The sequence below is a fragment of the Apium graveolens genome, chromosome 6 (genome assembly GCF_009905375.1).
Source record: "Apium graveolens cultivar Ventura chromosome 6, ASM990537v1, whole genome shotgun sequence".
In the NCBI taxonomy this organism is placed as follows: Eukaryota; Viridiplantae; Streptophyta; class Magnoliopsida; order Apiales; family Apiaceae; genus Apium; species Apium graveolens.
The window spans coordinates 76,066,547-76,138,635 of record NC_133652.1 but is presented as its reverse complement, the minus strand read 5'-3'; the positions used below and the strand labels follow the sequence as shown (position 1 = coordinate 76,138,635).

At 35.0% G+C, this 72,089-nt stretch overlaps 2 protein-coding genes, 1 non-coding gene and 1 pseudogene across 3 annotated transcripts; 2 read left to right on the top strand and 2 right to left on the bottom strand.

The window, feature by feature from the left end:
* Window positions 1–39,644: 39,644 nt before the first annotated feature.
* On the top strand, window positions 39,645–42,321 carry LOC141663864 (cyclin-B1-2-like). Its single transcript, XM_074469706.1, has 4 exons — window positions 39,645–39,850; window positions 39,937–40,037; window positions 41,829–41,926; window positions 42,075–42,321. The coding sequence occupies exons 1-4, from the start codon at window positions 39,722–39,724 to the stop codon at window positions 42,173–42,175; spliced, it is 429 nt and encodes a 142-aa protein (XP_074325807.1). The 5' UTR covers window positions 39,645–39,721; the 3' UTR covers window positions 42,176–42,321.
* A 150-nt stretch (window positions 42,322–42,471) lies between these two features.
* On the bottom strand, window positions 42,472–42,543 carry TRNAD-GUC (transfer RNA aspartic acid (anticodon GUC)). The gene has a single exon. It is a non-coding gene; the product is annotated as a tRNA-Asp (tRNA).
* An 8,066-nt stretch (window positions 42,544–50,609) lies between these two features.
* On the top strand, window positions 50,610–52,287 carry LOC141668871 (uncharacterized; annotated as a pseudogene).
* A 1,106-nt stretch (window positions 52,288–53,393) lies between these two features.
* On the bottom strand, window positions 53,394–60,343 carry LOC141664133 (histone acetyltransferase HAC12-like). Its single transcript, XM_074470029.1, has 13 exons — window positions 59,959–60,343; window positions 59,776–59,863; window positions 59,048–59,294; window positions 58,694–58,951; window positions 57,556–58,268; window positions 56,839–57,102; window positions 56,484–56,762; window positions 56,033–56,161; window positions 55,670–55,870; window positions 55,403–55,545; window positions 54,311–55,201; window positions 53,775–53,853; window positions 53,394–53,697 (listed from the first exon to the last, which is right to left on the bottom strand). The coding sequence occupies exons 1-11, from the start codon at window positions 60,063–60,065 to the stop codon at window positions 54,907–54,909; spliced, it is 2,724 nt and encodes a 907-aa protein (XP_074326130.1). The 5' UTR covers window positions 60,066–60,343; the 3' UTR covers window positions 53,394–53,697; window positions 53,775–53,853; window positions 54,311–54,906.
* Window positions 60,344–72,089: the final 11,746 nt, after the last annotated feature.

Sequence of the window (72,089 nt, the reverse complement as noted above, 5' to 3'; positions counted from 1 at the left end):
TGTGATTACCAAAGCTAAAACCTATCCAAAAGAGCCTGAAGATTTTACTCCTGCTGAGAAGGAAGAAGCCTCCTTGGATGCCAGCCTTCAATTAATATTAATTGATTCCCTTGATCCCTTGATGAACAGACATGTGATGAACTGTAAAAATTCCAAACACATGTGGGAAACTATTGAGGTGATTAATGAAGGTACATAGGAAGTTAGGGAGAACAAGTTGGAGATCCTAACCTCTGAGTATGAATATTTTAAATCAAATCCAGGAGAAGGAATTACTGAAGTGTTTGAGAGGTACAATGCGTTGATCAACAACCTGAACATAAATGGGAAATATTATTCAATCAGGGAGGTCAATAAAAAGTTCTTTTTAACACTGCCAACTCATCTTGAACATAGAATCACTGCCATTAGAGAAGCTAGATATCTGAGTGAGATTTCTTTGGACAGGCTCTATGGAGTGTTAAAAACCTATGAGTTGGAGCAGATTCAACAGAAGGAAGTCTACGGGAAGGATAGAATGGTCAGCACATCTACTGCACTTGTAGCTGAAGGTCAACAACAACAGCAATCTCAACAATTGGAGAGAATGGTTCAGTGTTCCAAGGCTGAGGAAAATATATTAGTAGCAGAATATGATCCTCCTACTACAAATCAATCAAATGATGATTTTTATTCCTTGGAAGAGCTGGAGCAATTGGAAGACGAGTCAATGGCCCAAATTTTCAAGAGATTCTCCCATGTCAGATTCAAGAGGAATCCCAAGCTTAAGTACAAGTCCAACTACAACAAATTCCAGAAAGGTGGATCTTCATCCTCTAACACCAGCAGTGGTGGATACAAAACAGGGATGGTTGATCGGAGCACCATCAGATGCTATAACTGCAATGAGTTGGGACACTTTGCCACAGAATGTAGGAAGCCAAAGCAAGTAAGAAAGAACTCTGAAAGGGCTTATCTGGCAAAGGGAAGAAGCTGGGATGATACTGACAGTGAAGATGAAGATGAAGGAAATCTTGCTCTTATGGCTATTGATGGAAAAGCTTCATCGTCAAGAATAGAGGTAAAACTTTCTGATGCTGAAATGGTTTATCATCTAAGAGGTAACTTAGATTGTGCACGTCATGATAATGAACTGTTAAGTTTACAGATCACAGACCTTGAGAAAGAGGTCAATGAATTAAGACTTGTGCACATTAATCAAGACAAATTAAAAGAACAAGTATCTTTTCTAGAGAATAGAGTTGACTGTTATAGAAAACTCGAAACTATTCTCAAAGACAAGATCACCTGTCTTGAGACTAAGGTTAGAGCCTACTTCAATTCTTGTTCGAAGGCTAAAGAGTTCTACAGTAAGCAATCTGTTAATCAAACATCTGGAATAGGTTATGAGTACAATGTTGCTATTGGAGAATTAGGCATAAACTCCCCTCCTCGTGTCTGTGCTAAAGGGAGGGAAGTACCACATGTGCTTAAGGGTGTTGATGAACCCCTCTATAAACCATCAATTGTTGAACCATTTGATGCGACCTCTTCTATTATTCAGGAAGACGTACGTGCTGAAGATCATGCTAATGAGAAGGTTGTTTCCAAGTCAAGTGTGTCGAAAGTTCCAGTCAAAGTTGTGAAAGCAACTGAGACTAACTCAGACACACATGAGTTGGATAACAAAAATGCCATGTCTGCCATGCATAAATTGCCTACTATTAATCACTCTCATAAAGCATGTGGTGTTTCTAATTGTATGTCTTGTGCTTTTAATATGATGTATGCTTATTTTAATGGTAAGCATATTTCTAATGATAAGACTACTCCTCGTCAGCATGTGAATAACAAGAAGCATGATAGGTCTAAGACTGCTAGTCCTTCTAAGGCTAGAAAGGAGACATTTGTGCCTAAGCTTAAACAGAAATTTGTTAAGGCTGTTTACAAGGTCAAATGTTCAGTCATTGAGAAAGTTGAGGCAATTAAAATTAAAAATGTTGTTTTGCCTGACAAAGGACAGTTTTACAAGTATGCCGGGCCCAACCAAGTTTGGGTTCCGAAGAAGGTCTAATCCATTTGTAGTGCAGGGCATTAAACAGGTGTAACCGGTAGTGTGGATTCTTGACAGTGGATCATCAAGACATATGACCGGAGATAGAGCCCTGCTATCAAATGTGGATTGAGAAAGTTGGCCCCCTGGTTACCTTTGGAGATAACAGCAAAGGTTTATCTGAGGGATATGGTTGTTCGTAAGCTGGGAATGTTATCATTGTAAATTTGTATATTGTGCTAGGTTATTATCAGGAAGCAGTATCTAACATATAGCACCAGTGACGAGACTTGAGAATATTACGACATATCAGGCACCTGCTGCACCTTACACTTGGAATTGGACTCTAGTAAGATGTGTACAAGTGTTCTCCTGGTTGGTGAGTCAAAAGAGGAAGTCAGTGCAGCACAGTTCATGGACTTTGCAGCTGCAGATCTATTGGACTATGCAATCTCTTCTTCATAATCTCACTTCAGGTTGGTATGAACTAGTGTACTGCTCAAGCAATCGTCATATTTATAACTCTCTAATCACTAGGCACAATCATATTGTTTAATATGTGCAGTGAGTTTTAAGAGTAAATCAAACTTCTTTCTACATTAGTGATTTCTTATTTCATGTAAAATCCTTTGAAATCACTATTGTACATCATCTCTCTCAAAAGATTAAATGTATAATTTTCATTCATTATAAATCTTAAATACATTTTATCTCTATAGTGCCATATATTATGTGTTACAGGTTCAGTCTCCAATGACTTTCTTTCATTGACAGTCATGAGGTTGAAAACCCACAACGTCTATCCCAGACTGTAAAGACAAACACAAAAACAGAACCAACCAACACTCTCTTACCACTAAATGCAGTATGAATGAGCGTGAGGGAGATAGTGCCTTAGTGCACCACATAAGGAAGGTTCTGAAGTCAACCCAGTAGCTCTGTCTCCTACATAGATGAGTAGTATTTAAACCGAGACAACTGCTAACCCCCATACATCTTCTCAAAAAGATGTAATGGCTGAAAAGGCACAAAAATAGTTACTAGATTCATTCTCTCAACAGGGTGCGTCTATTAAAATTTGCCTGTCGGCCAAGGCATCCGATGTAGTGTCACCCCTTCAAATATAAACAATTCTTGATGCACAAGGAAATGGTACACACACAAAGGATGAGTTGACGGAAACAAGAGTTTCGACCATTTTAAGGTCAGATTCGATTGTTCAAGGTTCGTTAATGGACCAATTGCCTTTACAGGTGTTAGGAGAGGATACTGATCCAAAAGCCATATGTCAGTGGTCAGTGTCTACCTCCCCAGGCTTAAATCCCCTGGATGCATCTGCGGATAGTGGATCTGACATAGGTGCAAATCGGCAACTTGTTGACAATGATTCAGATATTACCTGATGAGTCACAAGGAAATGTCTTCACAGACATTAAAAGGGAACTTTGATCTTTATGCTAAATTCGTTGGATCATTGTTTACCTTCCCAGAATTCAAATCTGGAACCTTAAAAGGGAAACTAGCAACTTGTAGATTATGACTCAGATTCATCTGACGAGTTTAACAAGGATGGGGATTTGTGAACTCCCATTGCACCACCTGTGACCTCCTTAAGGATGGCTAAGGTGATTTTCCTTGCAGGTATAGCTGGATTATGGAGCTATGAGAGAAGAGTGATACGCTTGTGAGAATGAGTGTAAACACGAGTGGAGAGAAGAGTGAAACACATGTGAGGTACACTAAACAAAATCACACACTCACAGTGAGGAAGAAAGAGAAACTTCTTGTTATTTCTTTTCCAACCAAGTGAAATATGAGAACTCCTTCAGACGACGGCATACATTCCTTCTTTAAGGGGGAGATAAAAGCTTAAGTAATAGTTTGGAGGATTCCTCAACTAAGGGGGAGAAATAGCAGGGAGGAAGAAAAAGATCATTTGTACACTACACCACACCATTGTTGTTTGTAACTACGGATCCTATTATACGGGAGAGGTGGTAAACACAAGGTGATTTTCTAGTAAGGGAAGAAGCTGTTTTCAAAAGGGGAGTACCATTGGTTTTTATCTGCGGATCCTATTGTACGGGAGAGGTGGTAAACGAAGGTGATCTTCTTTAATCAGTTGATTCTCATAGGGGGAGAAGCAAGAGAGATATGTGCTTCTCAACAGGAAATGTGGTTGTACAAATGAAGATGGAACTACCTGAAGATATGTTCAGTCTAGAGGAACATCTACTTGGAATCTGGAAAATGTTAAATCTAGTCCAGAACTATTCTACTATTTACTTTGCATTTCTTTTTATATCTTTTTCTTATTTGTTAGTTGAGTTATCCTCTAGGTATTTGTGTGTTATTTTCTAACAAACAAATAGGGGGAGATTGTAAGTCATATGTCATAGCCTATTTGTATATTCGAGGATTCAACTCAACTCAAATAAGAATGTAATAAGTAAATAGTGGATCTACCGTCAGAGAGATCTCGCAAAGTAACATCTGTCAGAGGATTCAGAAACAAGGTTCATCTACAGACTAGAGGAGTTAATTCACTGGAAGAAGTTCAAGAAATTGATCAAGCCTCAGTGATATAAATCAAGATCGTGGATTTAATCAAGTGACAGACATCTTATCAGAGTATCAATTAATTACAAGGATTTAATCTGAAGAAAATCAAAGTGTCAAAGTCAAGACATGAAGAAACGTCACGGAAGTTAGTCACTCATGAACCAAACAGTACATCGAGTGTCAACATTGAAGTGGTGGAATTGATTCATATATTTCAGTGATTTTCAGAAGATATACAGAAGAATAGATGCTGCTCAAGATTAGTATTAATTCTCTATTAATTAATTAAGTCATATAATTTAATTAAGAAAATAAATTATATCTGCAAAAGATTAATTTATTTGATTAATTAAATTAATTGATTAATTAATTCTAAATTAATATTAAGAATTTTCAGAATTTAAATTGGTTTAAAAATCTGTTTTAATTCAACAAGACAACTGATTGTATTAGTATGACAATCGGTATGACAATCAATAGTCATACCGAAAGTCATGCTAATTCAAAAGGATTGTCTTACCAGAATTTTTATAGGATTTAAATCTATTTATTTTCAGCAAAAATAATCTGTTTGAACTACTATGACAATCGGTATGACAATTGATTGTCATACCGAAAGTCTTGCTAGTTCATTCTGATTGTCTTGCTAGTTCTAAGGATAGTCCTACCGATTGTCTTGCTGAGCTCAGGATTGTCTTGCCAGTTCAATTCTATTCAGTTGATTGATTAAAAGAAGCAGAAGCAGTTCATTCAATTAATCATCCACAACACAGAACTCGAGAACAAAAGAAAAAGAAGCAGACACAATATTTCATCCTTCATCTGCAGAAATTCAAGATCAAAATTCTAGTTTGTAAAGTTAAATCCAAACCACTAGAATTATTTATCTTGTTCTTGTGTAACAATCTAGCGGATCAAAATCCCTAGAACTTAATCTCAAATCACGTTTAGCATTTGATTCTAATTATTGCAAAAATAGAAAAAGTTCATGTCGAATTTATTCTAAATTTGTGATAATTAATTTGAGGTTAATTCCTTGTAATCGATACAGTTGTTGTAACACCTTTCAAGTTTAATAATATTTTTATTTAACTTGAATTTTGTTTTACATTTTTTATTCCGCATTTAATTCGATTATTCGGTACTGTTTGTATTTAACCCCCCCTTCTGCAAACACATTGGGACCTAACATAAACAGATCTATAGGAATCAGGATCATCATTTACTAAGATCTGTTTTACAGACTGAGGAATCTGTAAAGGTCTAATCACTTGTTTCTTAGTGTCAGCATTTACCAGGTCATTAAAGTAACGTTTTACAACTTTGAAAGGTGGAGTTAAGGTACTGGTTAGTCGAGGTTCATCAGTACAAAAAGTATATATAAGTTCACAGAATCTAGCAAAGTAGACAACATTCCTATCCTCTGTTATCCTATCCCCAATAAAACCTATTATAGCAGTTGCAAAATCAAAATGAGTTTGGTTTATAATGGCATACCCGATTTCACTGTGTGCAAGAAGATCTTGCACAAAATGCAATTCAGACGGAGCTTCAGCATTATCAAGAATTGCAGCATAGTTGTTTGGAACAAATTTAGCTCCATCAATGATTAAATCCTTAGGTGCCATGAAATTAATTGAGATTTATAAGTGCCTGTTAGGTGTTTGATAGAATGTCTATATGAAAAACCAATGTTAGAAGAAGAAAGAGAGTAAAAGCAAATAGAGAGAAAAAGTATGAAAGGAAATAAAAGATTAAAAAATCCTCTCTATGTCTTACTTATACTTTTGAAAAAAAAATGTAACTGTTGGACACCTGTCAGATATGCAGTAAAAACGAATAGTTAATGGGCACGAGAAAACAGTAATCATTATTTACCCACTTGCAGTTTTTCAAGAAAAAACCGTTCCACTTACCCAGTTATTCCATTAATCAAGGTGAATCAGTTTTAATTCAAAATTGAAACTGTTCCCACTTATTTAATTATTTTTCACTGCAACATCAGTATTCTGAAAAAAAATTCGAGTGAAAATGACCATAATAAATCAGATGAGCAAGTACTGATAAAGTAAAATCAGAACTTAAGTTAAAACAGAATTTATATGGTCATCAAAATATGAATATGTACCAGGATTTATCAATGCATAACAAAATATCTCAGAGACAAGATCTTGAAACAAAAACAAATTTCATTAATATATCAAGAGAATACTTTTATGAAATTTAAATTACATCAGAACTTTTTACAAGATTGCCCTAAGCTGCTAAACCTAACGTCAACAGCCTTTGTCCTAGCTCAAGAAGCAGGGCAAGGCTGATGATGAAGAAAAACAGGAAGAAGAAAATAAATTATTTCTTCTTCCTACTCTCAACAAACAGAATAGCGAGTCGAATGATTCACTCTTGCTGGCGGAGAGCTTCCAGCCTTTCCTCCTCCAATCGCTCCAGATGGAGATGGTAGTCCATGTAGAAGAACAGGAGGTGGGTGAGTACCTCCTGGGGAACTGAGTCCCATATCTCATCAGGAATGGCAGTGACGTGCCATTCCTGCTGCCAATCGGCACAACTCAGCTCCATGTTGAATGTTTCGTAGTTCAAAAACATATTGTAATTGACCAAGGTGTTTTGATATAAAGATTATGAAGGTGAGTTTGTGATAAAAGATTTGATGGGAAGGCTGATGTGAAGTGGTTACTTATATAGGCAAGAGAATGCCAGGAGACGCAAAGAAATTTAATGCTGACAGGTAGAATTAATTCTACCTCGTCTACCCGGACTTGGAAAAAGAAAAACATTCATTGGAAAGGGAAAACATGGTTTAATGCGCACAAGAAACAAGTAAAAGTTGACTGTTCATGTACGAGTACCACTATCCCTAAATATAGTGACTGTTAATCTTCCACTTCAACATATTCTGGTTTAAACTGAGACTGTTTTCAAATTTTATCCACAAATAAGTCAAGTAAAGAATCAGACTTTAATATCAGAACTTAGACTTATATAAGAACTTAACGGTCATCAGAACATAATTTCTTAACTCGAAAAATGAATGCCTATCTTAGTAAGTCCTCACACAAATTCTGATTTATATTCTTCAGAACTTAATCATCAGAACATGCAATCACAACTTGTCCTCAGAATTTGTGCAATGTGACACAATGACTGTTCATCTAAAATAACATAGATCACCACAGTGATATTCATCATTCATATGGAGTGTTTAGTGTGTGCATTAAGCTAAATATCAGATAAGGAGTAAAGTCTAATTCACTTCAGTACATCTTAGAAATAAGGCATAACTAAAATTTTACTAAAAACCTGTCATTATTCTGAAACCTTCTATTGAATGAATTCATGCCTGAGTCCACCTCAACTATTTTGTGCTAATTTTATGCATCTTTTTAAATTCCAGTTTACAGTGGCTTCTCAGTGTAAGTGAGTCACGACTGCTTATCAGAATTTATGCTATTATCAGAGTATTTCTCCAGTAATCATAGAGTGTGAAAAGTCACCAAGAAAATATTTTGCTTTTCTGATGCATATTTACTTAATGCCAGCAATGCACTTGGGTCGTTCCTTCCACATTTGTACTCTAGATCTCAAAGGAGTACCTGAATTTTAATCCTTGATTCTTTTGCTTTTTCTTTTGATAAGTGAGGTTTATCAGCACTTAGTATATTCAACAGATTTACTAGCATCAGAACTTAACAGATGAGAAGCAATATTCTAGTTTGTGACTTAGGAATAAGATAGACAAAGTAAACTCAACTAAGCTCAATTATCAGAATTTGCTTGTGTCAATAGATTTCCACGGAAATAATAACTTCTTACATGGGATCCCTTGTTTATTGAAGACTACTAGGTCAGCATCTAGCACAATTATCCTCATAGGATTGAATAGTTACACAAACAGACATATCATTTTTAGAGTTTAGAAACATATATCAGACAACAGTCAGTACTTAAGCACATTTTTCAATTAAGCACAAAATACACAAGGAGAGTACTCTGTAAATACTGATCATAAAGTCTGATGCATCAGAACAAAACTAAGAAGATTTAGAGAAAGAACCTGAAACCATTCCAAGTTCATATACCAATCTTGTAAAAGTAGCTTCACACAATGGTTTTGTGAAGATATCTGCTAGTTGTTGATTTGTTGGAACAAAGTACAATTCCACTGTACCTTCATCCACATGTTCCCTGATGAAGTGGTACCTGATGCTGATGTGCTTTGTCATAGAGTGTTGAACTGGATTACCTGTCATAGCAATAGCACTTTGATTATCACAGTAAATAGGGATTTTGAAATATGTTAACCCATAGTCCAGTAACTGATTCTTCATCCAAAGAATCTGTGCACAACAGCTTCCTGCAGCAATATACTCTGCTTCTGCAGTTGATGTGGAAATTGACTTTTGTTTCTTGCTAAACCAAGAAACCAATATGCCTCCAAGAAATTGGCAGCTTCCACTTGTGCTTTTCCTATCAATTTTGCAACCTGCAAAATCTGCATCTGAGTAACCTATTAGTTTAAAATCTGATTCTCTGGGATACCACAATCCCAGATCAGCTGTTCCCTTAAGATACTTGAAAATTCTTTTCACAGCTGTTAAGTGAGGTTCTCTTGGATCTGCTTGAAATCTTGCACAAAGACAGGTAGCATACATGATATCAGGTCTACTAGCAGTTAGATAGAGTAGATAGCCAATCATACCTCTGTAATCAGTAATATCTACTGATTTACCAGTATCCTTATCCAGTTTTGTTGCAGTAGCCATGGGAGTGGATGCACTTGAACAATCTTGCATTCCAAATTTCTTCAGCAAGTTTCTGGTGTAGTTAGTTTGACAAATAAAAGTGCCTTCTTCATTCTGCTTGACTTGAAGGCCCAGAAAATAGCTAAGTTCCCCCATCATACTCATCTGATACCTTGACTGCATCAGTTTGGCAAACTTCTTGCAAAGTCTGTCATTTGTAGACCCAAAAATGATATCATCAACATAAATCTGGACCAGAAGTAAGTCTTTTCCATGGTTGAGGTAGAACAATGTTTTGTCTATAGTTCCTCTGTTAAATCCACTTTCCAGAAGAAACTGAGCTAAAGTCTCATACCATGCTCTAGGAGCTTGCTTAAGTCCATAAAGTGCTTTATCAAGCCTGTAGACATAATCTGGATGTTTGGAATCTACAAAGCCTGGAGGTTGTTCAACATATACTTCCTCTTCCAATTCTCCATTGAGAAAAGCACTTTTCACATCCATTTGAAAGACAGTAAACTTTTTGTGAGCAGCATAAGCCAAAAATATCCTTATGGCTTCTAACCTAGCAACTGGTGCAAATGTTTCATCATAATCAATTCCCTCATGTTGAGAATATCCTTTTGCAACCAGCCTTGCCTTATTCCTTGTAATTATGCCATCACTGTCAGTTTTTTTTCAGAATACCCACTTTGTACCAACAACAGATCTATTCTTTGGTCTTGGCACTAGGGTCCAGACTTTGTTTCTTTCAAATTCATTTAACTCTTCCTGCATTGCTTGCACCCAATCAGCATCTTGAAGAGCTTCTTCCACTTTCTTTGGCTCAGTCTGAGAAAGAAAAGAATTGTAAAGACATTCGTTTGAAGTACCTGTTCTAGTTCTGACACCTGCATCAGGATTTCCAATTACAAAATCAGGTGTATGTGATTTAGTCCACTTCCTTGCAGATGGAAGGTTTTCTCTAGAACTGGATGCTCCCCCATGATCCATGCTGTCTTCAACTTCATTTTCTGATGCTCCCCCTGAAACTATGCTCTCTGAGTTGGATTTTTCAGAATTTAGATTTTCAGAACTATCAGAACTTGGCTTATCAGAACTTGACGAATCAGAACTTGAAGAGCCAGATGTATGTTCTGATGCTTCTTGAGATGTGGTAAGATCTTGAATATGCTCCCCCTGCATAGGTGCATCTTTCTTTGACGTAGTCACCACAGTTTCAATAACATCAGAGTTTAATCCATCAGAGTTGGCATTATCAGGACTTAGATTGTCAGGATTTTTAGTATCAGAATTTGAGTCTTCATTTTTAAATCTCAGCTGATCATGATCAATAAAATCTTCAAGTCCAGTAATCTTCTTGTCATCAAAGGAGACATTGATAGATTCCATGACCAATCTTGTTCTCAAATTATAGACTCTGAAGGCTTTTGTGGAAATTGGATATCCAACAAAAATTCCTTCATCAGCTTTTAGATCAAATTTGGATAACTGTTCAGGATGAGTCTTAAGAATAAAACACTTGCATCCAAATACATGAAAGTACTTTAGATTTGGCTTCTTTTTATTCACCATCTCATATGGTGTTTTTCCTTGCTTGTTAATGAGTGTTGCATTTTGAGTAAAACAAGCAGTCTGCACAGCTTAAGCCCAGAAATAGGTTGGAAGCTTTGCTTCTTCAAGCATTGTACGTGCAGCTTCAATGAGAGTCTTATTCTTCCTTTCAACAACTCCATTTTGCTGTGGAGTTCTAGGAGCAGAAAATTCCTGCTTAATTCCATGGTTTTTGCAGAACTCTTCCATTATCAAATTCTTGAACTCAGTGCCATTATCACTCCTTATGGTTTTCACAGAATCTTTGACCAATTTATCCAGATGTTTGATATGATCAATCAAGATAGATGCGGTTTCACTTTTTGTGTGCAAGAAATACACCCATGTGTATCTGGTGAACTCATCCACTATGACCAACGCATATTTCTTCTTTGCAATAGACATGACATTCACTGGACCAAATAGATCAACATGTAGTAGATGATAAGGCTCAAGAATTGATGATTCAGTCTTTCTCTTGAATGAAGATTTTCTTTGTTTGGCCTTCTGACAAGAATCACAAAGGCCATCAGGAGCAAATACTGACTTTGGCAGTCCTCTCACAAGATCTTTCTTGACTAGTTCATTTATATTGTTGAAATTTAAATGAGAGAGTTTCTTGTGTCAATTCCAGCTTTCTTCAATTGATGCTCTACTCATCAGACAGATTGCAGAACCATCAGTACTTGTTGAAAGCTTACCTTCATAAATGTTACCACGCCTGTATCCTTTCAGAACAACTTTGCCTTTACATTTACTCACAACTTCACAGTGTTCTTCAAAGAAATCAACATGATAACCTTTGTTACAGATTTGACTTATACTCGGCAGATTGTGTTTAAGTCCTGAGACCAGAGCTACTTCATTAATGATGACATTCCCAAGATTGATATTGTCATATCCCAATGTTTTTCCAATGTTGCCATCTCCATAAGAAACACTTGGGCCAGCTTTCTCCACAAAGTCTGATAACAGGGCTTTATTTCCAGTCATATGTCCTGAACATCCACTGTCCAGGACTAGGATATTTTTCCTGTTGCCCTGCAATCACAAAAACCACTAATGATTAGTTTTAAGGACCCAGACTTGCTTGGATCCTTTGGCCTTATCAAGTTTGTTAACATTTGCAGTGGATTTAGCATCAGAGTTTATGTTAACATTTTTCTTATCAGAATTTACACTATCAGACTTTGAATCAGAATTTACACTAGAAGGAACAATGGAAACTTTCTTTAAAAATGTTTTATTTGATAATAATCATAGTACAAACTATGATATTCCTTACAAGTATAAATGGAATGCCATAAACTACCACAATGAAAACAAGGATATTGTGGCTTATATCTAACAGACTGACTCTTAACCCCTGACTTTGAAGGTAAGGAGTTTATGTTCTTATTCTTCCTGCAAAAAGAAGCCAGATGGTTAGAACTTCCACAGTTATGACACGTTTTCCTAGGAGCATCAGGAACAGGCTTATAATCATTGTTTTTATTCACACCTTCCTTTCCATTCCTATTTTTCCTAGGTGATTTTACCTTGTTTGCATTCTTAACATCTTTCAGCTTATGCTTAAGCTGCTTCTTTGTCATTAAGCCTATGTTTACTTCAGCTGTCTTTTCCTGTTTTAGTTTGTCAGAAGTTAATCCCTCTTTAACTTCTAATTGCTCATTATCAGACTTTACAGTTACAAACTTAACAGGTTTTAACTTTGGTTTTTGCTTAACAACAACAGGCTTAATTTCTACAGTTCCTTTATCATTCTTATCCTCTCCACAACCTAAGCCCTCTTTCCAATTTTCACTACTTAGGAAATTTTGAGTTGTTCTGCCAGAGTTAGTCCAAGTCCTGATAATCTCTCTTTCCTTTTCTAACTCAGTTTTTAGAGATTCATTCATTTTTAGCACTTCATCTCTAACATAAAAAGAATCATCTCTATCCTTTTGAGTTTGATGGAACATAACTAACTCTTTTTCTAAGAAATCATTTCTTTTCTTAAAAGCAAGATTTTCAGAAGTTAATCTTTCACATGTTAAAGTTTGATCTCTATAACTAACAAACATGGTTTTAAGATATCTTCTCAACTCATTAATGTCATCAGTATGAAAAGCATTAGTAGTCTGAGGTACCTTTGTTTCAGCAGCTTCAGAACTGCTCTCAGCACTTTCTTTATCATCATTTGCCATCAAAGCATAGTTCTCCTCACTTTCAGAGTCTGAGGTGTCTGTCCAGCTTTTCTTCTTTGTGATAAGAGCCTTGCCTTTGTCACCCTTCACTTTCTTACAATCAGGAGATATGTGGCCTTTCTCACCACAGTTATAGCATTTGACATTGGTATAATCTCCTCTATCAGACTTTCCTCCTCTGCCCTCAGATCTTCTGAAATTCTTCTTATCAGAACTTGTGCCTTTCCTGGAAAACTTCTTTCTCTTCCTGAACTTCCTGTATGCAATCTTTGTGATCCCTTTCACCATAAGAGCACACAGCTTCATCATCTCCTCATCAGCATCAGTCTCAGGCAAGCTTTCAGAATCTGAGTTATCATCACTTTCAGAACTTGATGACTCAGTATCAGACTTTGTGAAAAGAGCTTTACCCTTGTCTTTCCTTGAGGTAGCTGCCTTGGGGGATTCTTCTTCAACCTTAAGAGCAACTGTCCTTGACTTTCCTCCTTTCCTCTTGCTTCTTTGTTCCATCTCAAGTTCATGAGTCTTGAGCATTCCATAAATTTCATCAAGAGTTGTTTCATCAAGATTGTAGTTGTCTCTTATTGTTGTTGCCTTCAAATCCCAGCATTCAGGAAGAGCTAACAGGAATTTAAGGTTTGAATCTTCAAGATCATACTCCTTATCAACCAATAACAAATTATTCAAGAGTTTGACAAATCTATCATATAAATCAGTCAATGACTCATTTGCCTTTGAGTCAAAGTGTTCATACTCTTGAGTGAGTATTGTCTTCCTGTTCTTCTTAATTGTACCAGTTCCCTGACACCTTGTTTCTAGAGCATCCCATATCTCCTTAGCAGTCTTGCAGTTAATTACCATGTTTGACATTACATTATCAATGGCACTATGCAATAAGTGTCGTACCTTAGCATCCTTAGCAATTGATGCGATATCTTCAGCAGTATAATCACTCTTCTCCTTTGGTACGGTCATTGTTGCTTTACCTGCAACTGCAACTGCGAGCTTGGTTGGTTTGTGAGGCCCTTCCTTGACTCTATCAAGATATTCTGGATCTGTTGCTTCCAGGAACATGGTCATCCTCACCTTCCATATGGGATATTCAGATGGTCTCAGTATGGGAACTCTGATGGTCTCACACCGACTTTGAATTTGTGTCTTTGGTGGTTCTTCAGTTTTGGTAGGTGTTATGGATAAAAAACTAAGGTTATTATTTGCTGTATTTATTACTAAGATTCGGGAGCTCAAGGCCTTTAATGGCTGCTCTCATGTTTCGTGGCTCGATCTGCCTTTACGAGATGCCTACGTATCTCTGTGAATTAGAGAATCAAGCCAAAAAACGTAGTTCTGATTTGTGGGGTGAGGCCCCTTATATAGATGTTGGGAGTCCTTGAATTGGACTTGGTATAGGAGACTTGGTGGGCAAGTCTCATAATTAGAATGGACTTTGGAGTCCTAGATAGTAGGAAACTGATTCCTTATCCTTTTAGGTCCCCTTGAGGCTAATCTCTAAGGATTTATATCCTTATCGGGACTCTTCTCAACATCTGATTTTTCCCTTATTAATTAATTACAAAATTAATTAATAATCAGGGCTATTGGGCCTTTTTTATTCCATCAGGCCTGATCTGGTCCATCAGGCTTAACCTTTCTGGTCTAAGTATCATATATCTTTTTATTGGGCCTAGCAGTCCACAGCTTGTACAATTAATGCAGTATTTAATTATACAATCATAATTTATTTATCCCTATCATTTGCCCCCCAACTTTTGGGAAACATTGATTAGGTTTCGCAGAAGTTAAGTCTATTCGTTCCCTTACAGGGTTTCGTTTTTCCGTAAAGTGTGGAGCGACCTACACATTTACAATGAATTTTCCTTTTATTCAGGAATTATCTTAATTTCCAGGAATTTTTCCCTTATTTCCGGGATTTTTCCCTAATTTTCTGGATTTTTCCCTAATTTTCTGGGATTTTCCCTAATTTTCTAGGATTTTTCCCTAATTTTCTGGGATTTTTCCTAATTTTCTGGGATTTTCCCTAATTTTCTGGGATTTTTCCCTAATTTTCTGGGATTTTCCCTAATTTTCTGGGATTTTTCCCTAATTTTCTGGGATTTTCCCTAATTTTCTGGATTTTTCAGATTTCCAGCCCTTTTTCGACCAGGATCCTAGTCGAAATTTCGACCTGGATCCTAGTCGAAAATAGGGGTCAGCCTTGTCATCCTGGTCGAAGGATTTCGACTAGGATTCACGACCTGGATTTCGACCAGGATCCTAGTCGAAATTTCGATCTGGATCTAGGTCGTCAATTCCCCACTTTTAGCTTCTGATCTTGAGCCCATCGACTAGGATTTCGACCAGGATCCTAGTCGAAATTTCGACCTGAATCCTGGTCGAAAATTCTTTGGTTTTCTTGATTCCTGGTCGAAGGATTTCGACTAGGATCCACGACCTGGATTTCGACCAGGATCCTAGTCGAAATTCGACCTGGGTTTTTAATCTTTATTCCTGAAAGATGCTTTGCTAATTCGACCTCATTCCTGGTCGAAATTTCGACTTCAATTTAATCCTATTTTTTCCGTTGTTTTCGTGAGCCTAGTCGAAAAATTTCGGGCAGGGATCACGACCTGGATTTAGACCTGAATCCTGGTCTTTTTTGCCCGTTATTTTCGGGTGCCTGCTCGAAAGTTTTCGAGCAGGATTCACGACCTGGATTTCGACCTGAATTCTGGTCTTTTTCTAGCCTTCTCCATTGGTCCTTACATTTTTAGGGCTAAAATTGAATTTTCCAAATCCTAATTGGATTTGGGTCTGGCTTTTTCTATTGGGCTTTTCAAATATTACTGGGCCTCTTTATTGGGCTTTTCAAATTTTACTGGGCCTCTTTATTGGGCTTTTCAAATATTATTGGGCCTCTTTATCGGGCTTTACCAAATATTACTGGGCTTAATACACCCTGTTTTAGAATGCTCTAGAATTCCTAGGAATATTCTGGAATATTCCTTTTTCTGGGCCTTTTCTTATGGGCCTTTGTTCTCAATGGGCTTTTCGTCCCTTCAACTTCCTTTTCCTCTTATATAAAGGAATGAGGAAAGGTATTACTCCTCACTTTCTCATTTCTTAGTTTTCTTCTTTATCTTCCTGCTAAGATTCTCAGAGCAATAACAGCAAGTCGGAGCTCAAAGCCTTTTTCAGGAGCGCTTCTTCAGGTAAGATTCCTCTCTTTGCTTTTCGTGTCTATTTTTCCATTGTGTGCCATTTTAAGATAGCCTATTTACGTGCCCCTTACTTTTTTCAGATGGCTGACAAAAGAATGACTCGCTTGGCCAAGATGAACGTGGCTAGAAAGTCCAACGATTTTCCTATTCGATCGAGGTATACTTCCTTAATCGACATGATCAACACTCGAGGGGACGAGTACCCGTCTGATGCGCATCTGGACGCGCATGATCATATTAGTGCTTTACGGGATCCCAAGGAGCTGGAAAAGTTGAGCAGCTGCTTCAAAATCAAGGAGCCTTTTAAGCTGGTTCTTGCGGGTCCGGCCGACAGGGCCTGTCAGTGGAAGAAGGATGCGCTATGCGTCTATAGGGATACTCTAAGGGCAGGTATTAGACTCCCTTTTCATCCATTCATTCCTTTGCTACTGGCTGATATGGGCATCAGCCCTTGCCAACTTCCCCCTAATTCCTGGAGGTTGATTCTGTGCTATCTGTCGCAATGCGCCAAGCACAACGTCCCCACATCTGTTGCTGTCTTCAGGAAGATTTTTCAGTTCAAAAACAGCCCTGATAAAAGTCCGGGTTGGGTTTCTATCAACCAGCGCCCCACTATCCCCCATATCGTGAATGGGAAGTTCATCCCTGACAACAACTTGGGGTGGAAGAAAGATTTTTTGTTTGTTATTTGGGAAGGTGGAGATTGGGGCTCCCTGTTTCGATCATCCTTTGGGCTGGCCGTGGACGGGAGCCCAAATGACATAACTTTGTCTGAGGAGGAGGCTAGAGGTTTCAACCTCCTTACGCAAGACAACGGTACTTCCCATTCTTGGGACCTTATCCGGGAGACCGTCCTGGTAGAACGCGGCCTTTCGCCCGTTCATAAGAAAAGTAAGTTCCCTTTCTTACCTCCTTTATTTCCTGCACTTTTATTTCATTGGTTTTCAACTGACTTTGTTTGTTGCAGAGGCTGAGAAGATTGAGGAGGCTACCGAGCCGAAGGACCTGGAGACAACCAGGATGAAGAGGGCCGGGAAGATCTTTAAAGACCCTCGACTGGGTGACCGCTTCCCCGAGTTCCTTCTTCAGACAACGGAGCCAGATGAGGAAGGCCCCAGCCAAGTTCTGCGCACCAAGCAGAGGCCAGGGGCCTATTTTCAACCTGCTTGGGGGATCCGGGGCAAGGACTCAATTGTGGGCAGCACGACGCTGTCCAAGGAATGGTCTAAGCATTCCATCTCCCCGGTGGATTATCAAGATTTTTTCCTTCAACAGGACTTAGAGGGGAATGAGCTATTTGGAGCCCAGGCTCTGGCGACGGTACGTCCTTTACTTATGCCCTTCGTACTTATCTTTCCATGTTTCTTTTCTAAACTTTCGTTGTTTCTCTTGCAGGCTAACGCCCATTTCCAAGGGGCAATTCACCAAGCTAAGGCTTGGAAGGTTGGCCTGGAAGATGCCAACAAGAAGTTGGAGGAGGCCAACCAAAAAATAGAGGCCCTTGAAGCTCAACTGGCCTCTTCCACTTCTGACCTGGAGACGGCCCGGGCCGAAAATGTCATTCTGAAGGCGCAGAAGGACAAAGCCTTTGATGGATGGATGGACACCCAAGAATTCAAGGACTTGATGGTGGAGCATGATGCCCTTCTTCACCCAGTTAGCTATAAAGAGGGCTGGGATGCTGCTGTGGAGGCCATCCAGGATGAGTTTCCAGAGGTCCTTGAGCAGTCCCCCTTTCCTTGCCCTGTGCGGGTTCCAGAGCTTGGAGGTGTTACTGAGAAGCTTGCTGTTATGATCAAGGACGGAGAGGAGGAAGATTCTTCCGAAGAGGAGTTTGAGCCTGTCGCTAAGAAGGCCAGGGTGGAAGAGCCTCCAAAAGCAGCGCCTCAACAGCCAGCATCTCCTGCAGAGGGAACTTCTACAGGGACTTCGGAGGGGACAACCGAGACGTCCGAAGGAACGACTGAGACTTCCGAGGAGACTTCGGATAGTGGTTCTGAGGAATCTCAGCCTTCCAAGGCCTAACTTTTTGTATATCTTCTTTTTGAACTTTATTCATATCTAAACTTGTTACCCTTCGGGGTTATATTTCATATGTTGCTTTTCTTGCCTCTTTCTGTTTTAACTTTACAATCTTAATACGCATTTGAACTTTAAACATCCTTAGATAGAAATAATTTCAAACTCTTTAATATGAAGTCTAGTTTTCCAAAACCTTACACAGCATGGGTTCGACCCTAATCAACAATAACTAGACAATGTAAATTCTACTGGAATATAAAATCCTACGCAAGCAAAGCTTCAAGGTGCTTTTAAACCTACTTGTCACAATGACAAGTGAGAATCGTACTTCGCCTATCTTACACGTAGTAAACCTTCAGGTTTTGTGCGTGCCAGGTCCTCGGGACTTCAAAACCTTCCATAGTTTCCAGCTTGTAGGTTCCTCTACCCTGAACGCTCTTGACTCTGTACGGCCCTTCCCAATTCGGGGCAAGCTTTCCTTTCTGTCCGATACCAGAAGCCTCTATTTTTCTCAAGACTAGGTCACCTTGTTTGAAAAACCTCTCTTTAACCCTTAGGTTGTAGTAGAATGAAGCCTTTTTCTGATATTCTACTATCTTTGCATGTGCTTTATCTCGCACTTCATCGATTAAATCCAGGGCTAACCTCTGCCTTTCCTCATTTTCTTTTGCATTGAAAGCCTGAATCCTTGGAGAGGAATGTGATATCTCTACTGGAACTACTGCTTCTGCCCCATATGCCAACATGAAGGGAGTTGCTCCTGTCGTGACTCTACAGGTAGTCCTGTAGGCCCATAATATTGGAAGTATCTCATCCACCCAATTATTTCTTGACTTCTCGATCCTCTTCTTTAGTCCATCCAGGATTATCCGATTTGCTACCTCTGCTTGCCCATTGGCTTGCGGGTGAGCCACAGAGGTGAATCGTAACTCAATTTCATTTTCTTCACAATACTTCTTGAATTCCTCATTGTTGAATTGTGTTCCATTGTCAGTGATGAGGATACGGGGAATTCCATATCGGCACATAATGTTTTCCCACAGGAATTGTGCAACCTGCTTAGTTGTGATTTTGGCCAAGGGTTTGGCTTCAATCCACTTGGTGAAATAATCAATGGCTACAATCAGAAATTTCCTTTGTGTCGTGGCCATAGGAAAAGGCCCTAGAATATCCATCCCCCACATGGCAAAGGGAATAGGTGAGTTGATAGAGGTCAGCATCTTGGGGGGTTGTCTAACAACTGGTGCATGCTTCTGACAGCGATCACACTTCTTCACATATTCTTTGGCATCAGCCATCATTTCTGGCCAATAGAAGCCTAAACGGGGTATCTTATGAGCCAAGGCCCTGCCCCCCAAGTGTTGCCCCCAAATACCTTCATGCACTTCCTCAAGAGACAAGCGTGCCTCGTCGGGCCTGAGACACCTCAAGTAAGGAACCGCGAAAGATCTCTTATACAGAATTCCATCTATCAAGGAGTACCTTAGTGCTCGAATAGTTAACTTCCGTGCCTCAGTTGCGTCGCTTGGCAACCAACCGGTCTGAATGTGAGCCTTGATGGGATCAATACATGACATCCCCAAGCCTATGGGAGCCACAAGCTTAACATCTATGCTTCGTGTCTTCAAAACACGAAAGTACACACTTCCTGAACTTTCTTCAATCTCAGATGAAGCAAACTTTGATAGTGCATCTGCTTTAGCATTTTCTTCCCTTGGAATGTGTTCAACATGGCATTCATTAAATTGGGTCATCACAGCCCTTACTAGGCGAACATACTTAGCCATCATATCATCCCTTGCCTCAAATTCTCCCTTTACCTGGGATATGATCAGCTTCGAGTCTCCACGGACCTTTAAGTTTTTTACTCTAAGTGTCCCAGCTAGACCAAGGCCAGCAATCAGGGCTTCATACTCTGCCTCATTGTTTGTGGTTTGGAAGTCTAGCTTCATAGCATACTCAATTAAGAATCCATCAGGGCTTTACAAAACCAACCCTGCTCCACTGGAATTTGTTTTTGATGCTCCATCAAAATAGAGAACCCAATATTCTTTCTCCTTATCATCCTTCTCCCTGTCCCCATTGTCGACTCCCTTGTCTTGAGGTATGGTATCTTCCTGCCCCCCGACTTCTTGGTTGGGTATGGTACATTCCACCACGAAGTCAGCTAGTGCCTGGGCTTTTATAGCCGTACGTGGCTTATACTTGAGATCGAACTCTCCCAACTCTATTGCCCACTTAATCAGTCTCCCACTTGCCTTGGGACTGTGAATGATATTTCTCAGTGGCTGATTTGTTAGCACTTCAATCTGGTGAGCTTGAAAATAAGGACGCAGCTTTCTTGAAGCCATTACCAAGGCTAAAGCGAATTTCTCAATAGTTGAATAATTCAACTCAGCACCATGCAAAATTTTGCTGACATAGTATACGGGTTTCTGGACTTTCAGTTCTTCCTTAACCAACACCGCGCTCAAGGCGCTCTCTGAAACAGCCAAGTACAAGAATAAAATTTCACTCAGAACTGGCTTGGCCAACAACGGGGCCTGGGCCATATACTTCTTTAACTCTTCAAATGCCTTCTGGTTTTCCTCACTCCATACAAAGTCTTTGATGCTCTTTAGTGATTTGAAGAATGACAAACACTTGTCCCCCGACTTGGAGATGAATCGTCCTAGCGCAGCAACCCTTCCTGTAAGCTTCTGAACATCCTTAACAGTTTTTGGTGGTTCCATGTCCAGGATCGCCTTTATTTTATCCGGGTTAGCCTCAATTCCCCTCTTTGAGACCATCAGTCCTAAGAATTTTCCAGATCCTACTCCGAAAGCACACTTCGTAGGATTCAACATCATCTTGTGGTACCTCAGGACCTCAAAAGCTTCCCTTAAATGGGCTATATGATCAGTCTTTACTAGACTCTTGACTAACATGTCATCAACATAGACTTCCATAGTCTTACCAATAAGATCCTTAAAAATTCTATTCACCAACCTTTGATAGGTGGCTCCTGCATTCTTCAGACCAAATGCCATAACAAGATAACAATAAACACCAAAGTCAGTGATAAATGATACCTTTGGAATGTCATCCTTATACATTTTGATCTGGTTGTATCCGCTAAATCCATCCATGAAACTCAGCATCTCATGTCCAGCAGTGGCATCAATCAAAGTATCAATTCTAGGCAGCGGAAAACAGTCTTTGGGGCATGCATCATTCAGATCAGTGAAGTCTATACACATCCTCCACTTTCCATTAGCCTTCTTCACCATTACAGGGTTTGCTAACCACTCCGGAAATTGAATCTCCTCAATAAAACCAGCCTCTAAGAGCTTTTTTACTTCCTGTTTTATAGCCTCTTGTCTTTCCGGGGCAAAATTTCTTTTCTTTTGTTTCACTGTCTTCCGGCTTGGATCCACGTTTAGCTTGTGAGTAATTAACTCCGGGTCTATGCCTGGCATATCAGCTGCTGACCATGCAAACACATCACTATTTTTTTGCAAAAATTTCACTAACTTCCCTCTAAGGGGCTCCTCTAATGTGGCTCCAATGAAAGTCATCCTCTCAGGATTCTTGGGGTCTAAAGGAACCGAAACCAATTCTTCTGCTGGCCTTCCTCTATTCTCATCATTTTCTCGAATATCCATATCTTCAATAGGAAGAACCTGCCCCCCGACTCCATCTGCCCTCAAAGAGGCCACATAACAGCTTCTAGCCATTTTTTGATCTCCTCTCTCGTCTCCAATCCCGTTTCGGGTGGGAAACTTCATGACTAAATGGTAGGAAGAGGGGACTGCCTTGAAGGCATGTATCCCTGTTCTCCCCATTGTAGCATTATAAGTTGAACTAGCCTTTACCACCATGAAATCCAGCATCTGCGTTGCTTTCCTTGGTTCCGTACCTATGGTGGTCGGCAATTTGATTATCCCTTCTACAGGACATTCTACTCCAGCAAATCCATATATCGGCATGTCGGTTGGTGTCAACTGGGAGTCGTTATACCCTATTCTTAGAAAGGTATCATGGAGCAAGATATCCACAGAAGCACCATTATCCACAAGGACCCTCTTAACCGGGCTATTTCCTATTATCGGTGTTATGACCAGCGGGTCGTCATGGGGAAACTTCACACCCTCTAGGTCGGAATCATCAAAAGCCAATGTTACTTCTGTCCTGGCCCTCTTCGGGGCTTCTCCAACAATATGCATAGCCTCCCTAGTATATGCCTTTCTGGAATTTTTGGACAATCCAGCAGCAGTTGGACCTCCAAAGATCGTGTTTATCACAGGCCCTCGAGGGCGTCGCGGTCCTCCAAAAATTGCATTTATAACCGGCCCTCTAGGTTGGGGATTCCGCCCCTGATCGTCTTGGTCCCTCCTACGATCTTCAAAGTTCTTCCTTCCATTATTATTTCTGTCCCCTCCATCTCCAGTATACTTGTTCAATCTTCCTTTTCGAATCAAAAACTCAATTTTATCTTTCAATTGCCTACACTCATCGGTGTCATGGCCAACATCTTTGTAAAACCTGCAATACTTGCCCTTATCTAGCTTGGCGGGATCAGCCTTCAAGGGCTTAGGCCAGCGAATATCTCTGTCTTTCTCAATCTCCATCAAAATCTGACTTCTCGGAGCATTCAGCTTAGCGTATTCAGTGAACTTTTGCCCAGGTCCTCCCCTCTTGGGGGTTGAATCAGGGTTTTATTCGGTTCTAGGATATTTGTCTTTTGTAATATATTCTAAATCAGTTTTCCGCTTCTTGCCTCCAGTGGGCTCATTACTTACTACGGTCTTCCTCATGCTTTCTTCAACTTTGATATACTTCCCTGCCCTCTCCTGGAGCTGCAACAAGCTTTCAGGGGGGCGTTTGGCCAAGGACATCTTAAAAAACTCATCCCTAGTGCCTTGTTGCAGTGCTATCATGGCTACCTTATCATCAAGGTCCGGGACTTTTAAAGCCTCCTTTGTCAAACGATTCAGGTAATCTCTCAAGGATTCCTTAGCTCCCTGCACAAGACTCATAAGAGATGCTGAACTTTTCTCATGGACTCTTCCACTGATGAATTGCTTAATAAAAGCCTGACTTAATTCTCTGAACGATCCAATAGAATTTGGGGGCAGACGACTGTACCATCTTTGAGCCATACCCGACAGGGTTTGAGGGAAGGCCCGACACTTTATAGCATCATTCACGGGTTGCAGCAGCAGTGCATTAGAGAATGTCCTAACATGATTAGCGGGGTCTCCCGTGCCATCATAGGCTTTGATAGTGGGCATCTTGAATTTCCTTGAGATATGGGCATTCATTATCTCTTCTGTGAAGGGTGGAGTTGGATCATCAGGATCTCCAAGGGGAAGGAGATTGCTTGGATCAGTTCTTGGGACAGCAGCCCTTCTTCGTACTGGACCATCCAGGTCTATGACAGGAGGAGGATTTCTCCTCCTAGGAGGTATCTGGGGTCTGGTGGCCTGGTGAGCCTCCAAATCACGCCTCAGCCTTTGGATTTCAGCCTCATGAGCCCTGATCCTTTCCTGCACTTCTTGGGGATTCGCCCCTGGGGTGCTTTGGGGGCGTTGCCTTCCATCGGCCATTGGCTCTTTTCCAGGATGCCTCCTTCTCGGGGCCACTTCATCATCCGAAGATTTGGAGTCTCTCTCAGTGTAAGGACCAGAAAATTCCCGATCCTCAGGGATATGACCCAAACCTCGTATATAGGGGGGCGACTGCCCTCGTGCTTCGCTTCGCCCAGCATATCCGCTTCCTCCAACCTCAGGGTGAAGGGGCATCCCATAAGGGGGGTTAGTAGTAACAATAGTTGAATATTCATACCCGACGGGTCGAGAATTCACAGGTATATGTACTTGTTGAACTTGAGGATTCGTACCTTGAATAGTCGGGGGAGTTGTCCCTTGTGGCTGAGGTTGAGTTGCCCCTGTCTGGGCTTCCCCTTGAGCAGATGCATAAGTTGAGTGGGGAGGAATCTCCACGGTTAACGAAATCACCTGAGTTGTCCCTGATAGTGTTCCTTCCTCTAGAGCTCTAATTGTTCTCCGTGTTCTCGCCATGGTTGTTGTTGTGCTTCCCACAGACGGCGCCAAATGTTATGGATAAAAAACTAAGGTTATTATTTGCTGTATTTATTACTAAGATTCGGGAGCTCAAGGCCTTTAATGGCTGCTCTCGTATTTCGTGGCTCGATCTGCCTTTACGAGATGCCTACGTATCTCTGTGAATTAGAGAATCAAGCCAAAAAATGTAGTTCTGATTTGTGGGGTGAGGCCCCTTATATAGATGTTGGGAGTCCTTGAATTGGACTTGGTATAGGAGACTTGGTGGGCAAGTCTCATAATTAGAATGGACTTTGGAGTCCTAGATAGTAGGAAACTGATTCCTTATCCTTTTAGGTCCCCTTGAGGCTAATCTCTAAGGATTTATATCCTTATCGGGACTCTTCTCAACATCTGATTTTTCCCTTATTAATTAATTACGAAATTAATTAATAATCAGGGCTTTTGGGCCTTTTTTATTCCATCAGGCCTGATCTGGTCCATCAGACTTAACCTTTCTGGTCTAAGTATCATATATCTTTTTATTGGGCCTAGCAGTCCACAGCTTGTACAATTAATACAGTATTTAATTATACAATCATAATTTATTTATCCCTATCAGTAGGCTTAGTTGGAGTTTCTGTGTCAGACATGATTGTGTTTGGATCTTAAACTGTATATGCCTTAACAGATCGGCTCTGATACCACTTGTTAGGTCACATACACTGTAGAGGGGGTGAATACAGTGTAAAGTACAATCAAATCGAACTTTAATATCTCAAGTAACAGAAAATAAACTTTATTGAAATAATAAACTCTGTTACAGTATGGAACTGTTACCTCTCAGTGATGAACAAATATCACGAGAGCTGCTAGGGTTACAATGAATAATCTTCTCGAATATGATAACACTTATAGTGTAAACCCTATGTCTGTGTTTATATACTACACAATTACAAGATAATCGCTAATTGATATGGAATATAATTCTGCTTCGTAAAATATATCAATCAGATATCTTTTCTTCCAAGTATTCTATTCTTCATAGAATTCCTTCTTCATGCATATCTCTTCTTATGTTTATCTCGATCTTCTTTCCTTTAATCAGCTACTGTCCTTATCTGAACATCCTTCAGCACTTAAGTTCTAATATCCATCTTCTGATGATTATCTCCTGATAATATAAGTACTGATATCCTTAAGTACTGACTTCCAGTAAGTACTGATTTATCCTGTTTAAGTAAGATCTGAAAACTGAACATAAATCATATTAACCATGACATTATCAAATATATCTAACAGAGTATTTTTCTCCAAATAGATTTATTCAACTCCAAGCTTCTTCAGAATTCTTCTGAGGCATGATCTTCTTGATCTTCTTCCAGATAGAATCCTTATGCTTGATACTATTTTAGGAAAAAGACTGTAGTCTGCTTCTTTGCATTTTAACAGACTTTAAGTGTTACAAGTACAAAATAAAAATTTAGATAACAATATAACTTACTCAGGGTTGACCCCAAGCTTAACTGATTACTAAAAATAATTGTTCATTAATCTTCTACTCAGATCAGATGTCTATTTGACTTGCTTCATACTTTGATCAGGGATGCTAATGACATTGTTATCTCCAGTAATCTTTGACATCATCAATTATATATTACAATCTCCCCCAACTTGTTCATTATGAAATTATGCACAAGTTCTGATTGATGATGTTATAACTTTAACTAAATGCAGAAACCAATCTCCCCTTATGGTCTTCTTTTGTTGAGTTGCATTTAGATTTATTCTTCTCCCCTTATGAAGAATAGAATATTTTATTATCTGGCAACATCCATCAGCTGTTTTGGCAAGCATTTAGATATATTCTCCCCCTTTTTGACATTATCTCCAGGTAGAAAGATCCAGCTAGATGCACATTTTTCAAGCTACTGTCATTGTCCATTTAGAACATTGTCTGCAACTTCAAGCTTCAGTGAGATTTGTGGTGACGTTTATCAAATAGAATAGAGGTTTTACTTAGATTTGCAGAAAAAGTCTGTCAGTAAAAAAAATCCTAAGCTCTCTGTTCTTTTGAATAAGTAGTCTCACTACTTCTCACTATACTAGTCTCATGACTTTTGAGAGTTAGAGTTCCCTCACAAGGATTACTAAATCCATACACTCATCTACCTCTCCTTTTTCCAGGAAGTATCCTGCCTCTCTTATTTTCTATTTTTCTCTCAATCTTTTATCTTATTCTCACATGAAAGGCTCAGTTGTGTTTGACTTACAGAAATAAGAGGTGGCTAGGTGGCTGAGAAGAGTTGTCTGTGATCATATGATTAGGGGTAATTTATATAGGTCTAATCATACTCATTTCATCAGAAAAGAGAATATTAGCTTGAAATTGTGAGGTGAATGAATCATTAAGAACACCTGTGACTAGGGTCACAGTTTGACTTACAGATTGCTCTGTGGTTTTGATAGTGTATTGTTCCTCACTTGTAGTGGGAACCTCCAACTGAATTAGAGGGGATTTGTCTAGGTTACTATCATGTACACCAGCCTCAAACCCTTGTGTGTCTTGCAACACACTGGCACATAAATGTGCTATACTTGCCCTTCTTATGACATTGTCATAGGCAATTGTATTTCTAGCTTTGACTGCTAAGGCAGCTTGTGCTATAGTTATGAAGGGAGTTGTTCCTTTTTGAGGAACCTCCAATTGAATTGGAGAGGATTTAGATAGCTTCCCCTCAGGAATACTACCCTCAAACCTTTTAGTCTGTGAAGACTGTTTTTCACATGAAGGTGTATTAGGAATACTCATGGGATATTCAGTAAAAACTGATAAATTTTCCATATTTGTGGTAGTTTTTCTTCTCAAACAACAAAATAATCTGAAGGACATTATGAAATTGTTGTCCTTTTGTAAAACAGGTTTCTTTTATGAGTCACCTGAGGGGGATTGTGTTTGAGTTTGTGTTTGTGTTGTTGTATCTGGGAGAACTGCAGTTTGGTTTAGAGATGTTTTAGCTGCATTTTAACACAAATACATGTTGATTGAAAATTGAATTTCCTGTTGTTGTCTGAGTGAATTGTGTTGAACATGTAATGCATTGAACATATCTGGAGTTTTAATTAGGAATAAGCATTGAGACATACAATTGCAAGCATTATGACAAGAAAACTAATAATTAATTAATTTGTAAACACAAGGCAATCATGACATAAACAATCAAGCAACAAAAACAAATTGATAAAGAATAAGAGAATTTTTATTAATATTAAACATATAGTACATTAAGATTCAGATTATATCAAGTAAATCCTAATCATAACTACTCTAATTTGGGCTCCTTCTCGGCCTCCAACCTCCTTGCCCTGCGCTGGTAAACTTTGGACATGGAGTGTGCAAGAGAGATGATCTTCTCCTGCAACTCCAGAGCAGCAAGGCGTTGCTGCTCAGCTACACTTGCATGTCTCTCCTGCTCCAGAGAGACTTCCATCTCAAAGAAAAGAATGCTGAGTTGATCATCCCACAAGAGTTCGTCAAAGATCTCTCGTGGAATACCAAAGGGGCTGCAAACAACCCCCCTGAGACGGACACGAAGTCCGAAAGGATCAAAGTAAATTTGTGATAAGTGGCATTTTATACCACTTAGAACGTCTTATAATGGCTTGAATTGATGTTTTGAAATCAAGTATTTTGTGTATTTGATGCCCTTTTCTAGTGTTTTTACATTTCAGGGTATAACTTGCGTATGTAGGAAAAATTCATCATAATAAGCCTAGGAAAGTACTTGGAATTGGTTGTGGGAAGTTAGGAGCAGAATGCAGCAAAATCAGGAGCAGAATGCAGGATTTTTCCAGAAAGTGCTGGGGCGCCCGCCCGGGAAGTTGGGGCGGCCGTCTGGGATCTGGGGCGCCCGCCCGGGAAGCTGGGGCGGCCGCCCGTAGTCGAAAAATTAAATTCTGATTTTTTATAATCCTTATTCTAATGGACTTCTCAGACGGCTGATTCTTGTGGGCTCTATATAAGTAATCTTCAGAGACGTTTCACACACGAAGTATTCATCAAGTAAGGAGCAAGGAGAGAAGAAAAGAAGACCGTTTTAGCACACCGCAACGAAGAAGAGGAAGCATACGTTTTTTGTGATCCTTTTATTCGTTGTAACAGTGGATGCTAGTTTTCTTTACTTTGAACCTATTTACTCTTGTGACGTACTCCGGTTTTAATAAGTATTTTTATTAGTTTATCTTGTGTGTTTTTATCATGTTTTCATCTAAACCCATGATGACGAAGAGTTCTATCATGGGCTAATCGTGATCATGGGGTCGTAGCGGATTTACTATGGAATTCTTTAGTTAATTGTTTAATACCTTGGTGTGTGATGATTGTATGATATCTAGTATAGGTTGTGCTTATTCGTCTTATGTGCGTCGCAAACATATAAGATAGCCTGTTAATCTTTTGTGAAGCGACAGTGAATCTTGAGATTTAGAACTTGCCATGCTGGCATAAGTTCATGTATTGTATGCATGATTAGTGGGTAACTCTAACCGTTTTACTTGCCATGTGTAATCATAATGAATAATGCGCTTAAATTGTTATGTTGTCAAATTCTGTAGACATATAGAGTCTCAACGTAATTGATGCCTATGCAACTTTTATCTTAATTGTGGATGTTTGGTAGAATGATACTAGTACAACGAAAGTTGGCTTTTATCAATTTAGTGTTGTTCGATTAATATCATCACCGTTACATGCTAAGGATAATAACAATGATTATTGAATGAAGTAGTAATGAAGTTATGATCTCATGTGTGTTTATTATTGTTAATTCAAGCACTAATTTAAGTGTTTTATTCTCGTAGTTAATTGTAGTTAATAATTAGTTAATCAACCTTAAGTGTTATTATCTTGACATTGAGAAGTAATCATACATTGGTGAGTGAGTGTTAATTAAATATAATTAGTCTGAGTCTCTATGGGAACGAACTAGAAATCATTCTATATTACTTGCGAACGTGTATACTTGCGTGAATTATTAGCACGTGTTTTGTGTCTAACAATTTGGTCTTCAGCCAGATGATGGACAGGCTGGTAAACTCCATTAATAAGTCTGTAAAAGACTGGGGCATCCATTTGAGAGAGAGAGAGATGAACATGAGGTGAGTTTTGAAATTAGATGTTTGTTGAGAATACGAGTAGAGATGAATGATAAAGAGTGAAGCGTTTTAATTTATAGAGGGAGTAAAGATAGAAACCAAGAGACTCTTGAGTTGCCCGGATAATAAGAGTAATAATCACATAAGCATACTTGACAGTTAGAAATGACTAGTTACTATTTCCCATGCAAGTACTCAAGAATCTTAGTTCACTATTTAGGATAACTATTCCCCATGCAAATAAACAAGTACTCCCTACATAAAAAGTAACTCCTCCTATCAGCATACAGTCAAATAAATTTAACCATTATCAGCTTTCTCAAAACATCAGATATAATGTACTGGTCTACTTACATTAGACTAACATATTTCCACATTAAAAAAATAGCACATAAGCACGTAAATGTGTCAATAAGTCAGAGTAATTATAGACAAAGTATGTCAAAAGTATTTTGCTGAACATAATTTATGAATTAAATTATTTTAGTTTTTCATACTTTTTGCTTCTTTTGATCTTTTATTTATTAACTTCATATAGTTAGAATATGAATTAATAAATATTCAGTTTGCTTAGAATTTTGAGAAATTCCAAGTTAAAATATTCGAAAAGTCTGGGTATTTATAATAAAAGTAGATGACTTGTCGAGAACTCAAAAATAAACATTTGGAGTTTGTCTATCGAGAAGTCATTTTGAGAAGTGAAGTACATGTCGAGAAGTCATTTTAAATAACTCTTATAGAGAACCCAAACTTGACTTGACGAAGTGTCAAATAAATACCCAGTTTGTCCAAAAAGTGGACTGAATTGATTCTAACTTTTATTTGAATAAATTCAAAATAAAATTAGAATAAATTTTCCAAAAGTATTTTACCAAAATAATTTATCAATTTAAATTATCTCAGTTCTAAGTTATTGATAAGTCAAAGATTGTACTTGTAGAGAACCTTATGAAAGAACACTACTAGAGAACTCTACAAGGACTTATCGATAAGTCATTTTAAGCCTATTGAGAAGTCACTCGAGAAGTCAGTAAATTGACTTATCGAGGACTCACTCGAGAAGTCCTAAAATGACTTGTCAAGAAGTCAATTTATACTTATCGAGAACTCAGTTCTCTAAATACTTTTGGTTAATGCAATTCTGTCTTGTGTTAATTTTACATATTAAGGATGTAAATTAACAACTAAGCAGTTTACTTAGAATTTGAAAAATTCCAAGTTAATTGAATTTGAAAAACAAATATGCAGAGATTTCTGAAATATTTATAATTCATATTTCAGTTAATTTCCAATTTAATCAAAATAATTTTGATTTACAAGAGATTAATCTGCTGCAAAATATTAGCTAAGTTCTTGCCTTAGGATGAAGAGTTAAGCATTCCAATTTCACCTACAAGTCTAGTGAAAGTTGCTTCATCCAAAGGTTTAGTAAAAATGTCAGCTAATTGTTTTTCTGTTGGTACAAAAATGAGCTCAATGGTACCATTAGTAGCATGTTCTCTAATAAAGTGGTACCTCACATCAATGTGCTTTGTCCTAGAATGATTAACTGGATTAGCTACTATAGATATAGCACTAGTATTGTCACACATGATAGGAATTTTGTGTAACACTAGGCCATAATCAATTAGCTGATTTCTAATCCAAAGCACTTGAGCACAACAACTTCCTGCAGCTATGTATTCAGCTTCACCTGTAGAAGTTGATACAGGTTGTTGTTTCTTGCTGTACCAGGATACAAGTCTTTGTCCAAGAAATTGACAGCTTCCACTGGTACTTTTTCTGTCAACCCTGTATCCAGCAAAATCTGCATCTGTGTAGCCAACAGCTTCAAAACCAGTTCCCTTAGGATACCATAATCCCAAGTTGGAGTCCCCTTCAAGTATCCGAAAATCCTCTTTATAGTCATCAAATGTGATTCTTTTGGATTGGTTTGAAATCTTGCACATATACATGTTGCAAACATGATGTCTGGTCTATTTGCTGTTAAGTAAAGCAATGATCCAATCATCCCTCTGTAGCTTGAGATATCTACACTCTTGCCCTTTTTATCTTCATCCAACTTTGTTGCAGTAGACATAGATGTAGATGCAGGTGAATAATCAACCATTCTAAATTTTTTCAATAGATTCTTGACATATTTAGTTTGGCTGATGAAGATACCATCACTTCTTTGGCTGACTTGAAGTCCAATGAAGTAACTCAGTTCCCCCATCATACTCATTTCATATTCACTTTACATAAGCTTGGAGAATCTTTGGCACAGCTTCTCATTAGTAGAACCATAAATGATATCATCCACATAGATCTGAACTAGGATCATATCATCATCATGTTTCTTGTAGAAGAAAGTCTTGTCTATGGTTCCTCTAGTAAAACCATACTTCAATAGAAAATCTGATAGTGTGTCATACCAAGCTCTAGGTGCCTGTTTTCGTCCATATAGAGCCTTGAGTAACTTATACACAAAATTTGGAAATTTTGGATCCTCAAAGCCAGGAGGTTGTTGCACATAAACTTCTTCTTCTAGCTCACCATTCAGAAAGGCACTTTTGACATCCATTTGATAAACTTTAAAATTTGAATATACAGCAAATGCTAGAAAAATTCTTATAGCTTCAAGTCTTGCAACAGGAGCAAAAATTTCATCCTAATCAATTCCTTCTTATTGTGAGTAGTCTTTTGCAACCAACTTTGCTTTGTTTCTGGTAACTATACCATTTTCATCCATTTTGTTCCTGAACACCCATTTTGTTCCAATAATTCTTCTATTCTTTGGTGCAGGAACTAACTTCCATACTTTGCTTCTTTCAAACTGATTCAGCTCTTCCTGCATGACAGATATCCAGTCAGGATCCAGTAGAGCTTCATCAATTTTCTTAGGCTCTACTTGAGACAGAAAGCATGCATGTAGGCACTCATTAGCAGTTGCACTTCTAGTCCTCACACCAGCAGTAGGATCACCAACAATTGCTTCTCAAGAGTGACTTCTATCCTACTTCCTTATGTGAGTTTGTTGACTTGCGCCTTCATCATTTTCTCCATTATTGATATGAATGGTAGATCCTTCTTCTCTTTCTCCCCCTGAGTTTGTGTTATCAAATTCAGGTGTTTGAGATGAGCTTCCATTCCCATGATTTTCCTGTTCAGTAGTCTCTTCATTCATCAACTGTTGTGCATTAACTTCATCTTCTCTATCAGAATCACTATCAATGTTGAGGTTTTCAAATGCAAGGGCTTCAGCTTCATTACCATCAAGGCATTCCAGGCCTGGATACTTGTCATCATCAAAGGTCACATTTGTGTTTTCCATGATCTTCTTTTGTTCTTTCCAGTGAATATCCCAGAAAAATTGCTTCAAAAACCTTTGAGTCAAATTTTCCCATATATTCAGAGTTGTCTTTCAAAATGTAACACTTGCTTCCAAACACATGAAGATGTTTTACAGTAGGCTTTCTCTTAGACATGATTGAGTAGGGTGACTTGCCATGTGCCTTGTTAATGAGATATTTGTTCTGAGTATAACATGCAATATTGACAGCCTCTTCCCAGAAACTTGTTGGCAACTTGGCATCTTGCAGTATTTTTCTAGCAGCTTCAACCAATGTTCTGTTCTTTCTCTCAACTACTCCATTTTGTTGAGGTGTTCTGGCAGCTGAGAATTCTTGAACAATGCATTTGGCTTTGCAGAATTCACTTAATGTAACATTCTTGAATTCTGTTCCATTGTCACTTCTCAACCTTTTCACACAATTGTAATCTTCAGCCTATCTTTTTATCTTTTTGATGTGCTCAATTATGATATGTGGAGTTTCATCTTTAGAGTACATGAACTCTACCCAAGTGTATCTTGAGAAATCATCCACCATCACAAGTGCATATCTGTTCCTTGAAATTGATAAGACATTCATTGACCCAAACAAGTCCATGTGAATAAGTTGCAAGGGTGCACTAATAGAATTCACAGTTTTTGACTTGTGACTAGATCTTTTCATCTTTCCTTTCTGACAAGCTTCACAGACTTCAACTTGAGCACACTCCAGCTTGGGCATATCTCTCACTAACTCCTTTTTGACTAAGTTGTTAATTGCCTTGAAATTCAAGCGAGACAGCTTCTTATGCCATCGCTTGCTTTGTTCTCTAGATGCCTTGGTGTAGAAGCATCAAATACCATCCTTATTTATTGAGTCCTAGTCTGCAACAAACAAGCTTCCTTTCCTTTCTCCTTTCAGAGCAATTTCACCAGTTTTCTTGCTGATAAAGGTACATTCTTCTTTGTTGAATAACACTTCAAAGCCTTTGTCTGCAAATTGGCTAACACTGAGAAGATTCACTTCAAGACCAGCTACTAGTGCTACATCATCAATGACAACATTTTCAGAAATAATCTTGCCATATCCCATTGTGAATCCTTTGCCGTTGTCTCCAAAGGTCACCAGTGGGTCAGCTTTCTCCTCAAAATATGATAGCAGGGCCTTATCACCTGTCATATGTCTGGAACATCCACTGTTAATGATCCATATGACTTTCTTCACTTTGCACTGCATACAATGAGATTCAGGTGTGTTTAGTGACCCAAGCAGTGTTGGGTACTTTCTTCTTGTTAACTGATTTAGCAGAATTAGAGTGATTTGTTTCAGATAAAATAGAATTTAATGATTGTTGTGCACTATCCCTTTCTGATGTAGACTCAATTTTTGATTCTTTAAGGTCTACTCTTAGTTTGTGGAAACTCTTCATCACTTTCAAGTTACAAGGGATGCAGTCAAAATTATCACAGAATGAGTAGGGATCATTTAAATCTGCTTCATTGTATTTGCAGGCTCCTTCAGTTAGTTTACCAACACCCTTTTTACAAAGGTAAGTTAGATGATTTGCAGAGCCATATTTTTCGCACTTCTTTCCAGGAACATCTGCAACATAGGTCAGATTATTGCTCTTGTTTATCCCTATTCTTCCATTTCTATTTTTCTTCTTCTTTCTTGCATCTTCAATCTTGGTTTCTTTGACAGGATTCTTGGTACTTTGATTGTCCATAAGATTGTCTTCAGCCTTGAAAGATTGAATTGAATTGGTATTTCTCTTTTCATTATCCTCATCTGTAATTTCTTGCTTGATAATCAATTCTTCTTCACTGAAGTTTACCTCACAAGTCTTAAACACAGGTGACCCAACATTTTTCAGCATTGGTGGAACATTTTCACTCTTTGTTGCTTTTCCTCTGTCACCAGTGTTTTTCTTCTTGCTGCTTAAGGTATCATAATCAAGACCAATAGCAATATTTGTACATGATTTGTTTTTCTCATGGTACTGACCAACCAATTCAGATGCATTCTTGAAGGACTTCAACTTTACTTCACTTTTCTCCAGTTTTTCTCTTAGCATAGCCTCAATCTCATTTGCACACTTGAACTTGTTTTTCAGATAACCATTTTCTTGTTTCAAGGCTTCAAGCTTCACTGTCAATAATTCAACTTCTTGTTTTTCACTTTCAAGATTCTCATTTAACTTTGTTAATCTGTTAACTTCTTCATTAGCAGCAACCATGCTTGTATGAATGTGAAACATTTCTGTGCTCATCTTTTCAACAGTTTCCTTATATTGATTCACATTTAAATCAGTGGAGGTAAGAGTTGGTACCTGTGATTTAGATGAGGATGACTCTCCTTGCTCCAAGGCCATGAGTGCATAGTTTCCTATTTCTTCATCTTCATCATTTTCAGAGTCATCCCACTTTTACCTTCTGCAATATAAGCTTTACTTTGCTGTTTCTTTAGAAGAGCTTCATACTTTGCTTCAAGCTCAAGACAAGCTTTGTCTTTATTTGCCTTCTTAGGTTTCCTGCATTCTGTAGCAAAGTGACCTAGTTCATCACAATTGAAGCACCTTATATTAGATCTGTCAACAGATCCAGTTTTGTAACCACTCTTGCTATCAGAAGTGTATTTCCCTTTCTCTTTCCAGCTGTTGTCTTTGTTGAAGGATTGTCCTTTACTCCAGAGGTACCTTGGCTTCTTTACTCTAATATTAGAAAATTTTCTAGCTAAATAGGCCATAGACTGATCTAGCTCATCCATTTCTTCAAGAGCGTAGAACTCATCCTTTTCCAACTCTAGTATGACTTGCTCTTGTGAATTATTTGTTCTTTACTCACTTGTTGAGGCAACTGGAGTATGAGACCTTGGTTCATCATTAGATGTTTGACCTTCATTTACTATTAAAGTACTTGAGCCATCTATAATATGTCCTTGGCCAGATCTCAATTATTTGCCTTTGAATCATCTCTAGTTTATATGTTTAGAGAATTCCATATAGAACTTCCAGAGTTATTCTGCTCAAGTCTCTCCCTTCCCTGATTGCTGAGATTTTCTGTTCCAAATGATCACGAAGAGTAAGCAAGAACTTTAGATTCACCTCTTCAGCTTCATAGTATTTGTCATGAAGTTGCAAGTCATTTATCAGCTTATTGAATCTTTCAAACACATCAATAATGTTTTCCTTAGGCTTAGCCATGAAACCCTTATACTGTGAAATCAATATCCTTCTTTGATTAGATCTAACCTCCTCAGTTCCTTCACAGAGTATTTCAATCTTCCCTCATATTTGCTTGGCAGTGTCACATTTGACAATATTGTTGTACATCACATTGTTAAGTGACTCAATCAATATCAATTGCAAGCTGCTATCCAGGGAGACTTTCTCCTTTTCAGGGTCAGAATACTGAGCTGGGTCTTTTGGAGCATAATGAGCTGGTATGACCATGTCTCCATCTGTATATTCATCAACTCTTACCATAGGAATGAAGGGTCCATTCTTGAGGATCTGAATATAGAATGGATTGGCCATCTTGATAAACAACATCATTTTCTTTTTCCAAAGAGTGTAGTTAGCTTTGTCAAAGGTAGGAATTTTGATGCTACTGATTTTCTGTGTATTCATTCTTCCAAGATCTTGAATCTGTTTATTTTCAGATTTTGCTATGATACCACTTGTTAGATAATGAATCACACACAGAGGGGGGGTGAATGTGTTTTTATGATTTTAGGTTTTTCTTGAGAGTTAATGGTTGAACAAAGTAAATTAAATCTTGTATAGAAAAGTGTTCATGCAGAATTTAAACTTGTAAAAACTAAAGAATACAGATCTTCAAAACTCACTTAATTTTATATTAAAATTAAGACTGTTTTGCTACAAAATTTCTAAGCTCTTTGATGTTAAAGAGCTCAGCTTCTTCTTGAGAGTGTTACAAGAATTTTGATCTAAATTATTACTTCTAACTAGAGGACCAGTGTTAACTTTATAACTCAGTTAACTGCTGGTTTACACAGTGGATAATAAACATGCTATTAGCTTTTCTAACCTGTCACTTGTCATTTCTATTTACAGAAAAGCCAATCTTCCATTTCTATCTTAGCATATCTTTAGCATCCCATGTTCACTTTAATCTTCCTCTATTAGTTAATCTTTGTCATTGATCTTGCACATTCTTCAAGCTGCTTTTTGTAGACTTGTCAATCCAGCTGTTGGATTGTTTGTTGATTGTTTATCTTGGATATTGAAGTGATCTGCAATTCTGTACTTTGAGACTGTACCTCGAGATCTCCAGTTTGAATTAATAGAACACTTGACATCTCGATAAGTACATAGGCTTATTGAGATATCTAGCACTTCATATTGAGTTTGGCTTTAGAGGTCTTCAGCTTGTCGAAATCTCTAGTCTTCACATCTTCACTTTGACTTATCGATAACTCAGAATTCTCTACTGAATGTAGACTTGTCGATAACTCTAAGTTCTCTAGTGAAGGAATGACTTGTTGATATCTCCAATCTTCAGTTCTTCAATTTTGCTAGTCGATATCTTCCTGAGTTCTCTATTAGCTTTCTTGACTTCTCCACTCTGAATTCATTCATTTCTTCTATCCCGGAGAATATTGCTCATCCGTCGAGTAGTGATTGTATCCCGACGGATGTGCTTAACAGTAGTCATCCGTCGGCTAGCCAAACTACTATCTCGATGGATGTTCCTCATCCGTCGGTACTCTCTGCAACTTGAATGACTTCTCGATAAGCCATTCTGGAGTTCTCGAATGACTACTCTACAACATTAAATATGTGACTTGTAGAGATTTTGACTTAAAGTATTTTTCTCCAAACAGGTTTATTCAACTCCAAACTTCTTCAAAATTCTTCTGAGCCATGATTTTCTTGATCTTCTTCCAGATAGGATCCTTAGGCTTGATACTGTTTTAGGAAAAAGACTCCAGTCTGCTCCTTTGCATTTTAATAGACTTTAAGTGTTACAAGTACAAAATACAAATTTAGATAACAATACAACTTAATCAGGGTTGACCCCAAGCTTAACTGATTACTGAAAATATCTGTTCATTAATCTTCTACTCAAATCAGATGTCCATTTGACTTGCTTCATACTTTGATCAGAGATGTTAATGACATTGTTATCAACAGTAATCTTTGACATCATCAATTATATATTACAATGAACTTTACAAAAAAATTCATATATTTACGAATCAATTTCAAAACTTCTGTATCTTCATTCCCGCATGGTCCTTGAAAAGTCATTAATTAACGAGAATTTGTTACGCGCGATTTAAAAATTGGGGTTCCCCATATTTCTTCACGCTAAACGTATGATCTTTTTTCCTACACTTATCAATTTTCCTGTTTTTTTAGTATTTGCAGGTAACATGGTCAAATCTGTATGTCAAAAAAGTAGGGTTAACTGCACTTTGCACACACATATTTTGTTTCAAAAACAAATATGTACCAAGAATATTGGAAACTCAGTTTGCATCTCTCGACTTCAACCAATCAATTCAAAACGCACCCTTTCGACCATTATAACTAAAACGATAAGGGGTAAAATGAGAAATTCAGTAAAAAAATAAATAATCTAAATTTCTTAATTTCTATATTATGTTAAATATTGAATTTTATTATTACTGTGATAAAAAACTAACTTTAAAATTTTTAAATAATACTATTTAGTTAAGTTTCGAAATTTAGTTTATAATATTAATGCCAAAATTATATATTTCTACTAAAATAAAATTCAAAATATCTTTTTATATTTTTTTAATTATATAATTAATTTAAATATTATTGTTTCATTTTTAATTCTTTGACGTCATATTTATTTTAATGTGCATTTAATGAAAATACTTTAGTTAATATAATATTTAAAGTAAAAGAATTCAATTTTTATAAAAAATTTAACTTATGTTTGGAATTCAAACTAAAATTTATTTATATTTTAAAATGAGGTTCGTATTTTACCCCTTAATATTTTAATTATAATCATCAAAACGGTGCATAATGACTTAATAAATTAAAGTTAAGGGTGTAAGTTGTATTTTATAAAGTTCTGGTACAAATCTATTTTTTGAAAAAAGTATGGGGGTAGAAAGTGCATTTAACTTAAAAAAAGTATAAATAAGATTTGGTAAAATAAAATGAAAAGCAAAAAAAATATAAATAAGTTTTAGGTAGTGTATTCAATTCAGATTTTAGAGGATTTATAACAATCTATTGATTTTGATTGATTGTTGTTGATTTTAGCTCATTTTAATTGTACACAGATTTTGAGTGAAGTTGTTGAATAAATCTCGTAGAATCTTACTGATTTGAGTAGTAATTTCCACAAATTTATCAAAATCTCTTGGATTTTGCTAAAATTTCTGAAAATATAAAATATACTAGTAAATCTATCAAAATCTACAATTTTATAAAATATAAAAAATTCATACATTTTTTAATACCACCAAATTTTAATTAAAAATTCAAATTAAATATCACCAAATTTTAATAAATATTTTAAAATTTAAATTAAATATCCCATGATTTTTAAAAAAAATCTCAATTCAAATTGAATATCGTAGAATTTTCAAAATCTAAAAAATTATTTAAAATTCCAATTGAATATACCGTTTTAGTAACAAGAACCAGAAAGGGCTAGAGAAGATTTTGGATTGGACCTCGTGTTTAGATAAATAGACAGCAAAAATGGCCCAGATGAATAAAAGGGCCTCCGTACGCAGGCCCCCTAAAATTCTACACTCCAGTAACCCATTTCCTTTCGTGTTCAACAATTTAGAGGTGTCCGAGAGAGAGAGAGAGAGAGAGGAGAGTAATGGAAGGCACAAAGGCGACGATTGAGCAAGAAATCGGAGGGCTCAAGAACGATGCGCTCCGTTTTGGACTTCAAGGCGTCAAGAGTGACATTGTCAGATCTCATCGTCTGGAATCTTCTTATCATTCTGTTAGCTCTCTCTCTCTCTCTCTATGTATGTGTATTTTCCTGTTTAATTTACAATTGAATCTTATTTATGTTTATAATATGATCAGGCTAGCATAAGAGAGGAGAAGATAAAGAGAAAAATACTAGCTAATACTTATGGTTCTGCTTTTCCACTCAAAATGGAGCTTGATCGAAAGATACTTTCTAGGTTTCTAATTATTCTATCCTTTCTTATGTTTTTATAAACATTTTTTTTTCTTTTATGATTATGTTAGTGAGTGTTTGTTTTTACGCAAGTTTAATTACGGTTTTGACTTGCATTAGAATTAGGGATTTTCATTTTGGAAATTTATTTTGGGTTGAGCTTTAAGTTTTTTGAATCTTGTTAAGACCCTAGCAACTTGCAATTGGGTAAATTTTCTATTTCGTGCAACTTGGTTGGGCTGTTTTTTTATAGGAGGCGAGGTGTTTGATAATAGTTCATCGAGAAATGTAATGATAATTCATGAGCATGCTGCATTTTATATTGGGATAGAGGTAAGGTGGGTGAATGAGTTGGATTTTGAGGCTTTGATAGCAATTAATGGTTGATAGGTTTGTAAAGGCCAAATGATAGACATAATAAGGGTTTTGGAGGTTTAGGAAGTCCTATGCATTGCTAAAATTTGGAACCAAATGCAAAAATTCACCACCTCAAAGCAATTGTATACTTGAATGCATAGTTGGTTCCAAATTTGCAACTATGGATGCACCACATCATTAATTAACTATAATTGGAAGGTAAGTTGGTTTACTTTTTGAAATTTGGAATAGATAGATAAATTGTGCGCTAAATTTGAAATTATTTGGTTGAAAAATGCAACTAGCATCGGAGTGCAAATCCTATTTTAGCACAAAAAAACATTACTTGGTGCCATGTTATTCCAATGGCTATATTTACTTTGCATTTAGCATTGGACTTGATCACCCCTACTTAAGAGCAAGTCCAATGCTAATTGCATAGTAGTTATAGTCATTACCATAATATGGTAAGAAAAAGTGATTTTTCATACTAAAAGAAGACTTGCCCTCCAACATTAGCCGGTTAGTTGGATTTTGGAGCCTAAAAACTTTGGTTAATCTAAGTTTTTATCTAAACTTCCAGCTTTCATTTAAAATAAACCATCCTGCTTGATGATTTGATAAGGATGCATATCCATATCTGGTTGCAAATTTGGAACCTGTTATGCATATATGCATGCAATTACTCGGAGTGGTGATTTTTTGCATGTGGTTGCAAATTATAGCAATGCGACCAAATTTACATGCAAATTATATCAATGCTATAGGTCAGAAACTCAATAGTTCGTGGAAAATGCAACCAAGTATATCTTTGCATTGGGCTTACTTTTACTTCTAATATTGCAACAAAGATAGATATATGCAACCAAAGATGAATATATTTGTACTTGCCACATCATCAATCAAGTACAATGACACATCATCGATTAAGTACAAATGGATGGGAAATGAATAATAATACCATGTACATCACCAAATATGGAACACAAGTTCTATTTTAGAATCAAAATTTGTTTTTTGGTGCCATATCAAAACAATGGCTATAAGTGAAAGTTAATTAAGATAACAAATAACTTGATTTAGCAAAAAAACATATTTACTAAATATTCACTTGTTTCTTCATTCCTCATTGCATATCAATCTTATAAATTAAATGGTCTATGTTTCATCGACTTCAAATATCTACCATGTAATTAATACATCAATAATTTTTAACTGTTTAGCGGTTCAGGAGATAGTTGTCAAAAGTTTCAGTGCAGAGCATGAAGCATTTTAACAATATTCAGTGTAAACTATAACAGATAGAGGGGTTGATCTTTTGTACAGCCACATTCCTGAAGCAGTTTTGGATTATTTTTTTTTGTTGTAAAATATCTCTTCATAGTTGTTACATTAATAGGAAACAAGCTAAAATGAAGCTTTCTAATAAATGTTGCAGGTTTCAGAGGCCCCCGGGGCCAATACCATCTTCCATGCTGGGTTTGGAATCTATGACTGGAGCCCTGGAGAACTTTGGTGTTGAAGATTACCTCAATGGTACCGTTTTCTTCAATTATAATGTTTATTAACCCGTACCAGACCATTTGTAATTCCTAGTTCTTTACCTGTCCGATTGTCTAGCTATATAACATGATTATATTTCCGTAGACCGAGACCCTGATGTTCTACTTTGTGTTTTTTGTAGATCCACGTGACTCGGAGACACTACGACCTGCTGACATGCATCATGGACTGGAAGTTCGTCTTGGCCTCTCGAAGGGGCCTGTCTGCCCTAGTTTTATGTAATGGGTTATGTTGGAATTTGCAAGTGTGATTAACAGGCACCAAGTTGCTTGATTTGTACCTCTTTATTTTTGTTATTGGATTTATCAATTAAATGGTCTGACAGAAGAGAAATTACTTTCACAGAATCACAAATGATCAGTTATCGATATTGGTATTGTTAGTTTATAAACTAAAAAAAGAAAAACAATTGTTCTTAAAACGTAAATCAACTGTTTATTGAGAGTGCAAGAAACCAAATGCTCACTAAACCTGGCCAACAAAAAATTAAAGAAAATTTAAGGAAAAAAATTAAAAAGCGCCGCTGCCGGGGATCGAACCCGGGTCACCCGCGTGACAGGCGGGAATACCTACCACTATACTACAACGACTGTTGATGATAAGATTTAAAAACGTAAATATTTTAATGTAATATTATCCAACACACTGTACATTCTCAAGTTCATCACTTTCAAACAGGTAACTAAAACATAAAAAATAAAATAGAAAATTTGCTTATATCATACTCCCATATTTATTTTTTGGAAAGACCCATGTTTTCTTAATATTTCTGATCATACCAATTCTAGAATATTTGGAAACGTACAATTTTAATTACGAATATACCTCCAATTTTGGGTCATGAATCAGACACCTAAACCACTGGGTCCACACTATAATCATTAATACTTTGTTTTAGAAAATGTAACATATCAGTGGACCTTTCGCATGAAAAATACTCAGAAATACAAAAGTTATTTGTACTGGGGGGCATCTTTTTATTTTGTCTGATATAAATAATCAACACAGAAATGCAATTTAAGAGTTCTCACATTTGTATGTGATGACGATGCACTGCCTATATGTTAAGATATATTTGGATATTAAAAAAACACAATATTAGCCTTAGAGGAACAGACAACATAAGTGAATAATTTAAAAATAGAAAGAAAATGCACGAGAGATCCGCATTGAGCTACGAAGGTGGTGGTGCAGAAAAACTTTGACAAAAATCCAAACTTCTCATTTTCACAGCATTTATTTGCTGGAATTTAGGTGCCAGAGTTCATTTTCGGCTGTACTAGATAATGATGGTGAAGCATTAGAGAAACAGAGTTATAATGTGCTTCGTGATAAAGAATGCATTAATGTTTCGTCACAGGAAGATAATGATCAAATCATGATGAACACGAGGCAGAAATTATCTGAGCTTGAAAACGAGGTTAGGCAGAAAGTGCATGATCTTTTTTTTATGTTCAGCGTTGGATATGATTATGATAATTGATGTTTTTTTTAAAATTTAATATGGCGGGAGATTTACGTGATTAATTTGCATTGTGAACAGCTTTATGATTACCAGCATCAGATGGGCCTTCTTTTGATTGAGAAAAAGGAGTGGTTTTTGAATTACGAAAAATTTCAGCACGCATTTGCCGAAACCAAAGACACCCTTAACCGGAAGCAAGCAGCGATATCTGATATGGAGAAGCGAGAAGAAGATTTGAGGAGAGCATTGGGTGTCGAGAAGCAGTGCGTTATTGAAGTATGATATGTCTTTCTTTTGACTTCCATTTCAGATTTATTAACACATAGACCTTAATTCCATAATGTACAGGGGGGGGGGCATATGAAGTAGCACTAATTTGGAATGCTATTGGGTTGTTGCAGTTGGAGAAGGCTTTGCATAAAATGCGCTCACAGCATGCTGAAATCAAATTTACATCTGATTTGAAGTTGGTTGAAGCAAATGCTCTGGTTACTGGTATCAGGGATAAATCTTTTGAGGCAGAATCCAAGTTGCGTGCTGCTGATGCCAAGGATGCTGATTTGAGCAGCAAGAATTTAGAGATCGAAGGGAAATTGAACGAGGTGGACATTAAAGAGAATGCACTAGCTCCTCTTTGCATTTAAAATTGCAGGAGGGTGAACAGAGGCTGGAGGAAGTTCAGCAGTCACTCAACCGAAGAGAGAAGCTAGCAGATGAAAATGATAGGATACGTAGATGGGAACATATCGACCTGGAAGGTGCACAAGAAAACATCGAGACAGCTAATTCATCGCTAAAGACAAAAGAAGATGATTTGAAAAGGAGAGTTCAAAACTTAAGTTTCAAAGAGAAGGCAAGTTGGGTATGAGTACTATAATCTTTTGGAATTTCTGTGTTTGAGTTTGAGGTTTACATTTGTTTTCCTTAATGTAGAAATCTGATGCTATGAGAAAAGGTCTGGAGACAAAAGAGAAGGAATTACTTGAACTAGAGGAAAAGCTTAATGTTAGAGAACAAGCAAGTCCTTATACCTCTTCTATTTGTATCATATGTTGTTCTCCTATCAAGTTGTTAATGTAAGAAATTATAATTATATTTCTACATAATTTCTTCCTCATAAAATGGTCTATAGGAAACTCAAGAGTTAAAAATACCTCACTTAATTAATTCTGATGGATAATTAATTAAGAGGTAAGATATTGAGGTGAGATGGATGGTCCTCTCTCTCTATATATACATCCACCTTTTCCATCAAAAGTGTGGTATCAAGAACCAAAAGAACACATAAAATAAATGTATATAGAAAAGAGAGAGATATTCATTCTTCTCCATTGAAGCACCGACGTACAAGACCTTGTTGCTATCAACTAATCGTCGCCATGTCGGGAGGTATGTTTCTACTTATATGTGATGATCATATAGTTCAAGATCCGTGAGTTTATGTGATTGTACTGTTCTCTCGGAACCTCTGTTTTGGATTCTTGTAAGTGTACAGTTTACTGTTATTTTCAGATTCCATGTTAATGTATTTACATGTGGCATCAGAGCCATGGTTACCGGACATATGATTATTCCTATTAGTATTAGTAGCATCCTTATATGAGTACTATGTTGTCTCTGGGATAATGATCTTCATTGATTGTTTTGTATGATATGTATTGATCGGACTATTGCCTCGAGAACTTATATCATCTTGTCTCTGGATTATGATTATAGACTTACATGATAATGTTTTGACACATGTATTATGTTGTTATGCATATTGACACCTTTAGTTACAGAATCATGTTTATGCTATCGACTTCCGATTTTCCTGCTATCATAATTTTTATGATTATGTTTGGTCATCGTGTTGTAAAACTTGGTTCGTGTCTTATGCTGAATACAGTTTTATGAAGTTTTTCAGTTTCTTTTTTATGATGATGCTTTACATAAGAAGATGATGTTAAAATGACCAACAATTATACTGATGACAAAGTTAGATTCTACCCACAGGAGAACCTGATCTTTTTCATTAGTTATTATGATTTGTTGGACCTTATAGATATTTTGAGTACTACCCACAGGAGTACTTGGAATCTTAAAATTGATGAATATATTCCACATGAGTATTTAAACTTATGGAGAATTTTGAAAACTACCCACAGGAGTGTTCAAAATTCTTAACTAAAAGATTCATTTTATGTGTTCTTTTGATTAAATTTGTGTATCTCTATTTGCAGTTCATGCACCTTCTGCTCTTAATTCTTACGCTACATCTGTTGTTAAGCTCAATGGAACCAACTACTCAGAATGGAAAGAGCAAGTTGAGTTCTCGTTGGGAGTACTTGAATTGGACATGGCTCTCATGAAAGATAAGCCAAGTCCACTTACTGACTCAAGCACTCCCGAAGAAAGAAAGTTCCATGATGATTGGGAAAGATCCAACAGATTGAGCATAATGTTTATGCGGATGGTGATTGACACCAACATTAAGTCATCACTTCCCGCTGCTGAAAATGCTAAGGAATATTTAAAGAACATTGAAGAAAGGTTCAAGACAGCTGACAAGTCCCTTGCGGGAAAGCTGATGACAGATCTTGTAACCATGAAGTTCGATGGTTCTCGCACCATGAGTGCTCATGTCATTGAGATGATTAACCTTGCTGCCAAACTTAAGAATTTGGGATTGAAAATGGATGATGCTTTCCTCGTTCAATTTATCCTGACTAGTTTGCCTCCGCAATATGAACCATTCAAAATTCATTACAACACTATTACGGAAAAGTGGAGTTTGAATGAATTGACTAATAAATTGGTTCAGGAGGAATCTAGACAGGGATCACAAGGTATTAAGGCCGCTCATTTCACTCAAGGAACTACTAAGCAAGCTGGGAAAAAGAACAAAAGGTCACCATTTAAGTCTGATGAGTCTGATCAACCAATAAAGAAGAAAAGGAAGGATAATGTTTGTAAATTCTGTAAGAAACCTGGACATTTTCAGGTGGATTGCAATAAACGTAAGGCTTGGTTCAAAAAGAAAGGTAACCCGATGGGTTTTGTAAGTTATTTCGAATCAAAGCTAACTAATGTTCCTTCCTCTACTTGGTGGATAGACACTGGTGCTAATGTTCATGTTTCGAATTCCATGCAGGGATTCAGTACGATCCAAACTACAAATCTAAGTGATCAGGATTATATTTTTATGGGAAATAAAGATAAAGCTCTGGTGAAAGCTATTGGAACTTATCGTCTTAATTTAAGTAGTGATCATGTGTTGGACTTGTGTCAAACACTTTATGTACCGTCTATTTCCAGTAATCTTATTTCTGTTAGTGCACTGGATAAGTTTGGATATTCATTTGAGTTTGGCAATGGAAATTTCAGCTTATTTAAAAATTCTAGTTGTATTGGTTCTGGAATTTTGATTGATGGTTTTTACAAGCTGAAACTTAAAACTCCAAATGCCGAAATTAATTTCACCCTGCATGATAAAGAAAGAAAACGTAAGTCATCTAAAGATGACACTTACTTCGTGTGGCATAAAAGGCGGGGACACATATCCGTTGAAAGAATCAAACGATTAATTAAGGATGGAATTCTTCCTCAATTGGATCTTAATAATGTTCCAGCATGTGTTGATTGTATAAAAGGAAAAACAACAAAAAACACAAAGAAATGAGCCACAAGAAGTACCCAGCTTCTTGAAATCATACATACAGACATTTGTGGACCTTTCGATGTTCCAACTTTTGGAGGTGAAAAATATTTCATCACATTTATCGACGATTATTCACGCTATTGTTATGTCTTTCTATTGCATGAGAAATCTCAATCGGTGGATGTTGTACAAGTGTTCATCGCTGAGGCAGAAAGACAGACAAAAGAAAAGGTGAAAATCATCAGGTCAGATAGAGGTGGTGAATTTTATGGGAGGTATGATGAAACAGGACAACATCCTGGACCATTTGCTAAACTTCTCCAGAAACTTGGAATTATTGCTCAGTACACAACGCCTGGATCTCCATGGTAGAATGGTGTAGCTGAAAGAAGAAATCGTACGTATATAGAGATGGTTAGATCCATGATGGGTCACGCTAATTTGCCAATGTTCTTGTGGATGGAAGCCTTACGTACAGCCGTTTACATCTTAAATAGAGTTCCAAGCAAAGCAGTTCCAAAAACACCATTTGAACTGTGGAAAGGCTGGAAACTTAGTTTAAGTCATCTCCAAATTTGGGGTTGTCCGGCTGAGGCTAGAATATACAATCCACAAGAAAAGAAGTTGGATTTTAGGACGATGAGTGGATATTTTATTGGATATCCAGAAAAAACAAAAGGATATCGAATTTACTGTCCTAACCATAGTACGAGAATAGTTGAAACTGGTAATACTAAGTTCTATGAGAATGGTGGGACCAGTGGGAGCATAAAGCAAGATGATGTGATCATTCAAGAAGTAAGGGTGCAGGTTCCTTTACCCACTATTTCGAAAGATTTTGGGAACTCCTCTGTAAACACACATCAGAACACTGAGGAGAACCCAATGAATGATCAGCTCCATGATGAGGATCTCACGAATGATAGTGTTGACAGAGAGTCATCAGAAACACCATTAAGAAGATCTCAAAGACAAAAGAGATCGGCCATTTCTGATAATTTCTTGCTTTATCTCATAGAATCTGATGAACATAAAGATCCATTTTCGTATGCTCAAGCCATCAAGGGCCCTGATTCTAACAAATGGGTTGATGCAATGATGGATGAATTAAAATCTATGAGTGATAATCAAGTCTGGGAAATCGTTCAACTCCCACCAGGTCATAAAGCGATTGGTTGTAAATGGGTATATAAAACCAAACAAGATTCTAAAGGCGATGTTGAACGATATAAAGCTAGACTCGTGTTTAAAGATTTTAATCAGAAAGAAGGCATCGATTATTTCGAGACTTTTTCTCCGGTTTCCAGAAAAGATTCTTTAAGAATCATCATGGCTTTGGTGGCTCATTATGATCTCGAGCTACACCAAATGGACGTGAAAACCGCGTTCCTGAATGGAGACTTGCAAGAGGAAATTTATATGCGTCAACCCGAGGGCTTCATAATTGAAGGGCAGGAGCATATGGTCTGCAAACTTAAGAAATCAATATATGGACTAAGGCAAGCTTCCAGAGATTGGTATCTAAAATTTCATGAAACCATAACGAATTTCGGTTTCGTTGAAAATGTCGTTGATACTTGCATATACCTTAAGTTTAGTGGGAGCAAATTCATATTTTTTATTCTGTATGTTGATGACATATTATTGGCTTGTAGTGATCTTGATTTGTTGCGAGAGACAAAAGAATATCTCTCAAAGAACTTTGAAATGAAAGATATGGGAGAGGCTTCCTATGTTCTAGGCATAGAAATCTTTCGTGATAGAAGCCAAGGAACTTTAGGCTTGTCTCAGAAGGCCTATATCGATAAAGTTCTTAAGAGATTTAACATGTTGTCTTGTTCCGCTAGTCCTGTTATATTACATAAAGGAGACAAACTTGTTCTTAAGCAATGTCCTAGGACACCTATGGAACGAGAAGAAATGCAGAAGTATCCTTATGCATCTCTCGTGGGGAGCCTGATGTATGCACAGGTCTGTACCAGGCCTGACATTAGCCACGCCGTTGGCATGTTGGGAAGATTTCAGAGTGACCCAGGGATCGCTCATGGGAAGGCTGCAAAGAAAGTATTGAGATACCTAAAGGGAACCAAAAATCATATGCTTACGTACAGAAAGTCAAGTCATCCACAGATGATTGGCTATTCTGATTCGGATTTTGCTGGATGTCCTGATACAAGGCTCTGCACTCTTGGATATACATATCTTTTATGTGGAGGTGTTGTTTCATGGAAAAGTCAAAAATCTGAAATAATTTTCGGATCCACTATGATGGCTGAATTTGTGGCCTGTTATGAAGCTTCCATTCAAGGATCATGGCTGCGCAATTTTGTTTCACAGTTTGGAGCCTTAAATTTCATCTCTAAACCATTATCGGTCTACTGTGACAATCAAGCTGCGACATTCTTTTCTAAGCATGACAGGATTACAGACGGTTCAAAACACATGGACCTAAAATACTTGTTATTAAAGTAAGATGTTAAACTAAAGAAAATTGTCATTGAGTCCATATGCACTGATTTGCAAGTGGCAGACATACTCACGAAATGACTGCCAATTAAGACCTTCGAAAGGCATGCTGAAAGTTTGGGTCTCTTGGACAGTTCCTGAATCATAGATTATGTCACTTGTTTTATGCATGTTTATGTGAAAGACAATTAACTGAGCTCTTTATATATATAACATCTGAAGTTTTCTGTTTCTTTCATCATAAAGGTGTACACACTTATGTTTGAGGTGAATGAAACATTATGTGACCATTAAGCCATTCTCATAATGACCTGGTTGTGAAAATTGCAGATGTTGTGGTACATGGAAATAAACGTGTTGTGCAATAACACAGGCACGCCATGACTCATACATTTGTCAATTTATCAACTAAGAACTTAGAGTAAAACTGATGTACTTGTGCACATTCATGGCTTATTTCCTATAAGATCAAGTGGGAGACTGTAAGAAATTATAATTATATTTCTACATAATTTCTTCCTCATAAAATGGTCTATAGGAAACTCAAGAGTTAAAAATACCTCACTTAATTAATTCTGATGGATAATTAATTAAGAGGTAAAATATTGAGGTGAGATGGATGGTCCTCTCTCTGTCTATATATACATCCACCTTTTTGATCAAAAGTGTGGTATCAAGAACCAAAAGAACACATAAAATAAATGTATATAGAAAAGAGAGAGATATTCATTCTTCTCCATTGAAGCACCGACGTACAAGACCTTGTTGCAATCAACTAATCGTCGCCATGTCGGGAGGTATGTTTCTACTTATATGTGATGATCATATAGTTCAAGATCCGTAGGTTTATGTGATTGTATTGTTCTCTCGGAACTTCTGTTTTGGATTCTTGTAAGTGTACAGTTTACTGTTCTTTTCAGAATCCATGTTAATGTATTTACGGTTAACGTATAATATGCCCCTCGGCACTTCTCTACTTCTAAGATTTACATACATCACACACTCGCCACACATGTGAAAACTTCAATATACTGAGTCGGTTAACGTAACCCTTCTATTTAACTAGTCACCTTATCAGGCAGGAGCAAACAAGGAATACTAGACTGAATATTCAGAACCCTACTTAAAATGCCATAATTTAACACACAATTTTTAACTTTTACAGTTTGAAGTTCAGAGACTTCGTGATGAACACACCATTGTCCTGAAGTCGAAGAATGATGATTTGGAGTTTGAAATGCAACAAAAGAGGAAGTCCATGGAGGATGATTTGAGAAGCAAGGTAATCGAAGTGGAGAAGAAGGTAGATATTGTGAGTGTCATGGAGGAGAAGGTTTTAAAACACGAACAGGAACTCGAGAGAAAAAATGCCAGGTTGAAGGAAAGAGAGAAGGTTTTTGAAGCTAAGTTTAAGGACATAGAGAAAAGTGAGAGTTCTCTTAGTATTGAGAAGAAAAGGATGGTAGACAAAAAGAAAAAAACTATCGTTGAAGGAGAAGAAATTATTAAGTCTTAAAGCTCAAATTGTAAAATCTATGGAAGACATTGAAGAAGAGCGACAAAGGATAAAAAATGAGAGTGAAATTCTTAAATTAACAGAAGAAGAGAGGGTTGGCCATTCACTCTTGCAGTTGGAACTTAAACAAGAGATTGATAGATGCAGATCTCAGAGGGAACAACTTTCTAAGGAACGAGAAGATTTGAAGCACGAAAAGCATAGGTTTGAGAAAGAGTGGGAAGATCTAGATGAGAAAATAAGGTTATCTGCTCAAGAAAGAGACAGAGAAATCAAAGAAATAAATTTTTTGAAGGAAGCAGTTGGCAAAGAAATGGAAGAAATTAGATTGGAGAGTTCAAGAATAGAAAAAGAGAAACACGAGATTCTAACCAGTCAGAAGTATCTGGACGAACAGCAGCTCGAAATGAGGAGAAACAATGATGAGCTTGTTAATTTAAGTAACAAGCTCAAGGAACTACGTGAACAATTCTTCAAAGAAAAAGAGCATTTTCTTACATTCGTTGAGAAGCATAAGAGCTGCAACAATTGTGGGAACCCGTTGCCGGAATTTGTTCACTCAAATCTTCAATCTACAGCTTCTCTGGATGACATAAAAACCCTTCCACTGCCACACTTCAAGGACCTCTATTCAAAAGGTCACAGGAGCATTCATGACGGGCCAGTTAGCGAGGCAACCTCAAGAGCGATTGATTTAGGATCTCCAGCTTCTACTGGAACCATGTCCTGGCTTCAGAAATGCACTTCAAAGATCTTTAATTTATCATCTGGCAAGAAGAATGATCCTGCTTATACAAATCAAAATTTTTCAATAAAGCATGTTCATATAGAATCACCACAAGTGAGATTATTTAGCACTAATGATGATTCAGAGCTGCAGTTTGGGATTGCAGAGGACAATCTTGATCTTAAGAATATGTAATCTAACAACAGCAGTAGGGAGGTTGGAAATGGCTTAAATCCAGCTGTTAATGAACAAAGCAAATGCAACCGCTAAGCACATAATGTTGTTGATGGTTCTCAGCATTCTAATCAGAAGTTAGACCCTCCTAAACGAAGAAAAAGAGGCAGGGGTAAAGCTAATGTAAGAAGCACTGTAAAGACAAATGTTACGGATGTCAAACGTAAGGGCGGGAATGCTCCTGAGCTCGGCAAGAATGAGCGCAATAGATTGAATCAGGCTGGTAAGGATATGCAAAGGAAGCGGAGAAAATCATGCACTCCTCGGAGAAAAAGAAGTGACAGTGACTACAAGTACAGTGGAGGAGATTCTGATAGTGAGATTTCTGGAGGACGTCGAAAGAGGAGACATAAATTTGTTCCACCTGTACACGCTACAAGGGAACAACGTTACAATTTCCGGCAGCGTTAGACGTGGGTTTTTCCGGCTTTTTACATAGTAGTGTCCTTAACTCGCTAACTAATGATTTGCATCTATTCAACTAAGTTAATAGCACAGACTATTGAAACTATGAAAAAAAAAGTTGATTTTGATAAAATTGTAGACTATGCTTTCGCCTGTGCCTGGGATTGCTTTTTAAAAATTATTCCTCTGTCACTTTTATACACGGCACAAGTTATTGATACATCTTTTATCCAAAAAAAAAATCTACTGAACATGCACTATCATCTCTAATCTTTTTTATTCTTTTTTTTTTGGTCTGATTCTCCTCTCATCTTTGTTTCTCAATGAAGCCAAGTCTGACCCAAATGCTGCAAAGTAGAAAGAAATTAACAAATGTACTGGCAAGGAAGACACTGTTGGCAATGCAGAGGATGTCAAGAAGTTCTCTTTACCTGGGGATATATTGTCACTAATTCGTGCTGGCACTGAACTCGCGACAAATCTTCTTCTTATGCAAGGATTGGTACTGTGGAATATATATAGCATTTTAGTTTCACTTACCTTCCTGATAAAAAAAAAGATACTTTTTCCAGACCAAAGTTGCAGCAGTAAAGAGTTATGACTGAGATGCCAAGATGGAGTTGAACAAGGAAGTAGATTGGACACAGAAAGGACACAAGGCAGGGTAAATAACCAAGACAAGAGGAAATGCTTTGGTGAAAGTCGAAGCTGATAATAAGACTCACGCGGAAGCTGCTGCTGATGATACTCATAAATGGAGCAAACATCACGCGGAAGACTCCTCTATAAGCAAGAAATTATGGATTTCAACACAACTTAGTGTGACCTGGCAACCGGCTGGATTCTTCAAGTTTATAATTTATATAGACATGATACTCTTTGATTCTTGTTGCAGGTCATTCTTTGAATCCAATTGCACACAGACTGCATATTTAAATTCAAAAAACATTATACAGAAACATTATTTTATACACTAAAGCATATATTATCAACAATTGACATCTCTTGTCTACATCTCTTGTCTACATCTCTATCATATATACGGCTCCTAAATTGTACACAGGTGACACTATTTATGTTAATAGCAAACATAACATTACATGTCCACGCTATCTGAATTGTAAAGATGGTACAAAATCATCATTGAGGAATGCTTGGCTCGCCTAAGTGTATCAAATTGATAATGGTTTCTCTGACAGAAGCTCAAAAATGTATCTTTACTTGCAAAGATAGTATTATCCACAGTAACGTCATTGTCCTCGGTATCACATGGAACATCATTTACAACCATCTGAAAATGAAAACAGATAAGATTTAAAACAAGAAACTATGCTTGACAGACAGTGAACATTGGAGCTTGAGATATACCTCAGAAAGTATGTGCCTTTCACCACTATTTGACAAGTGTATCTTATTGTCATCAAGGCTCTGCTCCTTATCCAAGCATCTGCAGCACAAATTAAGTTAATAACCATTACAACAACTATGATCATGACAACATCAGTTCTTGTCGTTTCTTTTCTCACTGCTGAAACTTAATAATCTCCACAAAAATACTACACCCCTAACATAATAATATCACATTTCACATAAACCATAAATTTGGAAGTATGCCGGTAACGACTATTTTTATATTTAAACTTCTGCCAATAAAACAGTAACTCTCGACTTCTCTAACAAATGGTTAAAAGATGAAGATGCTAGTTCTGTGATCTTAAGAGGACCAGAAAGACAATTCTGGGCGAACTACAGCGATACTTGGCCAACTTACAAAAAGTAACGCAATAGATAATAGTAAGCAAAGCCACCAGCAGGTTTGCTGGGTACTATTTATCAACAAGGAGCCACATTCAATACTGCATATATATTTTATTTCGGAAGAAGATCAGAAGCAAGTACTTTACCTTGAACAAATGTTAAACTTCTTGCATTTGTTGCAATACCACCGAACTCCAGAAAATATTGCTTCATTGCACCGTATGCAACTGTATTGCAAATTTACAATCATAAACTTTTTCTTGTCTTGTGAGATTTGGTCCCCTAGCTAATTTCAAAAAGAACATCCAGGTAACAAAAAGTTAGAACAAATAAGCATTATAACCCGTTTTATAATTTCAGGATGGTTCTCAAAGCTAACAATTACAAAAACTTTCTAAGAGTTGGTTGTTAGGAATTCATGTACTTTGTTGACAAGACCATCATATTAATTGTTCATCTATCTCCGCAAATATTCATCTAAACAGTGACTCATGTGAACTTTGAACTACATATTTTCCATTACTTTAATAACATGTTAAGTTATTTGTTTTCCCTCGGCCCAATTTTCAGTTTCGTCAATCATGGTAATTCCACCTAGAACGTTTTCTATCTGGCCGATAACAGGAATGCTTTAGTGTTTAAGCATTATTTATAAAATCTAATAATTGGAAACATGAAAAAGTGCAACTAAAAAATCAAATCAGATTGTATGGTGGTAAGAAATAGATGTCAAAAGAAAAGCTTAAGTACATGCCTTTTCCATCACCACCACATCTTTTCTGGATGCATCACTTGGTGAAGTGTTGTGGCCCATGGCCTTCAAGGCTGCTTTTGTTAATTTGGGTTCTTTACCATCTTGTTCGATCGTGCCAACTATAGATTCAGCAGTACTTGACCAATAAGCACCTTCAAAATATGGCAAACAAGCTGCAGTTTTTGTGGTGTATCCTCCAGAAGAAAGAAAGAAGTGATCATAGAAATTTGTGCAATCTACTGCTATGTTCTCCTTCACAGCCTTTTTAAACATTAGCTCGTACCTGTGGAAATGCAACAAACTACTTCATCAATACTCAATATACAATCATATCTGAGAGTGGACCTATAATAAATTCTGAGTCTGTTAAACATCTGGGAAAGAAACTAGTGGCATGGCTGTCAAATACCCACATTCCCTTGTAAACATGTACTATGCAATATATTTACGTGCAAACAGTTTGCAAAATAAAGAAAAAAATTACCACTGTTGCAGCTTATCAGCTTTTGGTATCCTCTGACTCTCTGGATGACAATAGAAAATGTAATCATCGCCTTTCAAAGGTGGACATGCCCATATATAGCAGGTTGAAAATCCCCGTTTCTTGCAGTAGTCAAGATATCCTATCTGTTGAAGAGAATTAAAAAAAAGAAGGAAAAAACGACAGTCTCAGTGTACATGATGATTAGACATGTTCTAAATGCACATCAAGTTGTGGAAATAGACATGCATTAAAGATAAGTATATATACCAATATTTCATGGTACACTACGGTACGTAGAGCTTCGCCGGTCACAATTTTCATCTCGGGCCTCAAGTACTTGATGGAATCAATATATGAGATGTAGACACAACGCTGATTAGGTTGATCACAATTTGATCCGAACTCCTGGACATTCATACCAAAAATGCAAACATCCACCCCTTCTATTCTTTGGAACAGAAGTATCATCTGATTACAAGGTGAAAAAGAAAGCCTGATGAGTCACATGAAATTGAGTTAACATTATAGAAAAAGTGAGTTTAGTCGCATGAAGATAAGGGAACTACATAAAAGATAAAACACAGGAAAAATGTCTCCACAATCTCAGACATGCAAACAAATATGGCTTACCTTTGATCTGTAAGGAAACTTTTCTGGATAATTACTTTCATGGAAGATATCCAAAAATTTCTTATTCACTTCCAATTCTTTGTCAATTGATAATACGACTCTAACAGAAAAGTCTGCCTCTTCAGGTACCTTGTATAGATAAACAGTTAGATATAATAAATCAGCTATATAACAACTAAATAAAAAGTAAGGTAAATTAGGCTGACACTAATTGATGAACCAATTAAAAGCTTTTTTTTTTATCACATTTCAATAGTTTTTACACAATTACAAAGAAAATGAGGATTATTTAACCAGATAGTGATGTGTTTTCTGCAAAAAAAATGCACAGTTATTCTTTTAGACCATACATAACCAAATTATTTCAGCTAGTAAAATGTAATCAAATCTTCAAAAACCTGTGCAATTAAGAAAAACGAAAAGAAACTTTTTAAATATTATTTCTTCTTACCTCGCCAAGATTCTTGCTTAAATCCTTTGATATCTCTTCTCTTTCTTTTCTCAGACGCTTGAACAGTCTTTCCTCAATGTGATCACTAAGCATACTACGGGGGAGATCTTTTGCATATAAAGAAGCAGTTTTTGACAAGGGCTGACCCTCTTTGGCTTTTAATTCTTGTAGCCGGCATTTTGGACAAATATAAGCTGCTTTACCACCAGGATCTCTTTTATCATTGTACAATGCACATATCTGGTGCTGCCAACCTTCACATTTATCACATTGTACCCACTAGAGAACACAACATTTAAAAGGTATAAGAGTTCAACCACAACAAAGCTTCAACAAAATAGATAACTATGCTTACCGATTCTTCAGTTTTTAGATTGTTCTTCTCCTTCTGCAACTTGGTCTTAGGGAATGAAAGAATAGTCTTGCGAGACAATCGGTGGCAAGTACTGCAAAAGCAATGCTTTGCACCTAATTCGTCAATCACCTGATAATAAATTAAATCATGCCTAATTGGAGATCTGCAACACAAACAATACATAGGTGCAGGTGCAAATTCAAGCTTATCCATAGCACATAACTGGCATTTGTTTGGGCATAAAGAATGATCGGGTCGTACTTCCTGCACAGACACATGTAAATTAATAAGTTGCATAAAAATTATATAAATAGAGAACTAACTTTTGTGCAATAAAACTAGTAAAGTGACATCAAAGATACAAATTCTAATATGCATAATTTAATGTTTATATTTATACACATCATAAGTTTAATCCTCAGGTTATTAGTTCAATTTTTCCTTTTTATTAATCATCTTCAACAATAAAATGTTTACACACATACTTACTTAAAAGGAAACAATTAAGGAAATTTTCAAACTAGAAGTAGTCCAGTACAATTTGTTTTGGGTGACACATATGAGTTAAAAGGACATAGTAAATATAAACAGGGATTTTAGAAGTTGTCATGACAAAAGACGAACCTCGATCTTTGATTAAACAATAACCTCCTGACAACCAACTTAGTAACGCTTAAAAGATAAATTATTTGGATATATAGAACAAAGTACACAAACCTGACCGATCCATTGTCCAAAGCTGCGAAGATGTTCTTCCAGTTCTCCAACTGTGAAAAAATCAGTCAAAGACACCCCTTGTATCTTGTGCCCCTTCATCTTCATCTTTGACTCGTGGTTCTGGTCATCTGTGTTACTTAAAAGCTCTTTCACAGGAAATAGAGGAGATCCAAGAGGTATATTCCTTGTAGTTTTATCACTCGCCAAATTGGAATTTTCTAGCTTTTGACATTTAGAAGGCCGCAGAGTTTGGTTAGATTCATCAGTGACAGTGCCATTTGATTCCATATTCCTGAAGGCGCTGGCATTAGCATTCTTTCGCTTACTAGATTCTTTACGAACTTCAGAATTATCACATAGTTTTCGCACTTCAACACATAGCCGACAGTTAGAATGTGCACACTTGTCATAATGCGAAATTATCCTAGAATACAGTTCACATTTACATTGACTAACACAAAGTTTTTCATGCACAATACTTAAGAAGGATGCTTTGTTGTTAGGCATATCCACATATTTAATCTTGTACGAGTGATAGCGTTGAAGAAAATTCTGCCACATTGTTAAATTTGAGGAAATTGCAGTAGTCTTCGGCACAACACTTTCCAGGCCAGAATTTTGTTTAGGCAGATTCACGCTCGCTATCTGATTACAAAGTTCAATTTCATTTGATTCGAGAGGACGAGAGTTATTGGCTTCAGTAGTTAATGAACCTGAAAAATTTAACAAATTGAATCTTCAATCTTAACAACCAAGAAGGCACTGGTGCTTTCTCGTAAAATAGAGAAGAGATGTTGCTAATGTTACACTACTAAAACAAAGACTATATATGCACACATAAAATCAGTGACTCTTGTTGTTATCAAGAAGAAAACTTAATATAGAATCAATTATTTTTTTTAGGGTGTAAACTTAAATACCAGCAAGAATTTACTTCCAATCTCAGTAACCACTTATACCTAAATATTAATGATTTTGGGTAATCTGGAACAGTAATAGAAAAATAGCAATGGTAAAAGCTTGTCTTCCGTGAAGCATTCAGAATATTGCTTTAGCATCCGACAAATTAGGGATGTACAGATAATACCTTATGATGATAACATATCAAAACTGGTATAAAAAAGCACTAAAACTGTACCATGATTAATCGTTGGTATTTTAGTATGATGCTCTGGAGACGGCTGAACGATACACTGTGAGCTACTCTGAAGAATGGAACCACTGTAAGAACTTTTTTTCGCAGAGCAGGCATCTTCATTAGAACAAATCGTGATGCTTGATGCTTGTTCAGGAGATGAATTTATATTGCTGACAACTTGCTCTATACCCTGCATGTTCCTATTAATTGGTGTGATTCTTGAGGCAACTTCCTGTCTGTATCCCTTAAAAAGAGATCCTACACGGGCATTATTGATATACATTATTAATATATAAATTGACCAATGAGCTATGAAAATCGCTAAGTGCAAACGATCTATTATCTACAACATACCATCATGGAAACCAGAGCCACTGTTAACATTTGGCGTAGATGTATGCAAATTGCTGTGAGAAGCCTCCATATAATTGACACGGGGATCTATTGAATTATAAGCAGAAAAACCAGGTGGAATTTCCCGAGATGATGTTGGCTGGGACAAAGATGTCATCATATTGGCTTGTTTTGCAATGTGCCACATTTCTTGCAGGATCACCTTCTTTGCATAAGGACCTGCCCTTTTAAGGTTAATGTACTCCTCCTACAACCATTGATTACATTTAAAATCAATAAAATGTACAGTACTTATTGGCATGTTCTACAGAGTCAGTCCAAAAACATTTTCCATATATTTCCTCACATTAATGAAAAACAAAGAAGCTATTGCATCATAACTCCCAATAAGATTCACAAATCATTAACCTCGTTATTACAAGCAATGCGTGATTGATAAATAAATATAATCCCACTATTCGACAAAAAAACTGGAATCACGTCAATAAATGTGCCACTTACACACGGCTGATCAATATATAAAAAACTGGAATCATGTCAATAAATGTGCCACTTACACGGATAATCAATGTATATATAGTTCATACATTTAAAAATAGATGTTCTCAAATTCAGCATCAAATCACATTATCGCAAGACTATCAATCATTTACCCAATGAAAGCACAGGTGTCTATTAAAAAATTAACAAAATCAAGAAATTAAGTAGCTTTGGGAAATATAACAAACCCTAGAACCCATATTAGCCATGGTCCATAAATTCCGTTTTCGCGCTGCAACGACATCAGACCACCCTCTTCGAACACCATCATCTCCACTAGCACAGAAAAAAGCAACACAAAATTAAACCCTAACCACTCAATCAAGACACCTAAAAAGAATTAAACAATTGATCAAAAACACAAAACTCACGTATTATTCAATCGGAATCGATTAGCACGATCAATGCTGCTACTATTCTGGATCCTCCTATCGTAATTCCCGTTGTTAGAGATAAACCTCACCGAATTATTATCCATTCTAATTTACAACAATAATTAGAATAATATAATAATAATAAATATTAGTATAGCTCTATAAACAGCAACATGAGAAGCGAGAAATCAATCGGGAATTAAGGAGGGCATGGGATTGAGGAATTAGGGTTTGTAAAAAGGATGATTACGGGTAAAGATAAAAAGTGGGGGCTGTTAGAATTAGGGTTTTAGAGGATTGGGATTTAATACGAGAAGAGCTGACTAGCGAACTTATATGTTCCGGTTGCGAGCGCACGGTGCAACAATACGAGCCAGTTTTTGATGATCACTCGGAATGGAACTACTACTTACTTGCATGGCTCAATTTGATGTATTATGCCTTTAAAGATTTAATTTAAAAATTTTAAAAGATTTTTGTTGATTTTAATTATTTGCGGATTTTAACATAGTAAATTTATTAATTATTTTATGATTTTTTCATAAATTTTTCAAAATCTCATACAGATTTCAAAGTATTAAATTATACTAGCAAATTTATCAAAATCCACCAATTTATTAAATAAAATAAAAATTAAAGAGATTTTTGAATACTATCTAACTTCAATGGTTTCTTTTAAATCCAAATTGAATAGTACAATATTTTAATTAATTTTTTAAAATCTAAATGGAATACTATAAGATTTTAATGAATTTTTTATAATCCAAATTAAATACTCCAAATTTAAAAAAATCAAAATTAAATCCTCAAATATTTTGAAAATTAAAAAAAATCTTAAAAGTTTTGATTGAATACACTTATATTAGTCATTTTGTGAAGTTAATTTTTTTATTGGAATGGTTATTATGTTCAAGAATAAATTCACTTATATCGAGTTTGTGAAGTTAATTTTTCATCACTCAAATTATAATAAACTTTTGAAAAACGTACAATTTTTTTTTTCAAAAATAATATACAATTTTTTTTGTAGAGAAGGTACATTTTTTGTTAAGAATTATTTAGAGGACTCATTTATAAAAGAATGAATTATTAAATTTACTACACACTAGTTTAGGACCCGTGTGATGCGATATTTTTTTTTAATTTCCATAAATTATTAAATATATCTTGAATTACAACTTTTAATATGTGGAATCTGTTTATTCATTTTTTATATGAAATAGTTTGATAATAGTTATACATATAGTATATTGGCAAAAAGATCTCATGGATTCATAACTAACAAAAAATTTGATAAGATATAATTAGATATTTTTATTTAGAAGTATTTAAAATAGAAAACAAAAATAATATTACTAATTGAAACATATATTATTTTTGTCATTTCTATTTTTATGTGTGCTTACTAAATATAATCATTTTTAATTTAAAAGACATGTTTTTTCCCGGTTTGGTATTATTCGAATCACACTTAGCTTTATTTTATATTTTTAATCCCGAGACCCATTATACTAATTAAATCACACTAATAATATTTAATTTGATTTTAATTATTTTAAGGTCAGATAAATATATACTTTTGTTTAGCTCATATGAATAGTATATATATTATTTCGTTTAAACTGGTCGAATTTTATTTCAGTTTTAGTTATGTTTTACGGTGGATTAGTTCTAAAATTTATTAGGGTTGATGAACAGTCTAAATTACTTTGTTTTAAGCCGATACTATTATTCTAATCAACGAATTATCACTTTAATAAAATAATTTTTTAGACGAATTAATAGTAGCTATTATTTTGTTTTAACTCAAAATCCATTACACTACTAAATTTAACTATTATAATTAGTTTGTTTAAAAATTATTTTAAATTTTATTTAAGTCAAGATGAATAGTGTATATTATTTAATCAAGATGAACGAATTATCTATATTTAAGTTTCGAAAAAATTATCATGAATAACATAGATAAAAAATAATCATGTGTATTGTATATATTGAAGTATTATATAAACCCAAATATGGTACCAATGAAACGACTACCAAATTTTGATGTTTCGACGTATAATGAACGATTTTTTTATTTATTTTACAATTATTTATTAATTTGAAATTTAAAAAAAACAAATTAAAGTTCAAACAAATAAAAAAATTACCGAGTTTGATTTTATTTCGGCTCTACCTTGAGTTTTGTAAATCATATCTTGACGATTTTACAATCCACACAAAGCTCACAAATTGTGTATAATCCAGTAATAGTTTAAAAATTTAGATAAAAAAATTATCCAAAATTTGAAAAAAAATAATAACAAATTTTGCATTATTATTATATTCGATTTAGGATATCTATTTCTTTATGATTTAAATTGTTGAAAAGTTATGATATTCTATTCAATTTAGAATACCTATTTATTACTGGTTATAGAATATTCCTTCATTTTAGATCCAACGGCTATGATCAATTTGTTTAAAGATTTAACGGTCCATATTAAATTGGTAGTATAGGACTCTAACTACCAAAAACACCAAAAAATTAAATAAGATCCAATTTATGCATAATATATAATAAGGATATAATTTAGTTTGTATTTTAACCCGAATGAATAGTATAATTTTATTTAAATTTAGATAAGTAATGTGTATATGTTATAATTCTATTTATAATAAGGTAAATAACACAAAAATAAGTATCTTAACATAACTTGTGTAAATTTAGATAAATAATGAAAATCGATGCATGTGTAAATAATGTTCATGAATAAATTCACATATATCGAGTTTGTGAAGTTAAGTTTTCATCAATCAAATTATAATAAACTTTTAAAAAAACGTGCAATTTTTTGTGATAGAGAAGGTAGATTTTTTGTTAACAATCGTTTAGATCTCTCATCTATGAAAGAATGAATTATTAAATTTACTAGACACTAGCTTAGAATCTGCACGATGCTCGGATTTTTTTTTAATTTCTATATATTTTTAAATATATCTTGAATTACAACTTTTAATATGTGAAATTTGTTTATTTATGTTTTATATGATATAATTTGATAATAATTATACATATACGCATATATTGGAAAAAACATCTCATGGTCCATATTAAATTGGTAACACATGAATCATAACTAATAAAAAATTGGATAAGATATAATTAGATATTTTTATTTAGAGGTATTTAAAACAGCAAATAAAAATAATATTACTAATTGAAACATATAGCATTTTTTGTCATTTCTATGTGTGCTTACGAAATATAATTATTTTTAATTTAAAAGACAAGGTTTTTCTAGGTTTGGTATTATTCAAATCACACTTAGTTTTATTTTATATTTTTAATCCCGAGACCCATTATACTGATTAAATCACACTAATAATATTTAGTTTGATTTTGATTATTTTAAGGTTTGATAAATCTATACTATTGTTTAGCTCATATGAATAGTATATATTATTTCGTTTAACTGGTCGAATTTTATTTTAATTTTTTTTATCGTAGCTAACCCGCATCCGCTACCCTTCGGTTGCGCACTAGGTAAATCTTACGGCACACACAACTTTTACGGTGGATTAGTTCTAAAATTTATTAGGGTGGATGAATAGTGTAAATTACTTTGTTTTAAGCCTATGCTATTATTCCGATCAACGAATTATCACTTCAATAAAATAATTTTTTAGACGAATTAATAGTAGCTATTATTTTGTTTTAACTCAAAATCCATTACACCTACTATATTTAACTATTATAAATAGTTTGTTTAAAAATTATTTTAATCTCGGTCAATCGTAAAATTTTATTTAAGTCAAGATGAATAGTGTACATTTTTAATCAAGACGAACGAATTATCTATATTTAAGTTTCAAAAAAATTATCATGAATATCATAGATACAAAAACAATCATGTGTATTATATATATTCAAGTATTATATAAATCCAAATACGGTACCAACAAAACGACTAATTGTTTTTCGATGTTTCGACGTATAATGCATGAATGTTTTATTTTTTATTAACAATTATTTATTAATTTTAAATTTTAAAAAAAATCAAATTAAAGTCCAAACAAAAAAAAATTACCGAGCTTGATTTTATTTCGGATCTACCTTAAGTTTTGTAAATCATATCTTAAAAATTTTACAATCCACACGAAACTCGCAAATTGTGTATAATCCCTTAATAGCTTAAAAATTTAGAACAAAAACATTATCCAAAATTTGAAAAAAAAAATAATTAGGAATTTTCCATTATTATTATATTCGATTTAGGATATCTATTTCTTTATGATTTAAATTGTTGAAAAGGTATGATATTCTATTCAATTTAGAATACTTATTTATTATTGGTTATAGAATATTCATTTATTTTAGATCCAACGGCTATGATCAATTTGTTTAAAGATTTAACGGTCCATATTAAATTGGTAGTTTAGGACTCTAACTACCAAAAACACCAAAAAATTAAATAAGATCCAATTTATGCATAATATATAATAAGGATATAATTTAGTTTATATTTTAGCTCGAATGAATAGTATAATTTTATTTAAATTTAGATAAGTAATGTGTATATGTTATAATTCTGTTTGTAATAAGGTAAATAACACAAATATAAGTATCTTAACATAACTTGTGTAAATTTAGATAAATAATGAAAATCGATGCATGTGTAAATAATGTTCATGAATAAATTCACTTATATCGAGTTTGTGAAGGTAATTTTTCATCGGTCAAATTATAATAAACTTTTTAAAAAACGTGCAAATTTTTTGTGATAGAGAAGGTAGATTTTTTTGTTAACAATTGTTTAGATCACTCATTTATAAAAGAATGAATTATTAAATTTACTAGACACTAGGTTAGAACCCGTGCGATGCACATATTTTTTTTAATTTCTATATATTTTTAAATATATCTTGAATTACAACTTTTAATATGTGGCATTTGTTTATTCATGTTTTATATGATATAATTTGAAAATAATTATACATATACGCATATATTGGCAAAAAGATCTCATGGTCCATATTAAATTGGTAACACATGAATCATAACTAATAAAAAAATGGATAAGATATAATTAGATATTTTTATTTAGAGGTATTTAAAATAGCAAACAAAAATAATGTTACTAATTGAAGCATAAAATATTTTTGTCATTTCTTTGTGTGCTTACGAAATATAATTATTTTTAATTTAAAAGACAAGGATTTTCCTGGTTTAGTATTATTCGAATCACACTTAGTTTTATTTTATATTTTTAATCCCGAGACCCATTATACTGATTAAATCACACTAATAATATTTAGTTTGATTTTAATTATTTTAAGGTTTAATAAATATATACTTTTGTTTAGCTCATATGAATAGTATATATTATTTCGTTTAAACTGGTCGAATATTATTTCAGTTTATTTTTATCGTAGATAACCCGCATCCGCTATCCTTCAGGTGCACACTCGGTAACACTACGGGCTCACACAACTTTTACGGTGGATTAGTTCTAAAATTTATTAGGGTGGATGAATAGTGTAAATTACTTTGTTTAAGCCGATACTATTATTTTGATCAACGAATTATCACTTCAATAAAATAATTTTTTAGACGAATTAATAGTACCTATTATTTCGTTTTAACTCAAAATCCATTACACCTACTATATTTAACTATTATAATTAGTTTAATTAAAAATTATTTCAATCTCGGTCAATCGTAAAATTTTATTTAAATCAAGATGAATAGTGTACATTTTTAATCAATATGAACGAATTATCTATATTTAAGTTTTAAAAAAATTTATCATGAATAACATAGATACAAAAACAATCATGTGTATTATATATATTCAAGTATTATATAAACCCAAATACGGTACCAACAAAACGACTACCAATTTTTTGATGTTTTGACGTATAATGCATGCATGTTTTTTATTAACAATTATTTATTAATTTGAAATTTAAAAAAATCAAATTAAAGTCCATACAAAAAAAAAGTACCGAGCTTGATTTTATTTGGGCTCTACCTTGAATTTTGTAAATCATATCTTGAAGATTTTACGATCCACACGAAGCTCGCAAATTGTGTATAATCCAGTAATAGTTTAAATTTTTTTTTATCCAAAGTTTGAAAAAAAATAATTAGGAATTTCATTATTATTATATTCGATTTAGGATATCTATTTCTATATGATTTAAATTGTTAAAAAAGTATTATATTCTATTCAATTTAAAATACTTATTTATTATTGATTATAAAATATTCCTTTATTTTAGATCCAATGGCTATGATCAATTTGTTTAAAGATTTAACGGTCCATATTAAATTGGTAGTTTAGGACTCTAACTACCAAAAACACCAAAAAATTAAATAAGATCCAATTTATATATAACATATAATAAGGATATAATTTAGTTTATATTTTAGCCCGAATGAATAGTATAATTTTATTTAAATTTAGATAAGTAATGTGTATATGTTATAGTTCTATTTGTAATAAGGTAAATAACACAAAAATTAGTATCTTAACATAACTTGTGTAAATTTAGATAAATAATGAAAATCGATGCATGTGTAAATAATGTTCATGAATAAATTCACTTATATCGAGTTTGTGAATGTAATTTTTCATCAGTCAAATTATAATAAACTTTTAAAAAAACGTGCAATTTTTTTGTGATAGAGAAGGTAGATTTTTTTGTTAACAATTGTTTAGATCACTCATTTATAAAAGAATGAATTATTTCTATATATTTTTAAATATATCTTGAATTACAACTTTAAATATGTGGAATTTTTTTATTCATGTTTCATATGTTATAATTTGAAAATAATTATACATATAAAAATATATTGGCAAAAAGATCTCATGGTCCATATTAAATTGGTAACACCTGAATCATAACTAATAAAAAATTAGATAAGATATAATTATATATTTTTATTTAGAGGTATTTAAAATAGCAAACAAAAATAATATTACTAATTGAAATATATAGTATTTTTGTCATTTATATGTGTGCTTACGAAATATAATTATTTTTAATTTAAAATACAAGGTTTTTCCCGGTTTAGTATTATTCGAATCACACTTAGTTTTATTTTATATTTTTAATCCCGAGACCCATTATACTAATTAAATCACACTAATAATATTTAGTTTGCGCGATCAATCGATGGACGGGGGAATTGCGTAATCTAGCGACGGCCGATAAATATATACTTTTGTTTAGCTCATATGAATAATATATATTATTTCGTTTAAATTGGTCGAATATTATTTTAGTTTTTTTATCGTAGGTAACCCTAATCTGCTACCTTCAGGTGCACACTGGGTAACCCTACAACGCAACTTTTATGGTGGATTAGTTCTAAAATTTATTAGGGTGGATGAATAGTGCAAATTACTTTGTTTTAAGCCGATGCTATTATTCCGATCAACGAATTATCACTTCAATAAAATAATTTTTTAAACGAATTAATAGTAGTTATTATTTTGTTTTAACTCAAAATCCGTTACACCTACTATATTTAACTATTATAATTAATTTGTTTAAAAATTATTTTAATCTCGGTCAATCGTAAAATTTTATTTAAGTCAAGATGAATAGTGTACATTTTTAATCAAGACAAACGAATTATCTATATTTAAGTTTCAAAAAAATTATCAATAATAACATAGATACAAAAACAATCATGTGTATTATATATATATATTCAAGTATTATATAAACCAAATACGGTACCAACAAAACGACTACCAATTTTTTGATATTTCGACGTATAATGCATGAATGTTTTATTTTTTATTAACAATTATTTATTAATTTGAAATTTTAAAAAAAATCAAATTAAAGTCCAAACAAACAAAAAAAATTATCGAGCTTGATTTTATTTCGGCTCTACCTTGAGTTTTGTTAATCATATCTTGAAGATTTTACAATCCACACGAAACTCGCAAATTGTGTATAATCCAGTAATAGTTTAAAAATTTAGACCAAAAAAATTATCCAAAATTTTAAAAAAAATAATTAGGAATTTTGCATTATTATTATATTCGATTTATGATATCTATTTCTTTATGATTTAAATTGTTGAAAAGGTATGATATTCTATTTAATTTAGTATACCTATTTATTATTCGTTATAGCATATTCCTTTATTTTAGATCCAACGGCTATGATCAATTTGTTTAAAGATTAAACGGTCCATATTAAATTGGTAGTATAGGACTCTAACAACCAAAAACACCAAAAAATTAATTAACATCCAATTTATGCATGATATATAATAAGGATATAATTTAGTTTATATTTTAACCCGAATAAATAGTATAATTTTATATAAATTTAGATAAGTAATGTGTATATGTTATAATTCTGTTTGTAATAAGGTAAATAACACAAAAATAAGTATATTAATATAACTTGTGTAAATTTAGATAAATAATGAAAATCGATGAATGTGTAAATAATGTTCATGAATAAATTTACTTATATCGAGTTTGTGAAGGTAATTTTTCATCGGTCAAATTATAATAAACTTTTTAAAAAACGTGCAAATTTTTTGTGATAGAGAAGGTAGATTTTTTTGTTAACAATTGTTTAGATCACTCATTTATAAAAGAATGAATTATTAAATTTACTAGACACTAGCTTGGAACCCGTGTGATGCACGGATTTTTTTTTAATTTCAATAAATTTTTAAATATATCTTGAATTACAACTTTTAATATGTGGAATTTGTTTATTCATGTTTTATATGATATAATTTGATAATAATTATACATATACGTATATATTGGAAAAAAGATCTCATGGTCCATATTAAATTGGTAACACATGAATCATAACTAATAAAGAATTGGATAAGATATAATTAAATATTTTTATTTAGAGGTATTTAAAATAACAAACAAAAATAATATTACTAATCGAAACATATAGTATTTTTGTCATTCTATGTGTGCTTACGAAATATAATTATTTTTAATTTGAAAGACAAGGTTTTTCCCGGTTTAGTATTATTCGAATCACACTTAGTTTTATTTTATATTTTTAATCCCGAGACCCATTATACTAATTAAATCACACTAATAATATTTAGTTTAATTTTAATTATTTTAAGGTTTGATAAATATATACTTTTGTTTAGCGTATATGAATAGTATATATTATTTCATTTAAAGTGGTCGAATATTATTTCGGTTTTTTATCGTAGGTAACCGACATCTGCTACCCTTCTGTTGCGCACCGGGTAACGGGCTCACGCAACTTTTACTGTGGATTAGTTCTAAAACCTATTAGGGTGGATGAATAGTGTAAATTACTTTGTTTTAAGCCGATGCTATTATTCCGATCAATAAATTATCACTTCAATAAAATAATTTTTTAGACGAATTAATAGTAGCTATTATTTTGTTTTAACTCAAAATCCATTACACTACTAAATTTAACTATTATAATTAGTTTGTTTAAAAATTATTTTAATCTCGGTCAATTGTAAAATTTTATTTAAGTCAAGATGAATAATGTACATTTTTAAGCAAGACGAACGAATTATCTATATTTAAGTTTCAAACAAATTATCATGAATAGCATAGATACAAAAACAATCATGTGTATTATATATATTCAAGTATTATATAAACCCAAATACGGTACCAACAAAATGACTACCAATTTTTTGATGTTTCGACGTATAATGCATGAATGTTTTATTTTTTATTAACAATTATTTGTTAATTTGAAATTTTAAAAAAAATCAAATTAAAGTCCAAACAAAAAAAAATTACCGAGCTTGATTTTATTTCAGCTTTACCTTGAGTTTTGTAAATCATATCTTGGCTATTTTACAATCCACACGAAGCTCGCAAATTGTGTATAATCAAGTGATGGTTTAAAATTTTAGACCAAAAAAAATTATCCAAAATTTGAAAAAAAAATAATTACGAATTTTACATTATTATTATATTCGATTTAGGATATCTATTTCTTTATGATTTAAATTGTTGAAAATGTATGATATCCTATTCAATTTAGAATACATATTTATTATTAGTTATAGAATATTCCTTCATATTAGATCCAACGACTATGATCATTTGTTTAAAGATTTAACGGTCCATATTAAATTGGTAGTAAGGACTCTAACTACCAAAAATACCAAAAAATAAATAAGATCCAATTTATGCATAATATATAATGAGGATATAATTTAGTTTATATTTAAGCCCGAATAAATAGTCTAATTTTATTTAAATTTAGATAATTAATGTGTATATGTTTTAATTCTGTTTGTAATAAGGTAAATAACACAAAAAAGTATATTAACATAACTTGTGTAGATTTAGATAAATAATGAAAATCGATGCATGTGTAAATTATGTTCATTGATAAATTCACTTATATCGAGTTTGTGAAGTTAATTTTTCATCAGTCAAATTATAATAAACTTTTAAAAAAACGTGCAATTTTTTTTTTGTAAAAATATTATGCAATTTTTTGTGATAGAGAAGATAGATTTTTTTGTTAACAATTGTTTAGATCACTCATTTATAAAAGAATAAATTTTTAAATTTACTAGACACTAGCTTAAAATTCGTGCGATGCACGGTTTTTTTTAATTTCTATAATTTTTTAAATATATCTTGAATTACAACTTTTAATACGTGGAATTTATTTATTCATGTTTTGTATGATATAAGTTGATAATAATGATATATGTACACATATATTAGCAAAACGATCTCATGGTCCTTATGAAATTGGAAACACATGAATCATAACTAATAAAAAATTGGATAATATATAATTAGATATTTTTATTTAGAGGTATTTAAAATAGAAAACAAAAATAATATTACAAAATGAAATATATAGTATTTTTGTCAATTCTATGTGTGCTTACGAAATATAATTATTTTTAATTTAAAAGACAAGGTTTTTCCCGGTTTAGTATTATTCGAATGACACTTAGTTTTATTTTATATTTTTTAATCTCGAGACCCATTATACTGATTAAATCACACTAATAATAATTAGGTTATTTTAATTATTTTAAGATCGGATAAATATATACTTTTGTTTAGCTCATATGAATAGTATATATTATTTTGTTTAAACTGGTTCTCGTAGACGTTCTAGTCTTCACAGAACTTGGTTCTCCTGAGAGCTATCCTTTTCGTGAAATTTCCAAAAGGCCTCTTAAGAGGGTCTCCGGAATAACTTTTGAAGGTCTCTAAGCTCTCTTTCAAGAGCTTCTGATAGGCTGAAAGACCTTAATTTATTGGCTGGTAGGCCAAGGCCACTATGGAGGCAAGTTGTGATCGTCATGGCTCTGCTACGGAGGCTCCTGGTAGGCCAAAAGACCTCAATTTGTTGGCTGGTCGGCTGGAGCTTTCCCGAATGCAAATTGTGGCCGTCATGGCTCTGATACGGAGGCTCCTGGTAGGCCAAAGGGCCTCAATTATTGGATGGTCGGCCGGAGCTTCCGCGCATGCAAATTTTGGTTGTCATGGCTTTGATACGGAGGCTCCTGGTAGGTCAAAAGGCCTCAATTATCGGTTGGTCGGCCGAAACTTCCCCGCATGCAAATTGTGGCTGTCATGGCTCTGATACGGAGGCTCTTGATAGGCCAAAAGGCCTCAATTTGTTGGCTGGTCGGCCAGAGCTTCCCCACATGCAAATTGTGGCTGTCATGACTCTAATACGGAGACTCCTGGTAGGCCAAAAGGCCTCAATTGTTGGATGGTCGGCCAGAGCTTCCCCACAAGCAAATTGTGGCCATCATGTCTCTGATACAGAGGCTCCTGGTAGGCCAAAAGACCTCAATTGTTGGCTGGTTGGCCGGAGCTTTCTCGCATGCAAATTGTGGCCATCATGGCTCTGATACGGAGGCTCCTGGTAGGCTAAAGGCCTCAATTGTTGGCTGGTCGGCCGGAGCTTCCCTGCATGTAAATTGTGGCCATCATGGCTCCAATACAGAGGCTCTTGGTCGGCCATATTCCCCCATGTGTGGGATGGTCGGCCAGGAGTGGCCTGAATGGACCTTGAGAGTCTCCCTCAGGGTAGTCTGATCCGTCAGGGGAGAACGTTCTATTCTCATATTCGTGAGTTCAGCCGAAAAGCTAATCTTG

Bases quoted from the DNA above. Each gene is read 5' to 3' on its own strand.
- LOC141664133 (XM_074470029.1), bottom strand. From the start codon at position 60,065: ATGGATAATAATTCGGTGAGGTTTATCTCTAACAACGGGAATTACGAT. The intron at 57,103-57,555 runs GTTTGTGTACTT...GTGTCTGTGCAG, and splicing joins TTGGACAATGGATCGGTCAG to GAAGTACGACCCGATCATTC. The intron at 56,763-56,838 runs GTAAGCATAGTT...TGTGTTCTCTAG, and splicing joins ATCTAAAAACTGAAGAATCG to TGGGTACAATGTGATAAATG.
- LOC141663864 (XM_074469706.1), top strand. From the start codon at position 39,722: ATGGAAGGCACAAAGGCGACGATTGAGCAAGAAATCGGAGGGCTCAAG. The intron at 40,038-41,828 runs GTTTCTAATTAT...TAAATGTTGCAG, and splicing joins GATCGAAAGATACTTTCTAG to GTTTCAGAGGCCCCCGGGGC. The intron at 41,927-42,074 runs GTACCGTTTTCT...TGTTTTTTGTAG, and splicing joins TGTTGAAGATTACCTCAATG to ATCCACGTGACTCGGAGACA.